General features: G+C 36.4%; 4 protein-coding genes across 4 annotated transcripts; all 4 read left to right on the forward strand.

Annotated features, from left to right (window-relative positions):
* The first annotated feature begins 720 nt into the window (after positions 1-720).
* Positions 721-1617, forward strand: LOC142450960 (olfactory receptor 6C3-like). The gene has a single exon (XM_075552893.1). The coding sequence runs from the start codon at positions 721-723 to the stop codon at positions 1615-1617; it is 897 nt and encodes a 298-aa protein (XP_075409008.1).
* Positions 1618-21011: 19394 nt separating this feature from the next.
* LOC142451478 (olfactory receptor 6C1-like) lies at positions 21012-21941 on the forward strand. Its single transcript, XM_075553270.1, has one exon. It carries the CDS (start codon positions 21012-21014, stop codon positions 21939-21941), a length of 930 nt encoding a protein of 309 aa, XP_075409385.1.
* Positions 21942-26290: 4349 nt separating this feature from the next.
* LOC142450961 (olfactory receptor 6C3-like) lies at positions 26291-27229 on the forward strand. Its single transcript, XM_075552894.1, has one exon. The coding sequence runs from the start codon at positions 26291-26293 to the stop codon at positions 27227-27229; it is 939 nt and encodes a 312-aa protein (XP_075409009.1).
* A 17866-nt stretch (positions 27230-45095) lies between these two features.
* LOC142450962 (olfactory receptor 6C1-like) lies at positions 45096-46034 on the forward strand. The gene has a single exon (XM_075552896.1). The coding sequence runs from the start codon at positions 45096-45098 to the stop codon at positions 46032-46034; it is 939 nt and encodes a 312-aa protein (XP_075409011.1).
* The last annotated feature ends 26055 nt before the right edge of the window (positions 46035-72089 follow it).

Consider the following 72089-nt stretch of genomic DNA (forward strand, 5'->3'; position numbering starts at 1 on the left):
GTGGGTCTAATTTGATATGGAATTTTTTAAGAGCATGTCTCTGGGTTGTGTTTTCTTTCCCTTGGAGCGACTGACTGATGAGTTCCAACCTCCCATCCTTTGGGTAGCAGCGGATCAACACTGGTTCCTTAAGAAAGAAAACTTAGAACAGATGAAAATATAGCCTTCCCATGAATAAACATGTGTAATATATATTGAGGTTATTATATGTGAATAGTTATTTAATTTTGTACAGGTTTCCTAAACAACGGGGCCTTAAATCCTGAAATATAAAATTGTCAAATAAGAATAAATAATGTCTGTAACCTGTTAACTCTAGATTTTATTGGAATTGAAGTGGATTTCTATAATACTGAATAAAGGAAAAACTGTAAGCATATTTTCATGTTTTATATAAAAGCAAATATTTGATGAATAATTAGAAACTCAATGTTAGGAAGCATTACAGAAGTGGTTTCTGTCAGAATATTTAGCAATGACCTACCATGGTATGTTTTCAAAGTAAAGAGATCATTTCTTATCTTGAGATTAAATTTGCTACTTGAGTGACAGGTAGCATGAAAGTACAGTTCTGATGGAAACATGAGTTAACTAATATTATAGGTTATATATCATTATGAATACTTACAAAAATCGCACCTAACATCCATCTGGTTTTAACTTTTTTGTATTCTACAAATTTGACTGGATACAGGGGGGAAAAGGAGGGGCTGATAAGCAATGAGAAACCGAACAATACCTACAGAATTCATTCTTCTAGGGCTGTCTGATGACCCAGATCTTCAGGTAGTAATTTTTCTCTTTTTAATGATGACATATATACTAAGTGTCACTGGAAATTTGACCATCATCACTCTCACCCTGTTGGATTCTCATCTACAGACGCCTATGTATTACTTTCTTAGGAACTTCTCAGTGTTGGAAATATCCTTCACGACTGTGTGCATCCCTCGATTTCTGAGCACCATCATTACTAGAGATAAGTCCATTTCATACAACAATTGTACCGCTCAGTTGTTTTTCTTTATTTTCATGGGAATAACGGAATTTTACCTACTAACTGCCATGTCCTATGACCGCTATGTCGCCATCTGCAAACCCCTGCATTATACAACCATCATGAACAAGAGAGTCTGCGTGCTACTCGTCTTTTGTGCTTGGCTGACGGGATTCTTAAATATATTCCCTCCAGTAATTCTTTTTCTCCAGTTAGATTACTGTGGCTCCAATGTTATCGATCACTTTGCCTGTGACTATTTTCCCCTCTTGCAATTATCCTGCTCAGACACATGGCTCCTGGAAGTGATTGGATTTTACTCTGCAATAGTGATTCTACTTTTCACCCTGGCATTGATCATTCTGTCATACATGTTCATTATTAGAACCATTCTGAAACTGCCTTCTGCCAGTCAGAGAAAAAAGGCTTTCTCCACTTGTTCTTCACACATGATTGTCATTTCCATCTCTTATGGGAGCTGCATCTTCATGTATGCCAACCCTTCAGCGAACGAAAAGGCATCCTTAACCAAAAGAGTGGCTATTCTCAATAGCTCTGTTGCTCCTATAAGGAATCCATTCATATACACTGAGGACCCAGCAAGTGAAGCAAGCGTTTAAGGACGCAGTCCAAAAGGTTATATTTTTCACTGGTAAATGAATTTCTTAGTGGCATTAAAAGACTAAAGTTCTTGCCAATGCCTTCTCTTACGCTTACTCTCAGAAGGCTTTGAGAGTATAATTATGTATTTTAATTATAATTATGTATTTTCATTTTCTTAATTTTCAAATTGTAATGTACTCAATATATTCACTTAATAAATTTGATAGTGATGAATATTGACAAAAGCTATCCTTTCTGTATAAATATTTCCTTCTGATATATTTGGCTTAAATAAAATTGGAACTTTCATTTATTTACGTAACTCAGTTCTTAGATGACAGGTTAATGTAATTCTTACAATAGCTTTATGAAATTATTCATAATTTTATTACTAAACACTGTTACATAATGAATTTCACAATTTTACTACACAAAATTATTATTCACTTTTGGTCAGCAGTATTTTTCTTCAGGTAAATGAATTATATCTAAAATTTAAAAGCAGGTAGAATACCGTTTCTATAATTAGACATGTATCAACTTGGCTGGGCCAACATTCTCAGTAGTTTGGCCATTAAGATCTAATAAAGAACCCTGGTCGTGTGTGGTATAACTAGAAGTTGAGCTCCTAACTGCAATGTCACCAATATGAAACCACCAGCAGCTCTGCTGCAGAAAGATGAGGCTTTCTACTCATTTGCTCTGGATCAGGACAGCACTTAGACTTAGGACTATTTGGATGGTCTCATTTTTTTCTCCTTTTTTCTTATTCTCTCTCATTTTTTCTTTTGGTGTATATGCATATTAGATAGGCAGAGTAAGCAAACCCAAAGAGACAACAATGAGACTGACATTTGGTAGTGGGGTGGGGGGAGGTGCATGGGAGAGTGGACTGGTGATGGCGGGAGAAGGCATGGGAGAGTGGAGCGGTGAACCAATGACTACAGGGACAGGGGAGGAACATGGGATCTAAAACTGATAGTGGAGAGGCTGTAGCATTCATGGTCATGTTTGGTCAATGGAAATGTTTCCTAGAGGAAATACTGAGAGGTCAAAGGTATTAGTGGGTAAACATGATAGTGGGAAAGGAGGAAAGAAAAAAGAAAAAGATGAGACGAACAAGAAAATAAAAATTAGATATATAGGTACAAACAGATATGTATATATGTAAATATATAAAGATAAGGATATATATATATGATATATATATATATGTAAAGAAACAGATGGATTTGGGACCTCTACTTACATATTACCTCAGTTCAAGAATGGTTTATACTAATAATGTGGCAATGTATGATACTCACCTTCCTGATGTGATCACTTAAGACAAAATGGGTGCATTAGTAAATTAAGTGAAGAAAGCTGATGGTGCCTGGCTATTAAAAGACATAGCATCTGGAGGTTTAAGGGCTTGAAGTTAAACAAGTGGCTATCTCGCAGGAAGGCAACTAAGCTTCCATGGAAGAAGCACACCAGCCTGTGTGATCATGTGGTGTCAACAGGAATAGGTATCAGAAGTTCAAAAACAAGCAATCAAATTGACATAAAGAAGCATAGACAAATCGGAGACCCAGAACTCACCTGTAAGACAATTGGTCACTGCCTCACAGTAGGACCACACAAAAGGGATGATATATCCAGGGTGCAGTATAGCACTGGTGAAACACATAACTATCCTCTAGTTCTTTAATAATTCCCCCCCTTACTATTATGGACTTAGTTTTACATCATTAATATTGCTATACCTGAGTATGCTTATTTGTATAATAAACCCTTTGGAAATAGTAATGGAAGTAATGATTCCCCGGGGATATAGGAAAAGGACAGGGGTGGGGGTGGGGGTGGGGAAAAATGATAACAATGATGATTGTATAACCCCACTCTAGAGGAAAGGATAATAGAATTCTAGGTGAATGGATATGTTTCATGGTATAAAATACAGCAAATAATAATAAAATAAATATTTAATATAGTAATAAGGGTTCTGGGAGGTAGGGTCAGAGAGGGAAGGGATAAAACAGAGCTGATATCAAAGACTTCAAGAAGAAAGAAAGTGTTTTGAACCTGATGATGGCAGCAATTGTACAATTATGCTTGATGTGATTGAATTATTGTTATAATATATGTGAGAACTCTCAACAAAATGTTTTTTTTTTAAGTTAGTCTTGGAAATCAGAATTGACTCAATGGTAGTGAGGTTTAATGTCCCATGACATTACTTAGCACAGTGGAATCAACTCCATAATGGAATCTGCTGTGAGCATCCAACCAGCTGTAAGAAGCGCAGGGTGACCCTTACTCTGGCCAATGCACTGATGAAAGTCCCTGGGTGTGATGTAAGGTTGTGGTGGGGGTGCGGGCAGTATACTTTCTATGCAAGTAGACACTGTGAGAAGAATGTTAGCCTTTCTGCTGGGTCTTGATCCTGCATATGGTTCACTGACCTCCAGCTCCTAGACTTGAGCCAAGTACCTGCCTGCTGAGCCTGGGAGCAGTGGCCTGTCATTGGACCTGCCAACAGTGGATTCATTCTCCTCCGCGTCCACTAGCCTGCGGTTTTCCGGCTTCCTGGTTCATTTTCCTGGCTTTTCCTCTTGTTCACCTGAACACAACTCAGGAGAAGGCTCCAGCTTTACATTTGATCCACAGAGTAGAATAGGACTTGATGGATTCTTACCTTATATCTCTGAGATTCTAAATGTATATAATTTTTCTATTGAAGGTTTGGTCTCCTCACCACAAGATAGGCAGTTCAAACTCACAAAGAACCTCCTAAAATAAAGATGAGGCTGTCTGTTCTTTTTGTATTCTTCTTCATCTACCATTCTAGCAATCTACTGATCCACTGAACATGTTTTTTTTATTTGATTTGTGTTATTTCTTCAGATGTCATATGAAGAAATCACATATAATGTGGCTTTTCAATCTGATGTCACATATTCCTTTTGACATGTATCCATATGCTTACATTTATTGTTAGTTGATTTAATTTTTCTGTGTAATATTTCATTGCAAATATTAAGTCACCAGTTGTTGGAAATAATAATCATTTATATTTCATTTTAGGTAAAAGCATTCTTACTTTTGTTTGTTTGTTTTTACTCAGTTAAATCTCTATTCTTTAGGCTATTGTCCATCATATCTCAAATACAGAGAAATATGCAAAAGCTAGATTATGTGTAAAGAAGAAACCTGTCAGGGAAGAAAATCTCAATTATTTTTAACAAAAATGAACAATAGAAACTGGTAATATAGAAATGTTTCAAAGGCAGAAAATGGTGTGAGGGGGGCCATGATCATGATCTGACTTGTCCATGTTTCAATGTACATATATACATAGATGTGTATATATATATGATAATGCAATATTAAATAGTGGCATTCTTTCCATTTTGAGATAACTTGCTGCTTATTTAAAAGATCCTCAGGAGCTAGTTTCAGTTGAAGTTTAAAGATCCTTTTACAGTGATATTCTGAAGGATTTCACCAAACCCAGTGAATCCAATAATTCTGGATTCTTTGAGAATTAGAAGGTCTGTCCTACATGCTTCCCCCTTTCTAACTTCATCCACCTATTGTGCCCTTGCTCATGGCATTCCATCAGACAGGATTTCACAAGGTCTTACGGTAACACGGGTAGGAGCCAATGGGTTAATTAAGCCTATAGTCAAGCTCCTTTTCTGATTATTGGGTTTAATTCTTTCTCTTTTCTTACAAAGAGAAACTAATAGTTTTATGTTAGATTCTTACTCATAATCTTTTAATACTCCCTGTAATACTAATGAAAGTAGGAGATAGAATAAAAACGTTAAGAATTATAAGATCCCATTTGAATTATTCCACAAATCCCTGACCCTAAATCTTCATATTGATACACTAATCTTGAGGTGATTGATTTTGCCTTACAGGGTCAGTATCTGCACTCCTACTTTGTTCCGTTCTCTCTAGATTTTAGTTGCTGTTATTGGAAAAATGATTTATCATCCACAAGTTCATCCTTTTGGTGGCACCTTTTCAAATGGCAAAATTGAAAGCACACTTGATGTGTATCAACGAGTGCTTCCAGTCCTCCTCACTCTCAGCAAACAAGGTAGTGCTCTATGCATATCACAGGTGGTTGATAGAGTCTCTTCCTGTCCTGGTGCCAGATACCTCTTCCTATACACTGGCTTCTCTGATGATTTTCTCAGAATACACATTTACAAAATATGGTGAGAGGACATTTAATAAATATGGCAAGATGCTACAACCCCAATGCACACCCTTCCTCATACTAAACACTGCCTCAGTCCCTTGTTCTGTTTGCACAGCAGTCTCTTGGCTCATGTACAAGTTCCTCGTGAGCAAAATGAAGTGTTCTGGAATTCCCATTCTTTTCAAGAGATCCGTAGTATTGCTTGGATCCACACCTTCTAATGCCTTTGATTAGTCAAGGAAATTCAAGTAAGCATCTCTCTCTTACTAGCTGCTTTTAGCTAAGACCCATCTGACATCAGCAAAGACACCCCTTATTTCATGGCCTCTTCTGAATTTGGACTGAGTCAATGGCAGGCTTTCGTCAATGTGCTGCTGCCAACCATTGTGTAAGGAGCTTCAGCAAAATGTTCCTTGTAGGTGATTTCAATAATATTGTTTAATAATTTGAGCATTTTTTCGGATCACTTTTCTTTGGAATGGGTACAAATAAAGATTTCTTCCAGCCAGTTGGCCAATAGCTGCCTTCTAAAGTTCCGGGGAAAGATGAGTGAGTGCTTCCAGTACGTCATCAGCTTGTTGGAACATTCCAATTGGTATTCTATCCATCCTTGGCATCTTGATTTTGGCTAGTCTTTCAGTGCAGCTCGAACTTCTTCCAGTACCTTGATTGTGACACATGTTCTACTTCTTGAAGTGGCGGAAGGTGAACTAGGTCTGTTCGGTAGACTGACTCTATATCTTCTGTCCATCTTATTTTGATGCTTCCTGCATCATTCAACGTTTTTCCCATGAAATCTTTCAAGGTTGCAACACGAGGCTGACTTTTTCATTTAGTTCTTTGAATTTAAGATACTCTGAGTGCACTGGTGATGTAATGATTAAATATTGGGGTGTCAACTGTAAGGTCAGCTTCTGGAAACCACCAGTAGCTCTCAGACAGCCGGGTTTTCTACTCCTGTAAAGAGTTGCAACATTGGAAACTACCAGAAGCAGTTATATTTTGCCCTCTAAGGTCACTATGAGTAGCATTGATTTGAGGCAATGGGTTGGATTTTTTTACTTTTTAAGTCCAACTTTGATGAATATCCCTCTTATGACTAATGGCAGCAGGTATCTTTGCATGTATTAATTAACTGCTTTAATATCCTCTAGATCAGTGGTTTTCAACCATCCTAATGCCATGACTCTTTAATACATTTCCTCATGTTGCGGTGGCCCCCAACAATAAAATTATTTATGTTGCTACTTCATAACTATAATTTTGCTACTGTTATGAATCAGGCGACCCTTGTGAAAGGGTCATTTGACCCCCCAAAGGGGTCACGACCCACACTTTGAGAACTGCTGCTTTAGGTGAAATCTGTTCATGCCCATTGATTGATTTGGTCTTTCATTATTATTAAATGGTGGAAGTTATATAAGTTCTATTTATATTAGAACTTTGATGGATATATCATCCTTGAAGATATTTTCCCAGTCTATACACTGTCTCTCCATCCACCCACTCCCCATCCCTAAAACTCTATGTTTTTCATATCTGGAGAATTTAGTTCCAAAGAATTTAGTCTACCTACATGCAGACACAACACCAATATCCTTAAAATGGAAGTTAAGAATGCTCCCAGAACTATTAATGCTCCCGATGCCTCTATCCAAAACCTGTGAAATGCAGATAACACAACCTTACTTGTTGAAAGTGAACACTTGCTGATGAAGATCAAAGAATACAGCCTTCAATATGGATTATAACTCAATGTCCAGAAGACAAATATCATAATAACTTGACCAGTAGGTAAAATAATGGTAAAAGGAAAAAAGGTTGAATTTATCAACTATTTTGTCTTGCCTGATCCACAACCAATGCTCATGGGAGCAGCAGTAAAGAGATCAAAAGATGTGTTGCATTAGGCAAATTTGCTGCATAAGACCTCTTTGGGTTATTGAAAATCAATAATGTTTTTTGGAGGATTAGGTGCACCTGACACAAGCCATGTTATTTTCAGTTGCCTCATATGCATATGAATGTTGGACACTGAATAAGAACAAACAAGAATTGATGCAATTGAATCATGACACTGGTAGTGGTTATTGAACACGTGATAGACTTCCCAAAGGACAAACACATGTGTCTTGGAAGAATACAGAGTGCTCCTTAGACACAAGAGTGGTGAGAACAGTCCCAGAACAAAAATAGCAAACTTGGTAAAGCCAGGAAAGTCCTCAACTATATGGATCGACACAGTGGCTCCACAATGGTCTCAGGCATAGGAACAATTGTGAGGATGGAGCAGGACTGGGCAATATTTCTTTCTGTGGTGAATAGGGTCACAATCGATTGGAACCCGCTTGATGGTACACAAAACAACTTATCTCTAGATCAACAGGCAAAAGGTGAAGTTGCTATATTGGCTGGTATGATTGATTATTGTTACCAAAGGAAAATTAAACTGGAAGTTCATAAAAGAAGTAAAGAAGGAAATGTTTCAAATACAGGAGGTTCCCTAGTACATCTCTTAGCCCTGCCATGGACTATGAATAAAGACAGTGGAAAGTGATAGCAACACGATTATAGCATGCCTATTTATGACCAAGGCCTTTTAGGAATGACAGTTTGTATCATTCATCAGGTAATTAACCATGGCTCTCTGGAGTACTTGCTGAGGGCAAAGGGAATGCAGAGTGGGTGGTAGAAGAAGGTGGTTCTAGGTACCAGTTTTGATCATGTGAACAATGCCTGGAATGATGACTGTAAATTTAAAGTGTATTTATCTTTGAATGTATGTATCAAACATATTTTGTTTTCTTTACTTATAAAATATAAGATGTTAAAGTGAATAGTGCATTTTTGATTAGATGGATGTTAGTTGTGTCATTTTAGGTACAATTATGTCTGTAGGGGGAAAAGATCTGGCAAATTCCAGCCTTCATTTTGGTGATAGGTTGCCTGGGAATATAGAAGGGGGTGGAGTATTTATGAACAACTTCATAGGCTGTTGGCAGTTGCCATGCTGAAGCTTTTACCTAAGCCTCCTTCAAAGAAGCAAGTTTCAAGTACATTAGTAGGCTCCTCAGATACCACCAGATAGTTTATTTTCAGGAGTCCCCTCATTTTTCCCCTGTCTGGCATTCTAGTCTGTCACACAGCTACACTTAACCAGACTCCTTTCTTTTCATTTTTTTGTGAGTTAAGTGAAGGTTTATAAAAGAGATCATCAGTTTTGCTTCATCAATACATACATATTTTGTTTCAACTCATCCATTGCAATGACTTCAATATCCATCACTTATCTCACTCCCCAGCAACCTCCCTCCTGTCCCTTTGTATCCTTTTTCCATTCTTCTTACTTTTCTCATGCTCTGTCCTTTGTACTTGGGTAAATGTGGTTCTTTTGATCTTAAATGGCTAATGGATAAGATTAGTGAGTGTGTTAGACAGGGTTCTCTAGAGAGACAAACCAGATTGCTAGTAATTATATATAAATATATTTATAAAGATAGATATATAATACAAGAAATGAACCATTAAATTATATACAGATAGTTAATTCAAGACATTAACAGTTAAATCATAATGCAGTGAGACACTAGCAGTCCTTTAAGGCTTGAGAGCCTCCAGTTGCCAGTCCTCTTCTGTAGAGAGAGCTGGGCTATATATATCCAGGCAGCAAACAGCAAGGCAGGTCCCTAACTGTCATCAACTGTCGGTCCCCAGCTCCAGAGATGAATATTCCAATCGTGTGGGCTTAAAGGGACCTCAACTTACAGTGACACAGTTCACAGGCTAGGCATCCCACAGGTAGTGTACCCCTTTACACTGAGGCACAGAACAACCAAGGTGAGGTTCACTGAGCCATTTATCCTTCTGCACTTCAGTTAATCCTAGTTGTGTTTATCGGCCAGGCTGGAACAATAAACTATAGCAGTGAGTTCAATTCAAGACCTGAAGTGGGACTAAGGGTCATAGTCCTGGGGAATCTAAAAGTCTCTATCCAACCAGTAAGTCAGGTCTCTTTAATGATTTGAAGCTATGTTTTAATTCTCCATTCTATCCACAACTTTTAAAATGTCATTCTTTTCAGAGTATGTAGTAGATATTGATGGGCCCCACCTAGTTCTTCTGGTCTTAGTGTTAAGGAGGCCGATGTTTACAAGTTCCATTCATTGGCATGCTCCATTTGACTAATTGCTTCCATGTGTCTTTTGATATTGATGATGCTCGAGATGTAATGGTTGGATGAAGTGGAAGAAATGAAAGAAGAAAGCCCTTGAATATATTCTACAATTCCAAGTTTATTGAATTTCTTCCTGTATGTAGTTTAGTCACATGAACTTCCTTAAGGGCTTTTCAAGACTTACCTTGAACCACGCTTTCTGTGATAGAGTAAGACGTATGTGCCTAAAGAACTCAAATCAGGCTTACTGCCATCAAGTGGATGATGACACATAGTGACCCTTTAGAACAGGATAGAATTGCTCCAGTGAGTTTCTAAGACTATAATTCTTTATGGGAGTGGAAAGCCCGGCAGAGTGTTCTTGGTTTCCAACGGCTGACCTTGTTAGCAGCACAGGGAGTACCTGCTATGCAACCAGGGCTCCTGCCAAAATGAAAGACTAGATAATAATATTATTATTATTCAAATGTATACTACCACTAAAACCTAGGAATCAGTAAGTACTTAGAAAGATTCTACCTACCTTTTTTGATATAGATAAAACAGAAGATCACAATGGGGACTGGAGTAAGAAAGTTGGAAACACATATGAAGGACTGGCAGATATATATGTTCGCTGAGGGAGAGAATGGACACTGGATATGACATGATAGAATGTTTCAAGTCTAGTGTCATCACTGCAAGTGCCTTTTTCCAGCAACATAAACAGTGACTATGCATGTGGACCTCAGCAGATGGAACACACAGGAATCGGTTTGACTAAATCTGTGAAAAGAGCAAATTGGAAAGCTCAATATCATAAACCAAATCAGGGCCAGGGGCTAAGTAAAATATACCATCAATCGTTCAAATGTAAATTCTAGCAGAAAGTGTAGATAATGTAAACAAGAACATGAGACAAAGTACAAAGTAAGCTTATGCCATTTGAATGTATAGAATATCTTAAGAACAGATTTAATGGAGTGATTCTTTGGTGGGAATTCCGCCAGTCTCCATCCAAACAATAAGTCAAGTTTCTTTAATAACTAATACCTGAAGAGCAAGGGAGTCAGGAGAGGACATCAAGAACCTCCAACATGAAGAAAGCAAAAGGTCCCTAAAAGTTTAGTCAACTATAAAGTGCAAAAATGAGTGTCAGAAAATACTCAGAAACCTGCCCTTGAATAGGGAGTACCTAAAACACATAGAAGATATGGTGAAATAATGCCTGAGCAGACAATTATAAAGGGAATCTTGAGGGGACAAATTAAAATAGTAAAAATGTCTAAGATCTGAAGATAGAAAGTCAAAACAAAAAAACCACTATGTGTTAGACTGGGTTCTCTAGAGAAGCAAGAACCAGTGATGCTTATATTGTTGTTTAAATACATTCCTGTCAGTTCCAAATCAGAGGGACCCTACATAAAACAGAACCCCATCCTCACAATAGTTCTTCTGTTCAAGTACATTGTTGTAGCCACTACATCGATCTATCTTGCTGAGGGCATTTTTAAATAACGTGCACTGCACCTCTACTTTAAAAAGCATGATGTCTTTTTCTAGAAATTGTTTGCTCCTGATTGCATGTCCGTGATAGTGGTAGTGAAGTCTAACCATCCTTGCTTTTAAGAAGCATTCTGGTTATATGCTTCCAAAGCTGATTTTTTTGTTCTTTTATTAGTCTGTGATACTTTAGATATTCTTCACTAGAACCATAATTCAAAGACATTAATTCTTCATTGATCTTCCTCATTCAGTATCCAACTTTCACATGTGGGTGAGACAATGGAGAATATGATGATGATATGAATGGAATGAAGACTAGGGGAGTGGTGCTATTGGGATCTTCATTTGCTGATGACTCAAGGTAAGGAGAAATAGCTGCAAAATGTGCTCATGCTTTTAATTTGGAATGTGAAATGTATGGATCCAGGTGGACGGGAATTTTCCTGAAATGAAATGGAATGCATGAAGACCTATATCCTATGTGTTAGTGAACTGAAATGGACTGGCATAGGCCAATATGAATCAGAAAATCTTATGAGTTATTATGCCAGGAATAACATGATCCAGATGAATACAATGACTGACATTCATTGTCCAAAGGGACAGTAGAACATCAAACATGAAGCACAGTTTTGTCTTTGCAAAGATGATGTGTGTGTGCGTGCATGCTATCAAGGAAGTCCAATCAAAACAATTATTATTCAGATTTATGCACCAATCATAAAAGCTAGTGCTGAAGAAATTGAAGAATTCTACCAGTGACTTCAGTGAGAAATTTATGAAGCATGCAATAATGATGCATTGCTAAGTATTAGAGATTGAAATGCAAAAGTTGGAAACAAATAGGAAATAACAGAGTTTAGAAAATATTGACTTGGCAATAGAACCAAACCTGGAGACAGGATAATAGTATTTGCAAGATCAAGTACTTGTTTATAGCAAATATGTTGTTTCAACAACCAAACACATGGACTTATCCTGAAGGAATACAAGAACATCAAATTGATTACATCTGCGGAAACAGATGCTGGGGAAGTTCAGTATCAGCAGCTACAGCCAAGCTAGCTGATCATTAGTTGCTCAGCTGGAAGGTCCAGTGTAAGGTGAGGAAAATTAAAACAAGTTTTTATGAGACAAAACACAACCGCGGGTCATCCAACTTGACTTTTGAGAACATCTCAATGACAGATTTGACCCATTGAATATGTAAGAAAGCTTCTTAACAACCTGCCATATGAAGTTGACACACCTTTGCTTGCTGAGAACGAGGAGGACTTGAGGCACTTGCTAGTGAACATCAAGGATTGAAGCCTACCATGTAGATAACAATGCAATGTCCACTAGACCCAAAGGCTCACAATTGGACCAATAGGTAACTTCATGAAGTAAGGAAGCAGGGTGGAGTTGTCTTGCTGGGATCCACAATCAATGTTCATGGAAGCTGCAGCCCAGCACTCAAGAGCTGCATTGGGTAAAATTTGCTGCACAAGACCTCTTTAGAGTATTGAAAAATAAGGACCTGATCAGCTCGCTGTGAAAAGACAGAAAGAGAAGACATGAAGGATGCAAAGGGTCATTTAAAATTTAGGGGGAAAAGAAAAGATCAAAGTGGATGTCAGAAGCGACTCTGACACTTGCTATAACTCTAACAGTAGTGATGTTTTACATTTTATCATATTCATATGAAAAGTGGACATTGAATGAAGAAAGCTTGGGAAGGATCCGTGTATTTGAAATGTGGTGCTGGAGAAGAATATTGAGAACATCATGGTGTGCTTCAAGGACAAACTCTTCTGTCTTGGAAGAAGTATGATCAGGGTGCTCCTTAGAGGCAAGGGTAGCAAGAAGCTGTCTTACACACTTTGGGCATGTCAGGAGAGACCAGTCCTTGAGAAGGCCATCATTCTTGGAGGAGTGAAGGAAAGGAAAAAGAGGGAGGCCCTCAAGGAGACACCTTGACCCTGAGGAAGCAACAAGGGACTTGGGCGTAGGGGCAATGTACAGCAGTGGCTCTCAACCTTCCTCAGGCCATGACCCTTTCATACAGCTCCTCGTGTTGTGGTGACCCCAACCATAAAATGCTGCTGCTACTTCATCACTGTAATTTTACTACTGTTATGAATCATAATGGACATATCTGATATGCAGGATGTAGTTCCATCGTTACAAATTGAGCATAATGAAACATAATTAAAGCACAATGATTAATCGCAAAACAATATGTAATTATCTATTGTGAAATATGTATGTGTTTTCCAGTGGTCTTAGGCAACTCCTCTGAAAGGGTTTTTGGGGGTCGCGACCCACAGGTTGAGGACCGCTGAGTTAGAGGCTGATGCAGGACCATGCATTGGTTTGTTCTGTTGAGTATCGAGTTGCTATGGATTGGACCTGACTCGATGGCACTAAACAACAACCAGGAATTGATGTAATGACACTGGATATGTTTACACAAACATATGAAATGCTGGAGGTTCTCACCCATCAACAAAAAGGTATTTGAGAGATCGCTCCCTGATTAGCCAACTGAAGACGTATGCCAAACTCATCTCCACCGAGTCGGTGTCCACTCAGTGTGATTCTTCTTCATACCTATTGCAAAAAAGATGACCCAACACAATGCACATATTATCAAACAATTTGATTAAGATTGCAAGAAGTGAAATTTTTTGGAAATAATCCAGAAACAGTCACAGCTACCCATTGCCAGTGATATACCAGACATTCAAAGTGGATTTAGAAGAGGACATAGAATGAAACATATAGTTTTTGTGTCAAATGTGTCTTGGCTGAACTCTGCAAAGATATTAGACTTTGTGAGTGAGAAGATCTCAGGGATGTTGCAAAGGAAACAACACCAACTGTTCTCATGTAGAATCTGTGTATAGAACACACCAAAGGATGGTTTGAGGTTTAAAATAAGGTAATATGTGTGTCGGGATTGTTTGCTTTTATCATACTTATGAAACCCATACAGTGAGAAAATACAGAAAGTCAATTATATGAAAAATAAGGTGGCATCAGAACTCAAAGACTAAGTAATAACCTACAACATGCAGATGACTCCTTGCTTGCTGAAAGGTAAGAGGACCTGAGATGCTTGATGATGAAAATGAAAGATTACAGCCTTCAGTGTGCATTACAACTCCATATAAAGGAAGCAAAAGTCTGCACAACTGGATCAGTAAACAACATTATGATATAAATTGTTAAGAATTTCATTTATATTGTTCCATAATAAATGATCATAGAAGCAGCAAGGAAGATATCAAAGGACGATTGCATTGGGCAAACCTGCTTGACCATACCTCCCAAAAGTGCTAATGAGGAAAGATAGCGCTTTTAGACCTAACATACACCTGACCCAAGCCATTGTATTTTCAATGACTCCATCCACATGTGAAAGATGGGCAATGAATAAGGAAAAGTGAAGATGGATTCATCTATTTGAATTATAATTGAGGAAGAACATTCAAAGAACCACAGAATGCCAGAGTAACAAAAAATCTATTGGAGTAAGTACAACCAGAATGCTCCTCAGAAGCTGGGAAGGAGAGATTTCGTCTCATGTAGTTTGGCTATAATCAGGAGAGACCCGGTGAAGGAAATCATACTCGGCAAAGCAGAGGGTCAGAGTAAAAAAAAGAGATGCTCAAAGAGATGGATTAACACAGTCACTGCAAAACACGCTCAAACCAAAGATTATAGAAGATGGCACAAAATCTGGCAATGTTTTGTTCTATTGTATGTATGAGCCAATATGTTGGAACTGATTTGAAAAACAACAATAATCTGTGACTTGTAAATTTTCAACTACTCATTCATTATGGACACCAATATATTGTACAGTACATCTAGGTCTAAATTTTTGTTGTTGTTAGTAGTCAAAATAGTGGTTATGAACTCGCTATCAGAGAATAAAGACTGTAATAGCCGAAACGGGTCACAAAGAGCCATATGTGTATGTATTTTAACTGTGTCTTTTGCATATTCTTATGTATTATATAAGTTTGATGCGAGATTACTAGTTCAATATTACAGCTTAGAAAGTCCAATAACAACCAATTCACTCAGGTAAAGGCAAATTTTATTATCACCTGATGTTCAATGGTATGTGACCTATGGTGTCTAACAGGTCTATTAGCAGGCCAAGAAATGTTGCTCAGAAAAGAAAATGTATCTACAACAGTTTATTTCAAAATTTCAGCTCACATTATATTCTAAATTATGGCTAATGAAAACTCCATATAATAACTCTTGTTACTCTATCCTACACAGTATATTTTACATAACCCATGATTTAACAAATGTTTCATTCTATTTTAGAAATGAGAAAAGTAAGTCTTTAATATTTTTGAGGTTATAAAACAAATAAATTACAAAGCTTGAGTCTGTACCTATTTCTCTTGAACCTGACACTCCATTAAAAAAAAATCATTACATATCCTTGCAATGTCATTGGATTTATATACTAAGAAGCAAATGTTATTGAAAGATTTTACCTCCACAAAATAACTAAAACTATATAGTTGAAAATAACAAATTAGAGTATCAACCAAAATAGCTCTTTCAAGAAAATACTGAAAGAGCTTTATTATTATTCATATATTATGAAATGAACAATTACATTACCACACATATTAACTTTGTCCCTGAGTATAATTTTATTACACACTATAGTTGATTAAGGATAATTTAAATATTTCACAAATAATGAATGGCCTATATTGCTAAGTCAGTGATTCAGAAGAAAAATTAAAATTGTATTTTAGTAAATATTAATATTTGACAATAGACCGAGAAATAAAGGGTTCAATATCTGCACAATGGAAGAAATTATTGATAAAAATGTCATTGCATAATAGTAAAAAACTGCATTGAGGTGCAGGTTTTCTGATTATTATCCTTCAAATTCTTCACAAATTATTGTGTGACATTTGTCATTTTCTCTTTCTGGTTTGCTTCCATATAAGGTACATGAAGCTGAAAATCATGTATTTTGTTATTTATTTTTATTCCCAGTGACTTACACAATTATCCCCAAGTTGATAATTGCTCAAAATTATTATTGAATAAAGAAATTTGCAAATCAATAAATGGATTTTCATTTTGTCATCTAAAATGAAATCCTCAAATCTAAATGTTTCCTAAATTCATAGACTTCCTGCTTCTATAAATACTAGGAAATATCCTGCATTAAAATCAGATAAATATAAACTTTATTGATAGTAGAGCAGCAATTAATTTTATTAGTATTGTGACAAATGACTTGCAACTGAAATAATTTGTGGACATAATTTCAGACTTTGATTTAGTTTAAATCTCATATTTTCTAACAAGACTTTATTGATTAAAGAATATTATCTTATTATCTTATTCTACAGAGAAATCCAGATGCGGGGAATTCTGAAGCCTTTAATCCATGCAGTTGTGACCTACTCCTTATGCCCACTTTGTCTCCTTGGACCTTGTCCCATGTCTCTTTAGACCAAGCCTCCTATTCCAATTTTAGTACGAATGTTGATACCATTTCTAAAACACTGATTGTATTTTCCCTTGACTCTTGTTGTCACTGAAATAATTCCCATGAGTCTGTGGAAGAGGTGGTAGATAAAACACCAAGTAGTTAACAGAGGTCGGAATCTTTACAGGACCAATGTCCAGAGAGGTTCGGACTAACTTTTTACCTTTCTTCTCCTCACTATTTTGCTACTCATATTTACAATGGAAAATATATCAGAGAATAATAGCTACAGAAATAACACAATGTTGGATGTAGTAGCGGAGAGTTGTATTTAGAAATACTGCATATCAGGGCCCAAAGAAGAAATATTTGTCTATATGGATTTTTAACAATTTCAACCAGGCAGCTCAGAGTGCTTGAGTGACAAATAGAGGTAAGAGGAAAAAGTGGAAGTCAGTGAGGATGTCTCTTGTCTTAGCATTGTTTCATTCATTTGTAGCTCAAAAGATTCTTGAGATGTTTCTATGTATATACAGATATGTATGGACCCATGTGTGTCTAAAGAATCATGCCATATGAATATTTTACATTGACTTAATATTACATTCATTTACTTAGAATAGATTGAGGAAATCATTCTCTGAGTTAAGACTTTCTTGTTGATTTCAAGCATTGTCATTTAATAAAAATTACTATTAATAAATAAAATTGGCTTTCTTTCTAGACATAAACAGGTTAGACTTCCAATTCTTCCTTTACCAACAGTATGAGTTTGATTGAATATATGTAACTTAAGGTCTTTCCTTATCAGAGTCTTCATATTTTTATATTAGGGTTATATAATTTAAATAAAAGTATGCAAAACCTTAACTTGTCTTTCAAATGCATGTCTACAATTATGATAATTATTGTCATACCTTCATATTTTCCTTACATACAGGATCATAAATAATTTTAAATAATAGTAAATATAGAAATAACTACAGTCTCTGAGCACATACTTTAAGTAAAATGTTACATAAATAAGTTTTATGTTTTATTACATTTATCTTCACACTACTTCCATGAAACTTTTTTAAAAAATAAAAATGAAGCATAGATTAAATAACTTGTCAAAATCTGCAATACTTTATTGTGACTCAATTTCATTAAAAATCTACTTTTTCCAGAATATAAAGACTGTAAATTTCATTAATAATTCCATGAATTAAAAATTAATACTAAGTTCAGATATCAAACTTTTCATGGGAACTCTTTTCCTTATAAAATTAAAACTATCTTAATGGTAGCTACCTAGTTAGTAAATGAAGAAATTAAAATCTTTAAAAAACCTACACATTTGGAAAGAGTGATGTGGAGAGTTATTTTTCTTCATTTGTTCTTTGTAAAGCAGAGTAACTTTTCCCTAACTTTTGTGAATTTACTTCATGCATTTTTATTGGGGAAAAAGCTCCTTCACTTTTTTCACATGTGTTTGGGAAACGGTTCGGTAGTAATTATAGGACAAAATCCAAGGTCAATTTGAGAGTTACCAGACTGCCTTAGGGGACACTACAGTGGTCCTTATTATGAGATCTTTTTAATTCAGTCAAAATGAAGTGTTTGTATGATAATACAGGTTATTGAGCACAGTCACAAAGGAACCAGGTGAAAGAATATCCTAAATGTACACATGCATACAGTATTAGGCCATGAATGTGCTTCACAGTGTTTTCAAGTTAGACTTTTCAAGGGTAGAATGCCAGCTTTTTTTCTGAGGCACTTGAGGTGTACTTGAACACCCAACTATTAGGTGGCAGCTAAAGGCATTAATTGTTTGCTCTCCCTCGGGTTTTTAAATACAGTTTCTCCTTATATTGGGCAAGTTAGGGAATGCTATTGTTTTCCTCCAGAATCCCGTCCTTCAAATTTCTCAGAGTAGCAAAAGTCTCCCAAAATCCCCTAGAGATACTTCAGGTGTCTCACGTAATGTAATGGAAAGTGTATGCTTATTAAATTCGGCCATTTTCATTTTCAATGATCTGAAAGTCTGACAAAACAAGGAACAATCCAGAATAAATAAGAATTTATTGAAAAATAGTGGGATATGGCTTTTGTTAAAAATTGAGAAAAAGTTTTCATATTAAAAGGAACATTCTTTGATAGTTATGAGGGTTGGGCAAGGAATTCAGTGGGGGAGGAGGGAGATTTATTGAAAAGAAAAAGAAAATAATATGAACTTTATTTACATTAGTTAAAAATATTGAGAAAAAATCATAACTGAATAGAAAGTAAACGGAATATGAAGTAGAAAAGACAATAATTATTTGGAAACGTTGAGTTATATTTCATTATCTAAATCCATCCCTGAAATTATTTAAAATAAGCATAAAACGGAAATCATATTTCACTGCCGTCTAGTCGATGTAGACTCAGCAATTCTGTAAGTCAAGGTAGAATAACCACTGGGTTTCTGATCCGCTAATTCTTCAAATAGGTTGAAGACTCTATCATTCTCCCGCAGAGTCACTGGTGGTTTTGAACTGCTAACCTTGTGGATCACAGCCCAATGCTGTTATGTCTAAATGCAGCTGTTAATTATAGAGGATTATTCATTGAGAACAATAATTTTGATGGCTGGTATATTCACACAATATATGATTGAGCTCACCCTTCCTTGTGATATCTGTTCCTCCTACAGGTGTCCTTCAGCCTGTGGTCTCCTCTCCTTGAAGAACTTCAAAAGGAAATACTCATTTCCAAGTGACTCTCCTACACTTTCCCAGTATCACTGGCCCTCATCCAGCTCAGCTGGAATGAATGTTCATTGAATCCAGACAGTCGTTGTTTGTTGAAACAGTGAAGTGAATGAAAATAAAACTCAGTCAGATAAGTGAATAATAAAATAGAATAAACTGGTGAAATTTCAATGGTAAATTCAATATTTTATTACAGAAACTTCTCATCACTCTGCAACCAAAACTTTACTGTTTAGTGAGAATCCACAGAAAGGCTGATCTACTGACCTGCTTTAGGTTACAGTCAGAATGTGTTGCTTGGTTTTAAAGTGTATTATTATTGTTTTTATAAGGATAAAAATGAAGGATTTTCATGCTGTTTTAATGCTTACTTCAATGCATTGATAAAATAGGACTTCTAATGCAAAGGAATGCTAATGTAGAAAAAAGAAACACATACAGGTGGACATATTATAATTTTCATCCAAAAACTGCAAATACATATTCATATGTCATTAAGAGAGAATAATCAAGAGATTTTGATGGGAGAATTTTGAAACAAAAATATCCTTTGCAGTCGATGCGTCATTTTAGATATTCATAAAATGTGGGCTACACTGTTCTGAACTTCTACTTGCCACCTCTCATTCTCTTAATATCTAAGGATAGGCCTGATAATGAGCAACATTTGCAACTAAAAATGAGGACACAAAACCAACCCTCAACTTGGAAAGCTGGGAATGGTAACTTTGAACTTGTGTAGAAACTTAGAAATGTGTCACAATAATAGAAAATAATTCTACAATAAATTCCAATGTTGGGTGGCATCCCATATAAGTGCCCCTAAATTGGTACAAATACCCTATATATATAATTATTATAAAATATTATAATTCTACATGAATTAAGAAATGGAACACTTTTAATTACATTTTGAGAAATGATAAGGTGTATCCAATGAGAAGGAAATCAATCTTTCATGTAAGTGTCTTTGAAAGTCAGTAGGCAGGCTTTTTTTTTTCTAGCATTATTAAATATATATATTTTAAAAACCTGGGTTCAAATCCCTGCTCTATCCATCCAGTTTATGTGATTATGTGAAGAAACTTCTTTCTGATGTTAGATATAGTTTAATGAAGGAAAAATATGTATATTTTTTACCTTACATACTAACACAGAGTATATCATATGATTAAAGTCTAATTTAAATATTATATATTGATATTGAAGTATTGTAAAGTCCTCTAAAAGGAAGTATATCATATTATGTTATATCCAGAGACAAATTGCATTACTATATATGGATAATTCCCTTTCCCATTTGTGTTCTCTTTGGGTTTTCTCCTATAGATTTCACGAGAGAGAGGGAAGAAATGAAAAACTATTCAGAAGTAACAGAGTTTATACTCTTGGGCTTGTCAGATGACCCAAAGCTACAGATCATGATTTTTATCTTTCTGTTTATCACCTACATGCTCAGCATCACTGGGAACCTGACCATTATCACCCTGACCCTTTTGGATTCTCACCTCCAGACCCCCATGTATTTCTTCCTCAGAAATTTCTCTTTGTTGGAAATTTCATTCACTACTGCCACTATACCTAGGTTCCTGGGGACCATTATTACAGGGGATAAAACTATTTCCTTTAATGATTGTATGGCTCAGTTCTTTTTCTTTATTCTCTTGGGAGTTACAGAGTTTAACCTTCTGGCTACCATGTCCTATGACCGGTATGTGGCCATCTGCAAACCCCTGCATTACATGACCATCATGAATCACAGAGTCTGCACACTGCTGGTCTTTGCTTCTTGGTTGGCTTCATTCTTAATCGTGTTCACATTAGTTATGCACTTCACGCAGCTTGATTACTGTAAGTCCAATGTTATCGAGCATTTTACTTGTGATTATTTCCCCCTATTACGTCTCTCTTGTTCAGACACCAAATTCCTAGAGTTAGCAGGGTTTTCCTGCGCTGTGCTTACTATTCTGTTCACTTTGGCATTAATAATTTTGTCTTACATATATATCATCAGAACAATTTTGAGAATTCCTTCTGCTAGTCAGAGGACAAAGGCCTTTTCCACATGCTCTTCCCACATGATTGTCATCTCCATCTCTTATGGCAGCTGCATTTTCATGTATATTAATCCATCAGCCAAGGACAGGGTATCTTTGAGCAAGGGCGTAGCTGTGCTAAACACCTCGGTAGCGCCCATGTTGAACCCCTTTATTTACAGCCTAAGGAATCAGCAAGTCAAGAGAGCCTTCATGGACATGGCAAGGAAGATTGCATTTAAGTAATAAAGGTGCTGTCATAAACTACAGACATGATGAAAACAGTGAAATAAAAGAAAATACTTTTCAGAAACCATATGATCTCCCTAGATTTTTTCTAATTACTTGCACTCTTGTTCCCAACACTTACTTAAACTTTTGTTTTCGGCCATAAATAAGGATATATGAAGAAAATATATCCATGTGAGTATAGATATTTATATATACAGGAGAGCTATTCAAAGATTTCTAACTAGCAGCCTATGATCAGAGTGTTAATCCTTTGACATGCTAGACTTTTTACAATTTAGCCTAATGAATTGATAGCCAGAATTTAATAGTATTCAAGGAAAGAAAAGATACTCGAAATCTCATGCATTATTTATGGAGACAGATTTATTATAGGACAAAACTATAAGTATATCATCCAGATGAAGGAACCATCAGCACAAGGTCCTATTGGTTGCCATGGATTTATACAAACATCACCACTTAAATAGTATATGAAGTAATGGGAAACTGTCACAAAAGCAAGTTGGCAGCAGATCATTGTTTAAGGTGGGATGACAGAAGTGGCCAAGGGAATATGGTTGGTATATACACAAAATTCTGGATAGAGTAGCATTCTAGACTGGTTCCAAGTAGCATTCCATATTGTTTCCAGGCCTTTTGACTACAGCAGTCTACAGGAGATGGAACCAGGGATATCATTCCTAATGTCAGGTGGATCTTGGCTGCAAACAAAGAATACCACAAAGATCTTTACTTGTGGTTTACTGACTACCCATAGGCAAATGACCGTGGGACCATACAAACTGTGGTTTAGCCTTGAAAAGGATTGGATCCCTGACCACTTCATTGTGCTCCTGAGGCAACTTTCACATGGATCAAGAAGCAAATGTGTGAATAAAATAGGGAATACTGCATGCATTAGAGCAGGAAAGAAGTTTGAAAGTATTGTATCCTCTGACCACTGTTCAATCTGTATGCTGAGCATATCATCAAAGACACTGGAATCCACGAAGAAGAATGGGACGTTAGAATTGGGGAAAGACTTGTTAATAACCTGTGATGTACAGGTGACACAATCTGGCTTGCTGACAATGAGATGGGTTTTATGGACTTTCTGGTGAAGAACAAGAATTGTAGCCGTCAGTATGGATTGAACATCAATTTACAGAAGACCCTCATCCTCACAACTAGGCCAATAGATAAGATCATGACAAATGGAGAAAAGATTGAAACTGTCAAGGATTTTGTCTTACTTGGATCCAAAATCAATGCTCATGGAATCAGCAGTGAACTTCTCAAAGGCACATTGCATCGGGCCACCTGCTGCTGAAACTTCGGTAGAATGTCGAAAAGCCTTATATGCATCTGCAAGTTGGATATTGATAAGGAAGGCCAAAGAAGAATTTTTGCATTTGAATTGTGTTGCCAAAAAATCTTGAAAATACCATGGATGCTAAATGTACAACCAAATATGTCTCAGAAGAAAAGTGACCAGAGTGCTGCTAAGAGGAGAGGATGAGAGGCTTAGTCTCATCATTGGAACCTGTCTTCAGGACAGACCATTCCTCAGAGAAGGACACCATGTTTGGTAAAATAGAAGGCCAGTGAAACAGAGGAATGTCCTCGACAAGATGGATTGACACAGTGGCTGCCACAATGGGATGAAGCATAAGAACAAAAGTGAAGATGGTGCAGGAGCAGTCAGTATTTCACCCTGAGTGCATAGGGTCAGTATGGGTCGGAAGCAACTGGAAGATGACGCCTAACAATAACAACAATGTATTTCTCTATCTATTATGTAAAAAATATTTATTATATAGCAGTAATTGCTTCATAAAGTTTTCAGTGGCTGTGAGTTTTTGGATGCAGATTATCTAGTCTTTGTTCCAAGCCACTTGTGGATGGATTTAAGCTGCCATCCTTTGAGTTAGTGGCTGAGCATTAACCATTTGTGCCACTGATACACACATATGCATCAATATAAACACATACATATAAATTCTGAAATACTGATACACGCGGAGAAGATGAAAACCAAAGCGCTATGCGATGCACGTATGCATGTACATAGGCAATTGCTAGGAAAAATGGTATCTCTCTAGGTGCTCTATGGTATTTAAAGAGACCTAGTGGCAATTCCAGCTAAGTGTTGGACTGTAAACTGACTGTAAACTGCAAGGCCAAGAGTTCAAATCCATCAGCAACTACTTGGGAAGAACATGAGGCTGTCTATTTTCATGAAGATTTACCGCGTTAGAAACCCTATGGATGGCTGCTATGACTTGAAATTAGCTGGATGGCAGTGGCTTTGGGGTATGTAGTATATGGATACAAATCCATTCAGGATCTTAATATGCTATCCCTTTCAGAAGAAAATGAATTCATACTAGAAATCCAAAGCAATATGCTATAATTTCATTGTGCTATAGTAGAAAAGATCGCTCTGGGATTGCCAAAATATAAAGGAGTATGAACACTAATTCCCCTGATGGCGGGTCCCAAATATTCAGAAAAAAATATGTGAACCACTTGTATAATTAAAAAATAACCAAATGCTAGACCAAGCTATCATGTGTGACTTTGAAAATTATCATATTTATTTCAATAATAATACATTTTATACCTTCTCTACTATATGTATGTATATAGACACATGTATGTATATATGTATACACGAACACACATATATGTGAACAATGTCAATTTACTGTTAGCTTGCAATGATGATTTTCTTGGCACACCTTGTTTTCATAATGATCTCCCCTGAGGCAAGAAGAAAGATACGTATATAATAAGTCCAGCTCTGTTTCTATTACATACACAGAGAGAAACATTTCTTAATTCATATTTTAACACAATCTCTCAAATCTGAGAAAGATATTATTAAGATTTTATTGCTACATAATCATATGATTGAATACTTATTTGGACTTCTTCATGGGAAATATATTTTAATTAATAAAATATTTCTATATTATACAAACGGAAGAGTGCCTTAAGTCAATTCATGATTAGCTGTGTTTGTACAAGAATAGCTGAGAGAGGGCAAAACCCACAAATGTATCGTATCATAGTAAATTTTCTCAAACATTTTGTAATATCAAGAATCCAGGAGAGTGTACGTCAGTTATTCCTACCCTAGCATCATTATCTTTCAGAGCAATGAAAAGTTAAGTCATTTCCTTTGGTTTTAGAAACAATACAACTACATAAATTTTACTCAATCTGCCAGTTCTGAAATAATACAAATAATTCCACTAACCAGCCAGGCGCTTTCCCACGAAATTATCAGAAGCATAAGAATCAAGAAGTAAGTAAATGTACTTTTCTTCAATATGATACACATCACTCAATTTTATTCAAATGATTGAAATGTTCTTTGGAATGAGAATATAGACTGACAATCCTTCTAATTATAAAGATGAGATTATGATTCATAGATGGTATAGTGCTGAGATGATCATGCAGTTTCAGAAAAGGAAAACCACAAACCTTGTATTGTTCATTATGTTTTCTAAGTTTAAGTGTCTGGTTATGATGCTAATAGGATTATAAGAAATCCATTACTAATTTAATATGATCTTTTATTTGGGATATCTGCTTCTCATTAGGCAACATTTGACTAATTTCTTCCTTAATTTTTATAAATATATTTTAAAATATTTGATTATGTGCTGTAAAAAGTAGATTTTTCCTTCCCCCTAGGAAATGGACTGACTGATGAGTTCCAACCTCCTATCTTTTGGATAGCAGCGGAGCAACACTGGTTCCTTAAGAAAGAAAACTTAGAACAGATGAAAATATAGCCTTCCCATGAATAAACATGTGTAATATACATTGAGATTATTATATGTGACTAGTTTTTTAACTTTGTACACGTCTCCTAAACAACGGGGCCTTAAATCCTTGAAATATTAAATTGTCAAATAAGAATAAATAATGTCTGTAACCTGTTAACTCTAGATTTTATTGGAATTGAAGTGTATTTCTATAATACTGAATAAAGGAAAAACTTTAAGCATATTTTCATGTTTTATATAAAAGCAAATATTTGATGAATAATTAGAAACTCAATGTTAGGAAGCATTACAGAAGTGGTTTCTGTCAGAATATTTAGCAATGACCTACCATGGTATGTTTTCAAAGTAAAGAGATCATTTCTTATCTTGAGATTAAATTTGCTACTTGAGTGATAGGTAGCATGAAAGTACAGTTCTGATGGAAACATGAGTTAACTAATATTATAGGTTATATATCATTATGAATACTTACAAAAATCGCACCTAACATCCATCTGGTTTTAACTTTTTTGTATTCTACAAATTTGACTGGATACAGGGGGGAAAAGGAGGGGCTGATAAGCAATGAGAAACCGAACAATACCTACAGAATTCATTCTTCTAGGGCTGTCTGATGACCCAGATCTTCAGGTAGTAATTTTTCTCTTTTTAATGATGACATATATACTAAGTGTCACTGGAAATTTGACCATCATCACTCTCACCCTGTTGGATTCTCATCTACAGACGCCTATGTATTACTTTCTTAGGAACTTCTCGGTGTTGGAAATATCCTTCACGACTGTGTGCATCCCTCGATTTCTGAGCACCATCATTACTAGAGATAAGTCCATTTCATACAACAATTGTACCGCTCAGTTGTTTTTCTTTATTTTCATGGGAATAACGGAATTTTACCTACTAACTGCCATGTCCTATGACCGCTATGTCGCCATCTGCAAACCCCTGCATTATACAACCATCATGAACAAGAGAGTCTGCGTGCTACTTGTCTTTTGTGCTTGGCTGACGGGATTCTTAAATATATTCCCTCCAGTAATTCTTTTTCTCCAGTTAGATTACTGTGGCTCCAATGTTATCGATCACTTTGCCTGTGACTATTTTCCCCTCTTGCAATTATCCTGCTCAGACACATGGCTCCTGGAAGTGATTGGATTTTACTCTGCAATAGTGATTCTACTTTTCACCTTGGCATTGATCATTCTGTCATACATGTTCATTATTAGAACCATTCTGAAACTGCCTTCTGCCAGTCAGAGAAAAAAGGCTTTCTCCACTTGTTCTTCACACATGATTGTCATTTCCATCTCTTATGGGAGCTGCATCTTCATGTATGCCAACCCTTCAGCGAAAGAAAAGGCATCCTTAACCAAAGGAGTGGCTATTCTCAATACCTCTGTTGCTCCTATGATGAATCCATTCATATACACTCTGAGGAACCAGCAAGTGAAGCAAGCGTTTAAGGACACAGTCCAAAAGGCTATATTTTTCACTGGTAAATGAATTTCTTAGTAGCATTAAAAGAATAAAGTTCTTGCCAATGCCATCTCTTATGCTTACACTCAGAAAGCTCTGCTATTTTCGTTATAGTTATGTATTTCTACTTTTCTTAATTTACAAATTATAATGTACTCAATAGATCCACCCAATAACTTTGATAAAGCTGAATATTGACCAACTATTCTGCATATATAAATATTTCATTCAGATATATTTGGTTTACATAAAATTGGTATTTTTATTCAACTTTGTAGCTCAGTCCTTAGATGATATGAACAGGATCATTTCACATTATATAAAGGAAGAATGACTAATTTCAGTATGGTAGCCTTTTGTAATATGAAGTAGTGTTGAACTTTTAAGAATCTTACAAAAACCCAATAGATGTTATCTTATTCTTTTTTTGTCCCTAGAAGTTCCAATGACAGGTGTATGTTAACACATAATGAATTGTATCTGATTTGAACTTTGTGTGAATACGTATTAAAATCTCCAAGATTCTACTTATAATTGTTGCGTTGCCATTGTTCTAGCAGATGCTAAAGAAAGGGACACTGGCAGCAGCGAGGGAAAGAATGGAGCCAGAAGTAGAGCACAAGGAAGGGATGGATGCAGGGTGGTACTGAGTGAGCTCGGCCCCTCTGGCTGTTTGGTTGCCTGACTAGCAGGAAGGGTTTGTGCCTCACAGCTCCACCTTCCTCTCTGCACCTGCCGACAGAGGCAAGTGTTAAGTCTTCGGTCTCACCTGTCTCTATATTGTCCATATTTCAGTGCAGAAAAGTCTGGTATGTAAGCTATCAGTTGAAATAATAAACAAAAACATAATTATTTTTCCTTTAAAAATAAGGATATACATGTGAATATATATATATATATTTATATTTATATATATATATATATATATATATACTCTCTGTCCCTCTCTTTATTTCTATGCCTCTCTCTCTTTGTGTGTGTGTGTGTGTGTGTGTGTGGTATTGAGCACCTTGTCTGACAATACATTTATAAAGAAAAACCTGTTTAATTAAATATAAGTGTTAAGAGTCTATAATATTTTCCACCAGGAAAAAATGGGAAATCTCAATCCATAAATGAAAAATCATTAAAATATAAATTAATATAAGTTAAAAATATGATCTCAAATAGAATTGGTTTGTTTTATGAGAGACATACAACATTAAGATACAAGGAAACTCTATCAGAAAGTATGTGGAATTCTTCCCACGTAGCAGAAATAATATTGGTATAAATTTTTAATTACTGTGAAATCCAATAACCACAATTAATTACTGTGAAATCCAATAACCACAATTACAGAAGGATGGTGAATGATATGGAACTATTTAAAAGTTCTAAAATATTATAAGGCAAAATATATTCAGATTCTTTATACCATTTATAATAGTAATGATATTAGTAAGAACACAAATCAATCATTTTTTATAAATTATTATAGCTTTGACCTGTTTAATGTTTTTAAATATATTGGCTCATTTAATCATTCCAACAGCTTTATGAGATATCTAAAATTAGTATTCCCTTATGGTGAGAGGTATTTTTCTATAGATAAATTAAGTACCTCCAATATATAAAAGCAGGAAAGATGCCGTTTCTGTAGTTAGGCGTGCGTCAACATGGCTGGGTCAAATTCTCAGTAGTTTGGCCATCACGGCGTAGGAAAGAGTCCTGGTGGCCTCACGGCTACAAGTTGGGCTGCTAACCACGATGTCAGCTCTGTCGCAGAAAGATGAGGCTTTCTACTCCTATAAAAAGTTACAGTCTTAGAAAGCAGCAGGGGCAGTTCTATCACCATCATATAGGGTTGCTCTGAGTCAGAATTGACTCAATGGTAGTGAAGTTTAATGTCCCATGCATGATGATACCCAACAGAGTGGACTCAATTCCGTAATGTAATCTTCTGTAAGCAGCCAACCAGTAGTAAGAAGCGCAGGGTGAACCTTACTCTGGCCAGTGCGCCGATGACATTCCCTGGGTGTGATGTAAGGTTGTGGTGGGGGTGGGGGCGGTATACTTTCTATGCAAGTAGACACTGTGATAGCCTTTCTGCTGGGTCTGGATCCTGCATACGGTTCACTGGCCTCCAGTTCCTACTTGAGCCAAGTACCTGCTTGCTGAGCCTGGGAGCAGTGGCCTCTCATGGGACCTGCCAACAGTGGGTGCATCCTCCTCTGCATCCAGCCTGCGGTCTTCCTGCCTTTTCTTCCTGCTTCCTGGTCCTTTTCCTGTTCCCTGGCTTTTCCTCTTTTTTATCAATCTCCACAGATGAACACAACTCAGGAGAAGGTTCCAGCTTTACATTTGATCCACAGAGTAGAATAGGACTCGATAGATTCTCACCTAATAGCTCTGAGATTTAAAATGTATGTAATTTTTCTATTGAATACTTGGTTTGCTCACCACAAGATCGGCAGTTCAAACTCACCAGGCACCTCCTAAGACAAACATGAGGCTGTCTGTACTTTTTGGACCCTTCTTCATCTACCCCTCTAGCAATCTACTGATCCACTAAGCATGTTTATTTGTTTTGCTTTATTTCTCCAGAAGGTCAAATAAAGAAATTGTCTACAATGAAGCTTTTCAATTTTATGTCACAATGTTGTTTACATACATGATTATATTTATCATTAGTTAATGCCATTGTTTTCTATGTATTATCTAATTGAAAACGCTAAATCTCTAGTTTTTGGAATTTATAATCATTTATATTTCATTTTAGGTTAAAGGTTTCTTATTTTTGTTTGTTTTTTTAAATAATCAAAGCTCTATTTCCTAATTCGTCGTCCATTTGATATATGGAGTTAAAAATGCAAAGACTTGACTATGTATAAAGAAGAAAACTGTAGGGGAGAAAAATTCAATTTATTCTTACTAAAATCAACAATAGAAACTGGTAAGATTAAACTCCTTCAAATGCAAAAATGTGGGGGATGGGAGGAGAGCCATAATCATGTCAAGTTATGATTCTTACAGGTTGCAATGTATTTTTTAATACATTGAATTCAATATATTTTAATAACACAATGTTAATTGATGGCTTTTTTCCCTTTTAAAGATAATTTGCTACTCATTAATAGACTCTTAGCGGCTAGTTTCACTTGAAGATTTAAAGAGTTTTTACAGAAATATTCTAAATGATTTCACCAAACTCAGTTCAACAAATATTTCTGGATTCTTTTGGAATTTATTTCACTCATTCTAACTTAACCCATTTAATATGCCCCTGATCATAACACTTAATCATGACAGTGGGACAACATTTAATAAAGTCTTATGATAATAAAGGTAGGAGCTCATGGGGACAGTTAGTCCTAAAATCAAGCTCCTTTTCTGATTCTTGGGATTAATTCTTTCTCTTTACTTACAAATATAAAATAATAGTTTTATGTTAGATTCGTGTTCATAACCTTTTAATACTCCAGATGCTGCATACAAAATTTGGAGGTAGAACATATTATTCCAATTGATTGAATTCCATGAAATCTTGACCCTAAAGCTTCAAGTTGATAAACTAATCGTGCAAGGTGATTGATTTTGTCTTGGATGTTTCCATATCTGCAGCCCCACTTCGTTCTATTCTATATATTTTTAGTTGCTGTTAGCTGCACGATGCATAACCACTTTGACACCAGGGTTCCTCTTAAAAGAAAAACTAGTAAACATTATTATTTAAATTTACACATCAACCATTAAAGCCTCAAAAGGCTAATGGCTAAATGAGCCCAAATCACTAGAGAGATTCCACCAACTACTTTGATATTGATAAAACATGCCATCAAAATTGCTATTGGAACGAGAAAGTTGGAAACAAATAGGAAGGATTGGTGGTTAGAAAATGTGGCTTTGGTGATAGAAACGAAGCGGGAAGTCACATGATCAAAATGTTCAAGACTAACAACATCATTGCTGCAAAGGCCTTTTTCCAAGGACATAAACACTGAGCATGCATGTCGACCTTGTCAGGTAGAGTGCACAGGAATATGTTTGACTAAATTGGTGATAAGAATGAATGCTAAAACTCGCCGCATCAAACAAATCAAGGCCAGGCGCTAAATAAAATAGACCATCATTTGCTCAGGTGTAAGTTCTGGCTGAAGTAGAAGATAATGAAAGCAAGAACATGCGACAAGGTTCAGCCGAAGCTTATCCCATTTGAATTTAAAGGACATCGAAAGAACAAGTGTGGTGCAGTGTACAAGAATCGCAGAGAAGCAAGAGAGCTATTAGATACCATAAAGAACATCACACATGGTTATTACAACACTAGTAAGATATAAAATGCAAAAAATTCATGTCAGAAATAACTCTGAAACTTGTTCTTGAATATGGAGTAAAGCAGATTGAAGACATGGGGGAGGGAAGGCTGAACTGACAATTACAAAGGGAATATTGAGAAGACACAGTAAATTATTTTTAACATATGCCAAGATCTAAAGCTAGAGAGTTGAACAAGAACACTCCGGGTGATAAACTGGGTCCTCTAGGGATGCTAAACCAGTGATGCTCACACTGTTGCTATTGAATGCCTTTCAGTCAGTTCCAACTCAGAGTGATCCAATATAAAACAAAACCGCATCCTCACAATTGTTCTGATCAAGCCCATTATTGTAGCCACAGTATCAATCCCTCTTGTTGAGGGTGTTTTATGCTCTTATTCTCTGCCCCCTTGCATTTACTAAACATGATGCCGTTTTTAGGGACTGGTTTCTGATAATAAGTCCAAGGTACTTGAAGTCTCACATTTTGCTTCTAAAGAGGATTCTGGTTAGACTTCATCCAAAACAGGTGTGTTAGATTTTTTTGGTAGTCCTTGATACTTTGAATTAAGGTTCTGGTGAAGAATATTTATTTAATACATTAATTCTTCATTGATCTTCCTTAGTCAATATCCAACTTTCACATACATATAAGACAATTGAGAATCTAATGGTTACATAAATGGAGTAAAGACTAAGAGAAGGGATCTTCATTTGCTGATAGGGCATGACTCATGGTGCAGAGATAGATGTGAAAACCTGCTAATGACTGGGACTTGGAATGTGTGAAGTATGAATATAAGAAAATTAGAAGTATACCAAAAATTAGATGCAATGCCTACAGATCTATATCCTAGGCATTAATAGTGAGCTAAAAAAAGACAGGGCATTTTGAATCAGAATATTTTATGGTTTACTATACCAGGAATAACACAATCAAGATAAATGGAATGACATTCATTGTCCAAAAGGACACTGGAAATTTCCAACATGATGTACAATGCTACGTTAGAAAGAAATATATCTATCTGCATTTGAGACAATCCAATAAATACAAATATTAGTCAAATTTATGCACCAACCACAAGATTTATTGATGAAAAATTGAAGACTTCTATCAATGACTGCAGTCACACATATATAAAACATGTAATCAAGATACATTGCTAATTATTGCACATTGCAAAGGTTGGAAACAAACAGAAAGAAACAGAGGTTAGAAAATATGGGCTTTGTGATAGAAGTGAAGCAGGAGATGGCATTATCGTAGTTTTCAAGATCAAGTATTTGTTCAGACTAAACGTACTTTTTCAACAACCAAAGTCTACCAAATTCTTGGACCTCTCCACAGGGAATACACAGAGATCAATTTGACTACATCTGTTGGGAGAGATGCTTGCGAAACTCAAATCAGCATCTAAAACCAGGTGAGCTGACCAAGAGTTGCTCTTACGTAAAGTCAAGTTAAAGGTGAAGAAAATTAAAGCAAGTACATGTGAGCCAAAATACAGCTTAAAGTCTATCCCACCTAAATAGATTGATCCATTGAATATTTATGACAGAAGGCTATTAACAACTTTCAAAATAAAGATGACACATCCTTGCTTTCTGAAAGGGAGGAGGACTGGAGGCACTTGCTAGTGAAGAGCAACGATTGAAGTCCTCAGTATGTATTACAGCACAATGTCAACTAGAACCAAATCCTCACAATTGGACCAAGCGATAACTTCATGAAATAAGGAAACAGGGTGTAGTTGTCAAATATTTTCTCTTGCTGGGATCCACAATCAATGTTCATAGAAGCAGCATTCAAGAGCACACAAGATGCTTTAGGTAAAATTTGCTGCACAAGACCTCTTTAGGGTCTTGAAAAATAAGGACTTGATGAGCTGTGAAAGGACATAAAGAGAACACATGAAGGATGCAAAGGGTCATTTAAAATATGGGGTGGGAGGAGAACAGTTTAAAGTGGAGTTAGAAGTGACTCTGAATTTGCTATTAATCTAACATTAGTTAAAGCAAGTGGAAGAAAAGATTAAACCAAGGAGCTGAATAGAGGATTTCATAGGGAAGAAGCAGTCAAGAGATCAAAAGACATGGCATTGAGTATATTTACTGCACAAGAGCTTTTTAGAGTATTTAAGAGCAAGGACGAAGGTGGGTCAGACCCAAGCCATGGCACTTTACATTCCCTCATATTCACATGAACAGTGGATATTGAATAAAGAATACCCAAGAAGGATACATGTATTTGAAATGTGGTACTGGAAAAGAGTATTGAAAATATCATGGACTGCTACAAGGACAAATTTTCTGTCTTGGAAGAAGTATGGCCAGAGTATTCCTTAGGGGCAAGGATGGCAAGACGCTGTCTTACATACTTTGAACATGTTGTCGGGAGAGGCCAGTTCCTAGAGAAAGCTATCATTCTTGGTGGAGTGAAGAGGAAGGAAAAAGAGGGAGGCCCTGAAAGAGACACCTTGACCCTGAGGCAGTAACAAGGGACTCAGGTGGAAGGACAATGAGGAAGATGATGCAGGACCATGCATTGGTTTGTTCTGTGTGTATAGGTCACTATGGGTTGGACCTGACTCAATGGCAACAAACAATAATAAGGAATTGATATCCTATCAATTGAAATGTTTAAACAAACATATGCAGTGCTGGAAGTACGCACTTATCGATTACAAGGTCTTTGAGAGATAACTACCAGGCTAACCAACTGAATACCTACACCAAACTCATTCTCATCAAATCAACTCCTACGCAGAGTGATTCTTATTTGTGTCTATTCCAAAAGAAATCTCCAACCACAATGCATCAATTATCAAACAATATGATTAACATTACATGAAATAAAATTATGTTGAAATTAATTGAGAAACTGTCACAATAACCCATTGATATTGAAGTATCAGAAATTCAAAGTGGTTTTAGAAAAGGATATAGAATGAAGCATATAATAATGTCAGATTGATCTTGACTGAACATCTGCAAAGATATTCGACTTTGTGAGTCATAACAAACCATGAATGTTGCAAAGAAAGGGACACCTACATTGCTCGCATGGAATCTGTGTGCGTAGAACAGAACAAGGGGATCATTTGAGGTTTAAAATAAGGAAATGCGTGTGTCAGGATTGTTTGCTTTCATCATACTTATTCAATCCATATACTTATTCAATCCATACAAAGTGAAGATAATTAGAGAAAGTGGATTATATGAAAAATAAGGTGGCATCAGAACTCAAAAACTAAGTAATAACCTACAACATACAAATGACACCTTGCTTGATGAAAGGAAAGAGGACTAGAGGTACTTGCTGATGAAAATGAAAGATTACAGCCTTCAGGACTAATTACAACTCCATATAAAGGAAACAAAAATCTGGACAACTGGATCAATAGACATTATGATTTAAGTTGTGAAGTATTCCATTTTACTTGGTTCCTCTATAAATGCTTATAGAAGCAGCAACCTACAAATCAAAGGACTACTGCATTGGGGAAATCTGCTTTACAACGCTCCCTAAAAGTGCTAAAGAGGAGCACCAGGTTGAAGTCTGGTAACCCAGTGACCCAAGATGTGAATACAACATCCCGGCATGGAGTAGGGAACCAGTCGAAAGGTCTTTGATAAGAGGTGTACGAACCCCCAATAAAATGATTTTAAAAATACACAAAAAGCAAAAAAAAAAACAACACAAAAAAGTGCTACAGAGGAAAGATATCTCTGAGAATGAAGTTGTACTTGACCCAAGCTATTGTCAATGACTTCATATGCATGTGATAGCTGGGTAATGATTAAAGAAGACTGGGAATTTTTGATATATTTGAATTATGTTGTTGAGCAAGTACATTCAAAGTACTATGGAATGCCAAAATAACTAATCTGTTGTAGGAAGTATAGCCAGAATATGCTTTAGAAGCTGTGATGGAGAGATTTCATCTGAGGTAGTTTGGACATAATCCAGAGAGACCTGGAAAAGGAAATCATTCTAGTAAAGTATTGAGTCAGTGTCAAAGAAGAGACACCCAAACAGATGGATTAACACAGTCGCTGCAAAACAGGCTCAAACCTAAGATTTGTGAAGATGGAAAAAGATCTGTGTGTAGGAGACCATACGTAAAAACTGATTTGAAAATCAGCAATGATCTGTGACTTGAACATTTACAATTACTCATTCATTATGGACACCAGCATAGTATAGTATAGGGTAGTGTAGTATAGTGTAGTATAGTATAGCATAGCATTGCATAGCATAGCATAGTACATCTGGGTCTACTGTTTTTGTGTGTGTGTATTTTTACTGGTTAGTCAAGTAGTGGTTATGAACTCCCCATAGTTGAAAAATAGTGGTTCTTGAGTCCAGCAGGAAAATGACTGCTTCTAACCACATTCCAGTTTAGCAGCAGGCAAGAGGATTTACAACCGTGGTTCTCAAACTTCCTAATGCCTTGACCCTTTAATAGAGTTTCTCATGTTGTGGAGACCCCCCACCATAAAAATCATAACTGTAATTTTGCTACTTTTATGAATCAAAATGTAAATCTCTGATATGCAGGGTGGATTTTCAGTGTTACAGATTGAGCATAATTAAAGCATAGAGATTAATTATAAAACTATATTAAATTATATATTGTGAAATATTTATTTCTAATTACAAGTAAATGAAATTTTGTCTTAAAGTATGGATTAGCATGGGGAACAGTCTTAATATAACAACAGTAAACTACATTGCTACATTTTGTCACAGTATGCATAAAAAGTCAGTCAGTGTGAAGACTGAGATAGTTTCTTTCTGATCAGATCAAAAATTCTCAGGGCAGTCTTTGTAAGAGCACAAGGATAATCATCTTCCACAAGAAATCTAATTCTGTATTTAGACTTGATAACCAACAAGCTGGAAAACCCTGTTTCACAAAGATATGTTGTTGGAAATGGAAGAAGCAGGTGCAACACACTCTCAGACAGATCAGGATCTGACTGAAAACGCTTGATCAAGAATTTTGTAACTGGCATTGGAGAGAAATCAGTTCTCACTGCATCACTGCTAACGAGTTCAATGACCTCCTCTTGTGCTGACTCAGGAACATCTTCAACTTTGACTATGAATTGGCCCCTGGCAAGTGCAAATGGGCTGTCAGATAGATTCAGAAAGTAAAATGAAATTTTCATCGGCAAGCATGTGCAAGTTTTCATTCAGAGAAAGTATTATCGTAATCCTTTTTCCTGGTTCAATGTCAGGTTCCTCAAAGAAAGCAGGTAAGATAGGCAACATGTAAATTTTATTTTCATCCAATCTTTTTACCAAAGCTGATGTTTTATTTTGAATCATCAGATCTTTTCAGACAAATCCAGGCATGTTGCATTTGGTCCTTGCAGTGATACCTTTAACTCATTCAAGATAGCAAAGATGTTAACCAAGTAAGCTATTTTCTGCACTTCAATTGTATCACTGAAAAGTGCTTTCAACTGCAGCTTGCTTTCTGATTAAAAAATGTTGAGTTCATCATGAAGCTCCTACACAAATTTTAAAACTTTTCCTCTCGACAGCCATCTTACTTCAGTATGAAATGACAGAGCATTATTTGGTGCATCCAACTCATTGCCCAGTTGCAAAAACAGTCGACTGTTTAAAGTGCTCGCCTTTACAAAATTGACAGAATTTATGACGCTTTTTAGTAATTCCTGCAACTTTGTGTCAGGGTCTTCATTGCTACTATTTGCCAATGAATCGTACAGTGAGTTCTGATGACTTTTGGTGACTCATTCAGTACCAATCGCTGAAATCTAGATCAACGTCCTAGCATAGTTGGGGCGCCATCTGTGTAAACACCACAAACCTTTTCCCAAGAGATCTTATGCTCTTTCAGAAATGAACCAACTGTGTCAAATACATCATGTGCAGTTCTTATTTCAAGAGGTATGGAAAAAGAAACTCATCTTTAATGTTGCCATCATTATACCTCATGTAGACCAATAACTGAGAACAGTTTTTAACGTCTGTAGATTCATCAAGCTGGAAGCTAAATATTGGAAGTGGATCAAGTTTCCTTTCTTAGATTACCTGATCAAGAATATCAGCAGGTGTGTCATCTATTCTGAGGACAGTGTCCTTAGATAAGGAAATTGCAGTCAATTTCCTAACAAATTTGTCTCCCACCATAACTCAAACGATAGCTCTGGTCATTCTGAGTGCCACCCAATATGAAGTTTCAACGGCTGCTACATTTTATTTGTGGTACTTGCCACCAGTGTCAAGTATGTCTTTCTTGAGTCCATCAACTTTGCTTCTAAAATAGTTGGTATCCTTGCTAGCAAAGCTCAGAAGCTTGCTATCAATATGGCTTTTTAGTTTGTTTGGCTTCATAGATTTGGCTGATAGAACTTCACAACAAATAACACCTTTTGGCTTCTCAATTCCTACTTTAATTATTGAGATGAAACCACACTGTAAAACATCCTCATTGTATTTTCTTTTCTTGACATTCTCTTCTACGTGATCCATTGTCATGGGGTTGTTTGCCAATGAAAATAATATATAACAATAACTTTAATAATACAAAAAATGATACACAGAATAGTTCAGTCAATACAGTTCATTAAAATTTCCTATGTTTAACCACTCTCTGTGTTGTTGTTGTTTTATATATCTGTTACTATCACAAGTGGCAGTATTCACATCAGCCATAGCAGAATATAAAAAGACTGATAAGCATTCAGATTAAGTTCCATTGGTACAGATATTTATTTTTGCAGTAGTTGATGATTTTACAGTACATGATTTAACATTTACCCAGTAATTATAATTCATGAAGGTTGTTTTAACTCCAATACTGCTGTTTTCAAAACAGTAGCTGCTTTTAGCAGAGTTGCTGCTTGCAACAAAGCAGCTGCTTTCTACACAGTAGCTGCTCTCTACACGTATGTGACTGGTCTGCATGAGTACATTATGGCGCCAACCCTGTCACATACACCTGTATTTGTATGAGGTAATGTGAAGGTGTTGGTGCAATAATGTCATCACAATAGGTACTCATATGTGGGTTTATCTGCAGATCCCTTGGAGACGAAAGAGGAGTACTGTCTCAGTTCCTAAGATCATGGGAAATATGTGTTTTCCAATGGTTTTCGGCAACCCCTGTGAAAGGCTCACTCATCCCCCAAAGGAGTCCTGACCCACAGGTTGAGAACGACTGGTTAACATCACCCCTGCTAGAGGATTCAGAGACCCCCTAATAAGGAGTGCATTCCTTCGCTGTCTTCAAATCATTGGGTGAGACTCTTCCCGGCTAAATGAAAAATTACTCTCTAGAAGACTTTTAAGCTTGGGAAGTTCCTTAGTCTAGAGGCTCTTCTGACCCTCTTCTCACTTCTCTCCAAGGGCTCTTCCCTCCTGTTCAGACCCAGGGCTAACTGGCCCAAACTCTCCCTTCCCACTTCTCTCTTGCCCCTGCTAGTTCTCTCTCCTAGCCTGAGTTTCCTAATTCCTTTCGTCCTTACTTCCCTTGATCTTCCCCTAGATTGAATTTAACCTCATAGGTCCCTTTTCTCAATGAAGTATGTAATTTCATATCCTCACTCCATCTCTTATCTCTAAAAAACCTTACAGAGATACAATAGCAGAGATTGGTCACAAAGAGCCAAGTTCTCATGCATTTTAATTGTATCTTCTGCATCTGCTTATGTACTATGTAAATTTGTTGATACATTGCTATTTCAAGATTACACCTTAGAAAACCCAATAACAGTCAATTCATTCTGATAAGTGCAAATTTTATAATCACCTGAGGTTCAATGGTGTGACCTAAGGTGTCTAAAACGTCGATTAGCAGGCCAAGAACTGTTGCTCAAAAAGGAAAATGTTTCCACAATAGTTTACTTCAAAATTATAGCTTGAATTACATTCTAAATTATGGCTAATGAAAATTCCATATAATAACTCTCAAGCTAGTCTATCCTACAGTGTTTCATACAAGTATATTTTATATTATCCATGACTTGAATATTTTAATCCTATTTTAGAAATAAGAAAAATAAGACTTTAATACTTTTGTGGTTATAAAACAAATAAATTGGAAATCTTGAGTCTGAACATTTTTCTTTTGAACCTGTTACTCCTTATAAAAAAAATCATTACATAACCTTGCAATGTCATAGAATTTATATTCCAAGCTGAAATATTTTGGAAATACTTTACCTCCAGATAATAACTAAAATGATATACGTGACAGTAACAAATTAGGATATCTACCAAAAGAGTTCCTCCAATAGAAATACTAGCATTTATTATTATACATAAACTATGAAATGACCAATTGCACTGACCACACATTAACTTTTTCCAAAAATATAATTATATAAAATTTTAGAGTTGACTAAGGATAAATTAAGTACTTCACAAATAAAGAATGACTTTTTGGGAAAACCAGTGAGATCCAGAAGAAACATTTAAAATATAATGTTCGTAAAAATTAATATTTGAAAATAGACTGAGAAATGTGGCGTTAACATCTGCACAATGGAAGAAACTACTGATAAAAATGGCAGAGTAATAATAAAAATCTGGATTGAGAAGCAGGTTATCTTATATTATCCTGTTAGGTAGTTAGATTCAAGGAAAGGGTGTTGTTCTTCCACACCTGCAAAGGCCCCCATAAAGGAGGTTGGGAAGAACTCACGCAATGATTAGACACCTATGAAGACCCCCAAACTGAGACTGCTCAAATTCAAGGCCCCAGCCAGGTGAGAGGTACACCTGGGCAGCCCAAACTAGGCTTATGCTCATAACCCATGTGGGTTCAACCCGGCCCATGGGGTCAACCAGTCCCTTCAACTCCGCCTTCCCCCAGCCAGGAGGTGGGCTGTAATAAAGGCAGGAAGCAGTGTCTGGCACTGGCTCTCATGCCTCTCTTGCTGTCTGAGCTCTGCTCGTACTACAACCTCTCTGGCCCCTTCTTCCATACATGGCGGTGCTCTTTTCAACGTGCTTGTTACGTCCAGTTGCAAAATTCCATGAGGCTTCAGCACAGCTGGGCACACTTCCAGGGATAATGGGTACCCTTTGAGGCTGTAAAACCTGAAACTTGCCCTGTACTTTGTAAAAAACCTACTTGGATTACAAAACAGGTTTAGGTTGAACTTTTTCATCCTGTGAAGCAAAGAACAGAGATATTACCCACTCCAGAAACCTTACAATTCTTTGGAAACTTAACAAATTATTGTGTGACGTTTGGCATTTTCTCTTTCTAGTGTGCCTCCATATGAGGTGCATGAAGCTAAAAATCATGCAAACTGTTATTTATTTTTATTCCAAGTGACCTTACATTCCTTAAAGTTCACAATTGCTCAACAATTTTTATTGAATAAAGAAGATTTTGAATCAATAAATGGATTTTTATTTTGTCACCTCTAAAAAGAAAACCTGAAATCAAAATGCTTGTGAATTATTTTCCAGATTTCCTGCTACTATTAAAAGCTAGGAAATATTCAGCATTCTAATTGGTTAAATATAAACTTTCTTGATAGTGGATCAAAAATTTTTGTTGTTATTATTAGTGTTATTATTGAAAATAAGTCCAAACTGAAATAATTTTTAGACATAATTTAAAGTTTGATTTAGATTAAATCTCATATATTCTAAAAAGAAAGAATTGATTAATGAATATTATCTTATTTTACAGAGAAATCCAGATGTAGGGAATACTGAAGCCCTTGCCCAAATTCTTTCCTCATTTGGAGATCTTCTCCTTTAAGTAGTATGTAGATTAATCCATGCAGTTCTGACCTACTCCTTATGCCCATTTTGTCTCTGTGGACCTCGTCCCTCAAGCCTCCTATTCCAATTATAGTATGAATATTGACACCATTTTTATGACCCTTAGTGTATTTTCCCTTGACTCTTGTTGTCACAGAAATACTTCCCAGGAGTCAATGGAAGAGATGGTGGATAAAGCTCCATGTGGTTTATATAGGTCAAAATCTTTATAGGAATCATGTCAGGAAAAGTAACTCTTGAACTTTCTGCTCTTCACTATTTGGCTGCTCATATCTATAATGGAAAAGATATCAAATAGTAATAGCTACACAAATAAAATAATGCTGACTATATTCAGAGGAATTTGTATATAGAAATATTTCATATCTTGACCTGAAGAAGAAATAATTGTATAGAGCTTTTAACAATTTCAACCAGGCAGCCCAGTGTACTTGTGTGACAGAGGTAAGGAGAGAAAGTGAAAGACAGTGAGAATTTGTCTTGTCTTAACATTGTTTCATTCATTCTTAGCTGAACAGACTATTGTGATGTTTCTATGTATCTATAGATAAGTATGGACACACAATTGTGAAATATGAATATTTTTACATTTACTATATGTTGCATTTATTTACTTAGAATAGTTTGAGGAAGCAATTCTCTGAGTTTGCTCTTTCATGTTGGTCATGGATTTAAAACCTTTCTATTTTAATTAATAAAATGAGCTTTCCTTTCAGATATCAGCTGATTAGAATTCCAATTCTAATTTTTACCAGCAGTATGAACTGGATTTAATATATGTTATATAAACTCTTTTCTTATCATAGTCTTCATATATTATATTAGGGTTATGTAATTTATACGCAAAGTATACAAACCCCTAACATTGTCCCTCAAATGAATGAACTCATGATAGTTATATCTACCTACTTGCCTCAAGTTCAGGAACTTAAACAACTTTAAATCATAGTAAAGATAGCAATAACCATTGTCTCAGAGCACATACTTTATGTTAAATGTTGTGACATTAGTTTTATGTTTTAATTGCATTAATCTTTGCCAAAATTTCATGAAACATTAAAAAAACCTGAAATGAAACAAACAGTTTCAGTAACTTGTCAAAATCTGCAATACTCTAATGTGGTTCAGCTTCATTTAAAATCTACGTTTCCCTGAATGTAAAGTCTGTACATTTCCTCAATAACCCCATAAAACACAAGTTAATACTAAGTTCTGACATCAATCTTTTTATGGGAATCCTTTTCCATTTAGAATTAAAACTATGTTAATGGTACATACCTAGTTAGTAAATAAAGAAATTAAAATATAAATAGACTTTCTCTTGAAAAACCTATATTCTGAAAGAGTGCTTTGGATGGTTATTTTTCTTCACTCTTCCTTTGGAAATCAATGCAACATTTTCTAATTTTTGTGAATTTATTTTATGCATTTTAAAAATCATTTAATTGGAGGCTTGTACAAGTGCCATCACAATCCATACATACATCCACCATGCCAAGCACCTTCAGACATTTGTTTCCCTCATCATTCTCCAAACATTTGTGCTCCACTTGAACCCTTGGTATCCGCTCCTCACATTTTCTCCTCCCACCCCATTTCATGCATTTTTATTGAGAAAAAAAGTATTTCACTTTTTTTCACAGAAGTTTGGGGAAACAATTCTGTAGTTAGTGATTATAAAATTATCCAAGGACAATTTTAGAGTTACCATACTGTTGAGATGGAGGGGACTAAATTGGTTTTTATTATGAGATCTTTTGAATTCAGTATAAGATGAAGTGCTTATAAGATATTACAAGTTACTGAAAGAAAACTTCTTTGATAGTTATGAAGGTTGAGAGAGGAACAGAGTCAGGAAGAGAGAGATTAATTGGCAAGAATGCGACAGAGAATAATATGAAGCTTATTAACATTAGTTAAAAATGACTGGGAAAAATCAAAACTGAGTAATAAGAAAGAATATAGACAATAATGATTTAGAAACTTGGACATATTTTTCACTACCTAAATCTATCCCTGAAATTATTTAAAATAAGCATAAAATTAAGAACCCAATTCACTGCCATCTAGTTGACGTTGACTCAGTGATTCTGTACGTCAATGTAGATGACCACTGTGGGTTTCTGATCTGTTAACTCTTCAAATGGGTAGAAGGTTCTATCGCTCTCCCACAGAGCCACTGGTGGTTTCTAGCTGCTCACCTTGTGGCTCACAGCCCAATGCTGTCATGCCCAAACGCAGCTATTAATTATAGAGAACGCTTCATTGAGAACAATACTTTTTATGCATGGTATATTCACACAATATATGATTGAGCTCGCCCTTCCTTGTGATATCTGTTCCCCCTACAGGTGTCCTTCAGCCTGTGGTCTCCTGTCCTTGCGGAATATCAAAAGGAAATACTCATTTCCAAGTGACTCTCCTTCACTTTCCGAATATCACTGGCCCCTATGCAGCTCAGCTGGAATGTTCATTGAATCCGGGCAGCCATTGCTTTGTGAAGGAGTCAAGTGGATGAAAATAGAACTCAGTCAGATACTGGAAACTTAAATGGGATAAACTTGTGAAATATTTTGGTATTATGGTGCAATATACATTTAAAAATCACAAGTCCTAGATTTTTAATAGTAAATACAATAATTTATTGCAGACAACTCTCATAACTTTAGATATAAAAATTTTACTGTTTAATTAGAATACAGAGAATGAGTGATATAAAGAACTGTTCCAGTTTACAGACAGAAGGCTTTGGTTTACTTTAAAATGTATTATTATTATTATTATTTCATGAGAGATACAAATAAAGGATGTTTAGGTTCTGTTTTACTGCTAATTTCAAGTATTGAGGAATTGGAATTTCTAATGTAAAAGAATGCTAATGTGGAAAAACATTTAAAATACGGGTATACATATTACAATATCGGTCCAAAATTGCATATGAAATTCATGTGCTACTTAGAAATAATAGTCGAGATTTTATTATAGAATTTTTAATAGAAAAAATATTTTGCACAGGTTGATATGTCATTTTAGTTTTTTCATAAATTGTGTGGTCTACATGATTTTGAATTTCTACTTTACCACCTCTCATTCTGACAATGAACAATATTTGTAAATTCAAATGAAGAGGCAAAACCAACACCAAACTTGGAAAAGAAGCTGAGAAAAATAAGTTCAATAAAAGAACAGAAACTTAAAAATCAGTCACAATATTACAAGAATAATTCTATAATAAGTTCCATCATTTAGTGACATCTTATTTAAGTGGCCTTTTAATGTACACAAGTGACATATGTATATCTTACTTATAAATAATATAAAATGTGATAGATTTAGGAAATGGAACACTTGAATTTGTTTTTGAAATTTGATAAAGTGTCCCCAATGAGAAGGGAAACTTGCACCCAAATGTCTTTGAAAGCAATAGACATTTTTTTTATTCTAGCATTATTAAACATCAAACTAGCACTAGGTGCAAAGCCCTTTTCAGCCCATGCAATATATATGATTAGAGGAAGAATCTTTATAATGTTTGAAAACAGTTTCTAATCTGTAAAATATAGTTTTATGAAGAAAAAGTATATAATTTATTTTTACTTTACATAATGAAACACAGAGCATGGCCCATGGTAAAAACCGACTTGCACATATGATTGGTTGTTATTCAACCTTTTAAATTCCCCGGAAAGGCAGCATGCCATAATACGTTTCCTTCAGAGACAAATGCTTTTGGTATTCAGGGATCATTTCTTTTCCTCTCATATCCCCATTGTGTTTCTCCTATAGATTGCACAAAAGAGAGGGGGCGGGGGGAATGGAAAATGACACAGAAGTAACAGAGTTCATACTCTTGGGCTTGTCAGATGACCCAAAGCTTCAGGTCATGATTTTTATCTTTCTGTTTATCACGTACATGCTCAGCATCACTGGGAACCTGACCATTATCACCCTGACCCTTTTGGATTCTCACCTCCGGACCCCCATGTATTTCTTTCTCAGAAATTTCTCTTTGTTGGAAATTTCCTTTACAACTGTCAGTATACCTAGGTTCCTGGGGACCATTATTACAGGGGATAAAACTATTTCCTTTAATGATTGTATGGCTCAGTTATTCTTCTTTATTGTTTTGGGAGTTACAGAGTTTAACCTTCTGGCTGCCATGTCCTATGACCGGTATGTGGCCATCTGCAAACCCCTGCATTACATGATCATCATGAATCACAGAGTCTGCACACTGCTGGTCTTTGCTTCTTGGTTGGCTTCATTCTTAATCATATTCCCATTAGTTATGCTGTTCACACAGCTTGATTACTGCAAGGCCAATGTCATCGAGCATTTTGCTTGTGATTATTTCCCCTTATTACGTCTTTCTTGTTCAGACACCAAATTTCTAGAACTAACAGGGTTTTCCTGTGCTGTGCTTACTCTACTGTTCACTTTGGCATTAATAATTTTGTCTTACATATATATCATCAGAACAATTTTGAGAATTCCTTCTGCTAGTCAGAGGACAAAGGCCTTTTCCACATGCTCTTCCCACATGATTGTCATCTCCATCTCTTATGGCAGCTGCATTTTCATGTATATTAATCCATCAGCCAAGGACAGGGTATCTTTGAGCAAGGGCGTAGCTGTGCTAAACACCTCGGTAGCGCCCATGCTGAACCCCTTTATTTATAGCCTAAGGAATCAGCAAGTCAAGAGAGCCTTCATGGACATGGCAAGGAAGATTGCATTTTTCTTAAGTAAATAAAAACAATCAAGAGGCTGTAAATTAGAGACATGATAAAAATAATGAAATAAAACAAAGATGTTCATAACTTCATATGGTCTTTCTAGATTATTTTTCATTATTTAAACTTGGTTTCCAACATTTGGTAAGTATATATGAAGATATGAATATTGGTGCATGCGTATGAGGGACCTTTGAAAAGTTCTCCCTAGAAACTGTTAATCCTTTCTGCCACCCTTGAACCTAATGACCTGACAGACAAAATTAATAACCTTTTAAGGAAAGAAAGGATACTCCAAATCGCATGCATTATTTATGCAGGCACATTTATTAAGTGTTGTGCAGGACAAAGACAAAAGCACACCATGCATATGAAGAAAATCATCAGCACAAAGTCACATTGCTGTCCAGACATTTACAAAAACATGACCATTAAATTGAACCTGGAATAAAGGGAAACTGTCACAAAAACATGATTGGCAGCAGATCAATGCATCATAAGTGCAGTTGGCACTATGGAAGTAGCCAAGTGACCGATTGGGATATATACACAATTCTAGATAGAAAAGATTATGAGATTGTTTCAGGGACCTTTGACTAAAGCGATCAAGATTTGATTTATTATCATCTGTATCCCAGTATTCCAAATTCCATCCATGGCATACTCAGGGAAGTCCCTAAGGGTTAGAGTGCCCCTTCCTGGGCTGGTTAGAGAAGAGGTAGAATCAACTTTCAAAACCCTCTGCTGGAAAACAAAGCTATTCACATTGATAGTCAATCATCAGAAAGAATTCAATGGAGGCTGAAACTACGTGGAGACTCAAAATTTGACATGGGGCTTTCACTATATATCATAACCTCCTACAAACCTAGTAATCAGAATTTAAGCACTACTACAATAGGAATACAGATGCTAAACTAATCAAAATTATGATGTATATTGTGGGGGAAAAGCCATCCCCCACAGGCCTTTCCTGCAGATTCAAGAGGCGTAATTGTACAGTTAAGATGTATATAAAGACTATAGTAAAGTCCTAGAGAGCATGAGAGATAGAAGAGATAATGAAGTCAGAAACATGGTAGCATGCTCACCTCTGTTTTAATTTCCCACATTTCTCCCTTCTGCATATGTTTAAGATTTAATAGTGTCACGGAAGCAACATGGTCTCTCTTCATGTCTCTTAGCTTCCTATAGAAGTGATATGAGACTGAAAGCATCAAAATTGTGATGATAAACAACACAGTCAGACTGGAACCTAAGCTATGTGAAATACTTTGAACCCAAGCACATGGGATCCAGCCTCTTTCTACGCCATCCATCATTTGCTTAATTACCTCAGCTAGTGGAATACGTTAATCCATCCTTGAATGTATAGAAAATATCCTTAGCTGAATCACTTCTAATAAAATGTTTTCCTTAATTCTTGCAAATGTTATCTAATCTAATTCCAATTATTTAAGTTTATATCAAATATCTAACAAAAACTCTACAACATTCTAATACAATTTACCATCAAGTGATAATGAAAGTCCATAATCTGATCTTTCAGTAAAAGGGTAGTCTGTAGTAATAGTCACTGTTGTATAAAATGTTCAGTTATGATAGAGTCCCAGAGTGTCTCTTTACATCTACAATGGAAGAAATATCTCAGTAGGCAGCGATCGTCAGTCTCAGGAATCTGTCAGGTCTTCTTGCAATATTCTGTCTTGGTTAACTCCTCTCATTCCTTCCAAGCGGGATTTAGAGGAAGTTAGTGGGCAGATCTTAGGACCTCGTGAATTCCCTTAGGGTATGACCCCATATCCAGAATTGAAAAACCTTTTCCCTTCAATTTTTAATTCCATGTGGGGGTGCTGTTGTTTCCCCACAACAGCATTCCAGAAGACCCCTTGATTTATAGGGTGGTCCAACTTCTCAGGTACTCTTTCCTGATAGGTATAAATTTTTACTCTAGAAATGCAAGGAAGCAAAAATTGACTTAAACCATCTTCCTTCTTTATAAACCATGGTATATCAGATTTTATCACTTCCTTAATTTCTTCTACATAATCATGATCAATAACTCAAGCAATAATCTGAACACTTTGAGAATTTAGATTGGACTTTCCTAACAAATGCCCTACAGTTCTTTTAGGTAGCGGACTCCAATTACCACTCTTAATAATTTCTGATTTGATCACACCTTTTGGCTTTTCCTCACCACTCTGAACAACTCCAGTATCAATTTGAATTCCTAGAGTATTTAGGTTAAATCTTCTTGATAGAAACTGTATTACTCCTTCAATAAGAGGGTCCTGCTTTTTAGACTCAACAAACTGCTGTGAGGTTTCTGAGCCTTTTCTTGGTTAGTCAAACTTACTTCAATGAGAAAAAAAACTTGGCTATTGCAAGTTTGACTTGGTCTGGTCTCTTGCTGTGAGGCTGGGTGATAGCTGAAATTTCTGCCATTCAAAGATTCTTTTGCTGGGCTAGGCAGAGGCTTTGCCTACCGCGCTCTGTGGGAGGGAATTGGATCAAGCTCCTTCCTCCATTTTCATTTGCTAACAGCAATCCTTTACTGTTGAATATTGAGCAACATTGACTCGCCCAATTCTCATCCCCTAGCAATTGATGAATTCCAATATCTGTCCCATCCTCAGCATTCTTCCAAGTGTGTGAATGGACTGCTAAATCCCACCACATACATTATTGTATAAATTTTGAATGGTAAAGACATATTTTCACAATGGGACTCCAGTCAGCAGGGGTCCAGTGCTCAGACTGTCAAACATATTTTCATGCTTATTACATAATGTGAGTCTGGGCTATAATCACTGACTACCTGCTTGAGGTCTTTTAGAAACTCAAAGGGCAACGCACTGTGAATTCCTTGTGGGTGTTTCCCATAAGGCTGTCTGTTAACAACTCTAACAGGATAAGACATTGTAAATTCTAAATCTCCTTCTGCAATCCTACTTTCTACTCTTGAAAGTAAAGGTGCTTTCCTATACTGTGCCTCTTTGCTTCTATTTTCTGAACTGGTCTTCTCAAATGGTATATCTTGAAGCTCCGCTTCGTTTCTTCCTCTGGGAACCATGGATTGTACATTTTTACTACTTTTAGAAAACATTACATCTTTTTCTTCGTTACTTTTATGCCCTGTCTTCTGAGCGTAGTACCATAAGTTTCAGGTTTACTTTTACCTCGCCCCATTGTCCTCTTTAAAATACTCATTCACTATCTGTCAATCCCCACACCGGATCTTCACTTAACTTCACATAATTTTCTAAATCACTACATTCCGGGGGATTGGGGTGGGAGGCGTACAATTGTTACATGGGGTATAACTCAAAAGAGTTCTTTTTCTACTGCAATGTGATGGGCGCCATATTGGGGGGAAAGGCCAGCCCCCCACCAAAAAAACTCATCATGGGTTAGATAGACACAATTGTACGGTTATGATACATAAGATTATAATAAAGTCATAGAGAGTACTAGGAGAGAGTAAAATAAAGAAGTGAGACACATTTCATAGAAGGATGTTCACCTCCTGGACAGCCATGAGCTTACCAGCCAGGTCTACACAAAGCGTGGGCCAAGGGCAGGAGAGAGAGAGGCGGGGTGGGTAGGAGAAACTTAGAGATACCTTTATTGCTAACCAAGGCGTATCTATCCTTTTAGGGGGTGTGATTACAGGTAACAACACGTGTCACAGGAAAGGGCTGTACAATAGGCAACACAAACAATAGAGTGGGATAGACAATGGGCATAGGCCTAACAGGAAGGGGATGAGCTAGGGGTGTACTCATGATAGGAAGGGTAGGGACCAAGGGTATACATGTGACAAGAAGGGCAGACCCTAGACTCATTATGGCAACCTAACTTTGGATGTCACTGAGCAGGTTTGACCTGTTCTCTGGATCTCCACAGAAATCCTTATCAGTAGAGTGTAAAGCACACCCACGGGGACCAAACAGATGGCCCCAAGGGTTTAGGGAGAAGTAGCCCATTGTCCTTAGCAACAGGGAGTGGACCCCAACTGTGGTGGGACCAGAGAGTAGTCTGGCAACTGACTGCCTTCAGGGAGGATGTCTCTAAGCATCTGGCCTCCCACCATATGCTGGCAAATAGCCTCTAATGTTTGGCATAACTTTGGGGGAGACAAAAATGAGTGAAAGTCTCCTTACATAACATTTGTCTCTCTCATTAGAAAGTCTATTATGTTCACTCTATTGTCAATAATAGCCCATGACACTGTGTTGGAGAATGACTGATTTAATTTATATCACAAACATAAAGAACTAACATTTATAGGTCTTTTTTCATTTTCGTCCATTAAGTCAAAATCTGAAGCAAAAATGAAGGACACTCAAAATCATGTTTCTACAACCAAGAAAAATGAATGAATTAGTCATAAATATATATACTATATCCAGTTAATAAGGTAAGCATGAAGATGTTTAAGAAACAAATGAAAACACCACTTGTACTTAAATACTGAGGAGCTTTTGACCTATGGGAGGTCAATGAGTTATTGTTTTATTTCATGAAGTACACAGAAAATTGAGAATAAATATATATATAGTTCTGTTAACATTTACACAGGTCCTGTTTGCCTGATATGAATTATAAGACCCTACAGAACTGAATAATGATTGTTGTACTGCTTTCACCTGTCAGATGACATAGTAGAGACAGTCTTAATTACCTGGTGGTCTATGAGTAAGCAAGGGAAAATCAATAATTTGGTGAATTAATCACTGGATAAAATTAGTATGGACCACATTGATCTCCTTGTATATACAAACTACTCCAGAAGAAGCTCTCAAAACTGAATTCAGCATTATTACTACTATTAGAAATTTTAAATAATATCATCCCATAGAATTTTTGCATAAAAATAAAATTGTTGAACACTGACTCTGCTGGACATGCTATTGAGAAGCTTTTTAAATCACAAAGGCATTTAAAAATCAACTTAATTGTGGTATAATACACCACTTTTATGTAAATATTTAGTTGAGTTGCGACAAATATATACACTCACATAACTGACACATAATCAAGAAAAAGATCATTTGATAGTATCTTTATGCGCTTCTCATTCAATTATATCCTTCTAACTCTCATTCTTCTGTACCTATGAATCTAACCTTACAGATTATCTAGATTTTTCTTCACCCTATTTTATTGTACCTAGTAAACCCCATTATGAAATTAAGGCAAACAACCAAAGTTATAGTTTTTTATTAAAAAACTATAGAACGCTTATTTCTTTCCAACTTGTCACCTAGCAGCTGAATGTGGAAATAGATAGATAGATAGATAGATAGATAGATAGATAGATAGATAGATAAAGTACATTGGGAGTTCTTACCGCTCTTATAACAACCCATACATCAATTGCATCAAGCGTATTTGTACACATATTGCCATCATTATTTTCTAAGCACTTACTTTCTATTTGAGCCCTTGGTATTATCTCCTCTTTTTAACCTCCATCTTCCCCTGGGGACCCCTTGATAAATTATAAATTATTATTTTCACATTTTACACTTACCAATTTCTCCCTTTCCCCATGGTTTCTTCCCCACTCCTCTCACCACCTTCCTGCTACCCTACTGGTATCACTACTCTCATTTCTGTTCCTGAGGGGTTCATCTGACCTGGATTCCATGTGTCATGGGCTCTTATCCATACCTATACATGCTCTACATAGCCTGCATTGAAAGGCAGGATGGGGTCATGATGTAGGGGGTTGAAGAAGCCTCAAGGAAGCAGAAAAATATTGGGATGTTCATTGGTGCTGTACTGTGTCCTGGTTGACTCATCCCTTCCTTGTGATCTTTCTGTGAGGGAATGTCGCATTTTCTAAAGATGGGCTTTGGGTCTCTGGCCTGATCCCCCCTCATCCTCAGCAATATGTTTTTTGTTTCTTTATTTGTTTTGGGTCTTCTGATGCCTGCTACCTGATCCATTTAACACCTCATGATCTCACAGGCTGATGTGCTTCTTCCATGTGTACTTCTTGCTTCTCTGCTAGGTGGCCTCTTGTTTAACTTCAAGCCTTTAAGACCCCAGATACTGTATCTTTTGATAGCTGGGCACCATTAGCTTTCTTCGCCACATTTGCTTGTGCACACACTTTGTCTTCAGCGATTGTGCCAGGATGGTGAGCATCACAGAATGCCAGAAAATTAGAACAAAGTGCTCTTTCATTGAGGCAGGGCTTAAGTAGAAGTCCAAAGTATGTCCACTTCCTCAATGTTTTTCCATATAAACATATGTACCTAGGCAATACCTCTGTTTTTATGAATTAATATATTTACATCAGTGCACACCTTTGTTTATACCTCTATCCATAGCTTTTCTTTCTAGATATTTTAATATGGTAATTGAATTAATAAATACTCAATTAAAGTGAAATTTCATATATAAACCAAGGAAAAGGAATTTGACAGTTAAAAATTAATAATGTATTATATGCATTTTTAAAAAACTAGTCTTAAATATTCCTGTGATATTCAAGATACTGAAATGTCTTCTTGCTTTATGTGAGTGGAGAGGTAGAAATAAATAAAACATAGGTAAATAACCTACTGCTTGCCATCAAATCTCTTATGTTTCATACAGACCCTGTAGAACAATGTAGTATTCCTCCTTTAGGTTTCTGAGACTATAAATCTTTACAGGAGCAGAAAGCTCCCTCTCACTTCTATGAAGGTGAGTTTGATCCACTCTGCTGGTGGTTAGTAGCCCACTGCGTATCTACTATCGATGTTGAGATTAGTGATCTGTCCTACTTGGGCATCATTAACACCATTCTGAGAATTCCTTCCACCAGTCAGAGAAAAAAGGCTTTCTGGACTTGCTCCTCTCACAGGACTGTCATTTCCGTCTCTTATGGAAGCTGTATATTTGTGTATGTGAAGCCGTCAGCTAAAGAAAGAGCATCATTGATCAAAGGAGTAGCTAGACTCAACATTTCTATTGTCCCCATGTTGAACCCCTTCATTTATTCCCTGCGGAACCAGCAAGTAAAGCAAGCCTTTAAAGACTTGATCCATAAAATAGTATTTACTGCAAACGACTGTAAGTAGTTATTGCTGCTTATGAATGCCACCATAAAATACAAATCAGTATTATGAAATAAGGCATAAGTGAATCCTTTTTCTAATCTTCATCTTCTTATTAGTTATCTTTCTATTATCTCTAATATTGAACCCAATAGATTAGACTTTCTTTTTTGCTGGAACTGTCTAGGGTGTGTCATTTTCAACAATTTTCTGTTCCACATAATCATTGATTTATTATTCTAACTAAAGAACTACTGCCTGTTGAATATAATCATTTGATTAATTATTCTGAACAATAAAAATGTTTTATAATCTAATATTTTAAATAACTATCTCCTCAATGCCATGTTTTCTATTAAAAGCACATTTTTTTCTTCTTTGAAATTATATGAAATATAAAGTTAAGTATTTGAATATTACATTTTTACATGATATCTGGAATATCTGTATAATTATTCTGAGTAATCTGCTTGATTGGGGTGTTACTTTCCTACTTATAAGTAATTCAAAATACATCCAGAATATCTATTAATTATATTGAAGGTGTGTTTTATGTCTGGTTTTATAGATTCTCTTGGTTATATGTATTTCTAATGTATGTATATATAATAAATATTAAAATTTACACAGAAACAATATATTTTATTTAACCTAGATTTCTGATAGAAATGTAATAAATAATAATAGTTCTTCCATGGGAAATGATTATTTTGTGACATATACTCAACTAAATAAGTTCTTTACCATATGTTACTGAATCTTCATAAGTATATGACAAACTAAACATGGCTATCTACTTTTTACAAATGTGTGAATTAGTGTTCAATTTGAGTGTAATAGCTACTATAGTAGTCAATATGATCCCTTAAAATGCAAACTCATGGCCTTTGAGCAAGTTCCAACTTATAGCGACACTGTAGAACAGAACAGAAATGACCCTGTGCGTTTCTGAGATGAACTCTTTACCAGAGTAGAAAGTCCATCGTTTTCCTGCAGAGCAGCTGGTGGTTTCATACTGCTGACCTATTGGATATCAGTCCAATCCATAACCTCTTATATAAGCCAACAGGGCTCCTTAGTCAATATGATTGCCTTCTTTAAAAATAAAGAAAGAAAATGAAGCAAACACACATTAGACCCTTGAGTTTATTCTATTACATATACTTGTAATTCAGTTTAAGGACAATTTCATTGCTTCCTAAGAATCTGAAAAATTTTGTTGTTTCTTTTTTTAGCACAAGTTAGCTAATTGCAGCACAAATATCTCATTTAAAGAATACAGAGCAATATATGTGCTTCTATCATTGTTGACATACTAATCATGATTTGTTCAAGCTAAATTTTAAACATTTCATTTTGCCTATACTGGTGAACAATAGTAAACTGATCATTAAAGATGTATAAAGTATTCGAAGTATATTGTAGCAAAAATTTATATTGGAATGCACATTAAAAATGAACAAGGAAATGGATGCATTTACAGCAATATTGTAAATTCATATGGAGTTTGGGGTAGACATCTGGATTTGGATGTAAAGGGTTTTGTTTGGGGCTTTTGTTCCACCTTGTGGGCGAGGGAAAATGTTAAGGGTACAAATGTCATACAAAAGGTCACACTTGAGTGTTGCTTCTTTTTTTCTCCCCTTGCCCCCTCTAACTTCCTCTTCCAATCTTTATACTATGTGTTGTATTTTATATTATTTAATGTATGCATTTCTCTTTTGGAAATTTTGATTTCTTGAGTTAATCTCCTTGATATGGTGGCAGATCAGAGACATAAAATATTAGGTTGTTGATTCAAATAAATTATATGTAGGGACATCCTTTTGAATGTTATTACTCCTTTTTCATTGTCTATAATTATGTGTTGCCCAAGGGTAAAATGGAAAATGTCCATAATAGAACATTATGTGATCCTATATTCAATGGAAAAAAGAGGGATTAGTTTTAGGAATCCTGAGTTCCCTGTATTATAACGATGCTATTTATTAACATTTTCACTTTTCCAATCATTCTGAGAGTTTCTGAAACTATATGAGCATAAGAGGTAAATTGAGGGTACAGAGGCAATATCTCCCTATCCTTAGGGAGACTGATTCATTTTGTATCAGCTTGACTTTCGTCCAATTAAATAGGATGAATTGTGGCTAAAATTTAAAACTAGATATATTGAAAATAAATTTAGAAAATAATAGTATACTCTATTCTAATGTGTCAAATTTTTCATTCTCCAATAATTAAAGGCAAACTATTGTCTCTGTCTCCACATCAAATTGAATATAGGTTATGCAATACCATGCTATGGGAACACAATTTACTTTCAAGTGATATGGTAATACATTTAACACCTTCTAGTTATTTGAATTTATTTAAGTTGTATATCTTTTCAAGCCTCATTTGTTCATTTGAAAATAAATATATCATTTTCATAGCAGTATTTGGAAGATTAAAGGAGAGATAAATGATAAAAATGTTTAGTCTGAAATTGTGATAATTCATAAATATGAACATATTTTCCAAAGCAGAGACTAAATTGTTATTAATATAAAATAAAGCTGAGTAAACAATTCTTTTAAACTAAACGTTGATGTTGCTAGGTGCCATCCAGTTGGTTCCCACTCATAGTGATCCTATGAATATAGGAAACTGATCCTACAATGTCAAAAATTGGATTTTAAAATTAGATCTTGATGCTACAATCTGATAATGTATATCACTTTTATCTTTTTATTTTCATACTAAATAATTCATTAAGCTATACATGGTGATTTATTGAATTAGAAGATTGAAGTTCATAGTTGATAATCTCCATTAACTCCTACTTCTATTACTACTTTTGAAATTATTGTTAAGTATAATTTGCTGATGTTCATTTTCTCTTGCTTGCTTTTAAACACACTGGCATTATATCTGAGAGTTAAATATGTCAATTTTTTATTTAAATAAAGAAATATATATTATCCAGTTTCCCAGGAAATAGTACCCTATATAACTATAAAAATAATAATTACAAAATTATAATGAAGACTTCTGGCAAGATAGCAACCAGGTAAGAGAAGTGGCCTGGAAACTCTAAGGAGATTGCTTAGATTGGGGACCGTGGGCAGGATGATGAAGCTGGAACATATAGACTCCCAGAATCCAGGAGATCCTGAATTCATAGAACCTGGGTTTATACCTCCTCTCCCCCACCCATCCACCCCTGCCATATGTACTAACTGCAGAACACCAGAAAGCTGGGACCTGGTGCCAGGTCTACCTTTGCCTATGACACCTGCACTGCTGTGGTTCCCACTACAGCCAGGACCCGACTGCTGACCATCTGGAGCTGGAGCCACCCTCATCCCTACCACAGTTCTCCCCACTACAGCAGAACCCCCCTCACCAGCTCATTGCAGCTTTTATTGTTGTGAATGGATCCTGCCTACCCCTATAACTATGGTCAGAGTCCACCTACCCCCAGCACTTACCTTTGGCATCTGTGACTCATATGCAATCTCCCGGTGGCTGGAGCTCCCCCACCATCTGCTCATGGCTCACTCAGGTGTGGCAACAGCCACTCCAGTCCCCCTTCATCATCCACCCAGCACATATAACATGGTCAGAATCTGTTCATCATCAGTCCTTGGCTCTTGCTATCATGGCTGAACTGCGCCCACTGCTTACCTGTGGACTCCCTACTCTAGTTAAGAGCAATCCTGTCAGTCCACATAGGCCTCATTTTACTTTCCCCCTTCCCCAGCCAGTTTGGCCTAACTGTACCCCTGTTGGCCTGGCCCAGTCCTGTGACTACTCTTTTGATGCTTCAGGCCCATGGATCACCTGTTGCTCAGCCCCAGCCTGGTGGATTGAATACCACTGCTGGCTCAAGCCCACCTTCCACAATCTCCAGATTCCACCAGTCGTCCCTACACCTTTGTGCCTTCCCAAGCCATATGCCTGCTTAGCACCACCCTTGCTGCCCTCAGCCTTTCCACCTGTGTTGCCTGAGAAGGCCTCAGATCAGCCCTCCAAGTAACCCCTCAGAGAGAAAATTCAGGGCTCCTTGATGTGGAGGAAAATGGTATTGTGCTCCTCCAAAATGAAAAATAGACAACAACCCACATCAACAATCTCTACAATAAATCAAATGAAACAAAATGAAATATCAGAGGATGACAGACCTGGACCTAAGGAGATTCAGAAAAGAAACAGATGACCAGGCAATAGAATCAGAGTGAGATAAGAGACCTCATCAACAAACTAGAAGAAGTGGAGAACCATATCAACAATCTCAAAGATAGTCATGTAGATTTCAACAAACAGGAAAGACAGGCAAACAAGGCAATCAAAAAAGCTGAAGAAAACGTGAGAACAATGAGCAAGCAATTCTATGAAGAGCTACAGCATTCGAATGATTGGGATACCAAAACAGGACAAAACGAAGAAATAAACAACAAAAATAGCAAGGGAATTCCTGGAAGAAAACTGAACCAAGTTAATAACTGAGAATTAGATAAGCACTCGGGAAACAAAGAGAACAGCAATTAGACTGAACTCCAATAAAAACACAGGAAGACATATAATAGTCAAACGACCCAACTTTGAGGAAAAGGAGAAAATCATAAGAACAACTAGAGAAAAAAGAAAATCATCTATAGGGGTACTCATAAGAATATGTTCAAATTTATCAATGGAGATCATGAAGAGGAGAGAGTGAAATAGCATCTTCTGAAAGATGAAAGATAATAAGGCCAACCTAAGAATCCTATATCCTGCCAAACAATTCATTAAAATAGAAGAAGAGATAAGAGTTTTCCCAGACAAGTAAAAACTCAGAGAATATGTTCATAGAAACCCAGTACTACAAAAAATTCTCGCCAACTCACCTTTGATCAAAGAACAACATTCACCATTCACAAATAGGAGACCACCAGATAGCTCAACTCCATGCAGAAATCAAAACACACACATACAAAAAGCCCCAAGATAACACTGGTGTGATGGTGAAAAAGAAGTCAAGGAGGAATCCACACCCATACATACACAACACACTGCTAAGGAAGCAGATAGGAAAATACCCAACAAAATGACATGAGATGACAACAAAGAACACACAGAGGGATATAACTCTGAATATCATTGGTTTAAACTCACCCATTAAAAGACAAAGGCTAGCAGACTGGATTAGAATACATAAACCGTTAATCTGTTGTCTACCAGAAGCACATTTTAAGCTTGTAGACAAAAATCGGTTAAGAATCAAAGGCTGGAGAAATGTATACCAAGCAAACAGCAATTTAAAGAAAGTAGAAGTCACAATCCTAATCTCTAACAAACTAGATCTCATGGTGCAATTCATAATAAGAGATAAGAATAAGATAAGTATGTCAAGAGCCAGTGAGCATACTAAATATACATGCACCTCATGAGAGACCCACAAAATTTATCATTCAAAGTCTTCAAAAGGTTAAAATAGAGATAACATGTTCAACACTCATAGTTGATGACTACAAAACACTGCTTTCTGAGAAAGAGATCAATGGGAAAGAAGCTCAATAAGGAGGCGACAGAACTAAATCCTACAATTAGGCAACTTCACCTGATAGATACAGATCTCTCCACCTGAATGCAAAAAAAAAAAATTACATCATTTTCAAGTTCACATGGCACATATTAGAAAACAGCCCACATAATAGAACACAAGTCAAGCCTGAGTAAATTCAAATATACACAGGTCACTCAGATTTCCCTCTCAGACCACTATGCCAAAAAGTTGGAAATCAATGAAAGGAAGACAAAAAAAGACCCAGGCAAACACTTGGAGGATGAACAACCTGTTTCTCCAAAAGGAGTGGGCACTGGCACAAATCAGAGATGAAATTCGGAAGTTTATATAAACTAATGAGATTGAGATTACAACATACCAAAGCCTATGGAATACAGAAAAATCAGTGATCAGAGGATGCTTGATAGCAATAAATGCTCATATGAAAAAGAAGACAGACTTATGGTCAATATGCTATCACAAAACTACCAACAATTAGAACAAAGTCAACAAAATAATCTCTCTAATAGCAAAGGAAAAAATAATAAAAATCATGGTGGAGATAAATGAACAAGATACAATGCAAAAACAAGCAACCAAAACCTAAAAACAAAAAACATGCAATAAGAAGCAGCTTCTTCAAGAGGATTAACAGAATTGACAGACCATTGGCAAACATAACCCCCAAAAAGGAAGGAGCAGACATCAATAGCTAGAATGAAGGATGAAGCAGGGGTAATTACAAAAGACTCCAATGAAATGAAAAGATTAATTATGTAATACTCCCAGGGTCTGTACTCCAATTAAAGCAACAATTTGGAAGACGTGGAAAAAAACTTGGAAAAACAACTTCTCCTCAGATTATCCCATATAGAGGTCAAGGACCTTAACAGACCTATAGCAAAATTTTAAAAATAGGTAAGTTTATCAAGGAATTACCAACTAAAATATCTCTTGGCTCAGACGGATTCACAGGGGAATTCTACTAAGCATTCAGGGAAAAGTGGACACCAATTCTACACAAGCTCTTCCAGAGCATAGGAAAGGACAGCATACTCCAAAACCCATTCTATGAAGCTATTATAACACTGATGTCAAAAGTGGGCAAGGACCTCACATGAACAGAGAATTACAGACCGATATTTCTTGTGAACACCAATGCAAAAATTCCTTAACAGAATTGTGGCCAATAGATGACAAAAGTACATAAAATGCGTAATTCATCTTGACCAAGTGTGATTAATTTCAAACACTCAGGGGTGGTTTAATATCTGGAAGTCCATCAACATTATCCATCATATTGACAAGAAAAAATGATAAGAATCACATGATAATAATAATAGACTCAAAGCGTTTGAGAACATTCAACACTCATTCCTAATAAAGACACTCAAGATGATAAGATTGGGAGGATATTATCTTAAAATACCACAAGCTATATATGAAAAACCAGTAGCCAGCGTTATAGTAAATGGAGAAAAGACTAAATCTATCCACTTAAAAGGGACCAGGCAAGGATGCCCCTTGTATACACTTTAATTCAACATCATTCTGGAGGTCCTAGATAATAACATAAGACAACTGAAAGACATCAAAGGTATTCATCTGAAGAAAGAAGTAGTTATCTTTGTCCACAGATGACAGAGTTCTATATATTACAAAACCAAAAAGCTCCACATTAGAAGTACTAGAAGCAACAGAGGAATTGGTCGAGTGGTAGGACTCAAGGTCAGCAAGCAGAAGTCAATCGGATTGCTAGGCAAGGGTTATGCCTAACTAAAAAAATAAAAGGCCTATATGAGGAAAATTACAGAACTTTATTACAAGAAACCAAAAATGACCTTCACAAATGCAAAAATATGCCATGCTCATGGATTGGGAGAGACAACATTGTAAAGATGCAAATCTTACCCAAGGCTCTACACAAGTTCAATGCTATCCCAATACAAATTCCAGCGTCTTTTTACAAAGAAATGGAAAAAATGACTACCAAGTTCATATGGAAAGGGAAGAAGCCCAGAATTAGCAACGAACTTTTCAGAGTTGAATGAAGTCAGAGGGCTTGCATTACCTGACTTTAAAGCGTATTATACAGACAGAGTTGGCGAACAGCATGGTATTGGTATAATGACAGCTACTCAGACCAAAGGAAAGGAACAGAAAATCCAGAAATAAAGTCAGTAGTATACAGGCAACTGATCTTCGATAAGGACCCAAAAGGTATCAAATGGGAAGCAGACACGCTCTTTAACAAATGCTGCTGGAAGAATTTGATATCTATCTGCAGAAAAATGAAGCAAGACCCTATTTCACTCCAACACAAGAATAAACTCAAGGTGGATCTCAGGCCTCAAGGTAAAACCTCAAACTATTAGGATCATTAATGAGAAAATTGGGACAAAACTAAGAACTTGGTGCAGGGAATACACAGGCTAAGAGAAATAGGTAATGATACACACAGAGAAAACTAAAATAGACAAGTGGGACATACTAAAGATAAAACAAACACTGTGTATGTTAAAAGACCTCACCAAAAGAGTCATAGAGATCCCATAGACTGGGAGAAGATATTTAGCAATAACATATCAAATTACTTATTACTAAATCTACAAAACTTTGCAGGCCTACAAGATATAAATTAATATCCTACTGAGGAAGTGGGCAAAAAACCCGAACAGAAAATTCACAAGTGAAGAAATCCATATAGCCAATAAACATATGAGAAAACATTCCCAATTATTAGCTATTCAGGATATGCAAATCAATACAATTATGAGATACGACCTAACACCCCCAAACCCACAGATATCTCAATTCAAAATTTCACCAAGCAGCAAAGGTTGGAGGGGGTATGGAGAGGTGGGAACTTTCATCCATTGCTGGTGGTCTTGTAGATACGTACAGTCACTGCGGAAAGTAATTTGGTGATACCAAAGACAAATGGAGATTGAGTTACCTTACGACCCAGCACTTCCCCTACTAGACATATACTCAGAAGAAGTAAAAAACAGATCACGACCACACATGTGTGCTGCAATGTTCACATCGTGGAGAGTTCACATTCGCAAAGAATTGGAAACAACCTAAATATCCGTCAATAGACAAATGGATTAAAAGCTCTGGTATATATACACAATGAAATACTACACATCCCTAAAAAAACAGCAATGAAAACATGAAGCATATTGTCTCATGGAAAGAGCGGAGGAAGTTCTGCTGAATGAAATTATTCAAGCACAAGACAACTACAACACGAGTCCACTGAGGTAAGTTCAAACAGTACAAGGGAAATAGAAGAAAATGAACATACCCCTTAGCTTAAGGTAAAAAGACCACATACTCTGGTATGTGCCAGACCAAACCTAAGGATGCACAGGGCATCGATAAAAAAAAGAAGAAACAAAATAGGTGTAGATAGTACCACACCTGAAAGACATCTCATCCTCCTCTCCCATGCCATTAAGGCCCACAGAGGGAGCGGGAAGAAAGTGTTGGCAATGGGGGAGCAGGGTACTAATCCACCCATAGGGAAGGTATCATTTATCTCTTTACAGCAAAGGGAGAGGGAGAACTGACCTCATTCCGGTGTATCAACCCTAGAGGACTATGGATCTGCAAGGACCAGCCATTAGCAGAGAGGACTGCAAGGCTGGCCCTGGCTCGTTACAAACACCCCTCACTAGATGGCACCGATACTGAGGGCAGTACTGAAGACAAAGTCTGGGGAGGGAGACTGGTCTGTCCCATCCACATGGAACAAATTAAGAGGGAAAGAGAGAGCAAGTACACTTCACCCTGGCCCACCAAGTCTGGAGGATGGCGTTCCTGCCTGGAGCAGCTAGCTGAAAGGGAAGACTGCAGAGCCAGCTTAGTTCAGGACATGCCATCTCCTCCCTAGTTCACATGCAGCACTGAAAATATAGTGCGGGGAGGGTGACTGGTCTGATAAAGATAGGTGTTTTTATCTAGGTATGTACATATAAGAATAGTAGGGAAGAAGACACACTTTGTGCCTCTACTTAATTCAAATGTCTGAGATGAACTTTATATTGTTTCCTCAAAGTCAAGAATAATCAGTTAGTGCCAAATATGCATTTATGTCTAATTATGATGTGGAATGTTGTTGATGAGATTGAATTAAAATATTTCCCCTTTTCATCATATTAACAAGCTATGAACAAATCATTAGGCTCAATCAAGTACAGAGAGAGACGATAACTTGATCAATAAGCAAATATTTTGGGAGTTTTCAACTGTTGCAGCTTTTCTAGTGAGTCTGTTGAGATTAATTGAAGAAGAAAGAACTGAGTAAACATAGAGGAAAATTTGAATTAAAAAAAATTAGACCTTAATGTAATTGGATTTCTAAGCGTAATTCCTATCTAGTGTAACATAAACACTATAGTAAAACAGAAAAGTAAACAAACACCAGAAAAGAAGTAGAATCACTCAAATGTTCTTATTACTTTGTCAAAGGGACATCTTTTCTAACCGAATATGGCCTTGAAATTACAGTTCTTTTCTTACTTTGTTCTTCAAACAAATAGTCATTTTTGTTTCCCAGGTGGTTGTCAATATTCATTTGATGGTAGAGATGCTGGAAGAACAGGATGTAAGACTGTTTTGAGAGTGAATGCCCTGAAGTTCCTTTCTACTCTTATTATTTATTCAATGTTAATTAATGCAATGATACTTTAATTTTTATTTTTGAATGCTTCACAGTTAGTCTCTTGGATCCTTAGAGGAAATGTAATAATCCATTTTAATGAAATGGTGGAAAGAATACAAAACTTGGTCATGTAAGCCATGCTCAGCAGCCAAAGAGAAATATATATCTGGGCTCAGAAATTTGGTAGTAATGTTGTTAATAGTTTGTAGTTGCCTTCTACTATTTTACATAAATACATTCTTGAGATAATTAATCTCCCAAAATCCAACTTATATCAATTTGACCCAGACTCATCGTGACACTCTGAATCGGAGTGAACTCCCTGGCAGTGAGGTTGGAAAAACCAGGGAGTTGGAAAACCCAATGATTTAAAGGACAATGAGGTCCAATGAAGGAAAAATGATGTGATTGTATTTACAGAGTGGTTTGAAAGGAGTTTAAGCAATTTAAAGGAGCATACTTTCAAAACCATGCTGCATGACGTTTAGTTCTAAATTTGTATTTCAATAAAATATTATTTATGTCCCTTTGTTTTATATTTACTCTGGTCACAGGATTTGGGCCTAACATTACTAAGTTAGAAAAACAATTTATCTTACAAAACAGTTCAGAAATATTCAAGCTAGGAGACCGTGGAAAATAGAGAAAATGATCTGATTGTAATGTGAGGTCCGATAACAAATTCAGCATCTATTTATTTGGAGTTTATTTTAGACAAGTGATCATTTTAAACATACTATCACTGTGTGTTAGACATTGGCACCTAACCTTAAGGTCAGCTATTCAAACCCTCAAACATTACACAAGAGAAAGACGAAGCTATCAGCTCCAGTAAAGATCTGCAGAAGCAGAAACCCCATCGACATTTGCTATGAGTCAGGTTAGACTGGATGGCGGCAGTGGGCTTGGCTTTGGGTCCATATTAACCATAGCAAGACCTGGTGCTGTAGCAAGTTAGATATTACGCTGCTGAACAGAAGACTGTCCGCTCAACACCTCCAGTCGCAGAGGGAAAAGAGGAGATAGTTCACTCCCATAGATATCGACAGTCTCAGAAGCTCTTTATCAAATTGCTGTGAATCAACAGAATACTCAAATTATAAAACCATACCATTAATATACCATGCAAGTACATTTTGCTGAAGACCATCCAATAAAAGTACATTGACAGGGAGCTGCCAAAGGTTTAGACCAGATTCAGAAGATGGCATGAAACAAGTTATATCATTGCTGATGTCAGTTAGATCTTGAAAGAAGCAAAGAATACCAGAAAGATGTTTACTTATGCTTTATTGATTATCCAAAGGATCTGACAGTGTGGATCATAATGAATTATGGATAATCTTCAGAATAATGAGAATGCTAGAAAGCCACATTGTGCTCACGAAGAACCTATACATGGATCAAAGACAGTTTCTAAAATCAAGAAAGATGTGTTTCATCGTTGTATTCTATCACCACATTTATTCAATCTTTATACAGAGAAAATAATCAGAGATGCTGGATTATATGAAGAAGTTCAGTGTCAGTATTGGAATAAGGCTTATAGACAACCTGAGATATGCAGATGACATAACCCTACTGATTGAAAATGAAGAGGAATTAAAGCATCTGCTGATGAAGATTGAGCATTGCAACCTTCAGTCTGGATTGCAACTCAACATCAAGAAGACCAAAATTCTCATAACTAGACAACTGGGCCATTATTAAAAATGAAAAGCAAAAAAAAAGCCTGATGTTATCAAACACTTTGACTTACTGGGACCCACAATCGATGACCATGGAAGCAACAGCAAGAGAGCAAATGATGCACAGGATCTCTTTAAAATGTTGAAAATCAAGGCGGTAACTTTGATGACTAACGTATTCCTAACTCAAGACATGTTTTATTCAATTGCCTCATGTGCGTGTGGAAGTTGAATACTGCCTAAAGAAGAATGAAGAAGGGATGCACTTGAATTGTACTGGTAATAAATAAACAAATACATAAACAAATAAATAAATAACGGTATCATGGACAGCCAAAAGGAAAATAAGTGTGTTTACAAGCAAAAACAGCCAGAATCCTCCAGAAAGGCAAGAAAGGTGAGATATTAACATACTTTGTACATATTGTCCGGAGAGACCAGTCCCTGGAAAAGAACATATAGCCTGGTAAAGTACAGAGGCAGTGAAAAAGAAGTAGACCCTCCAGGAAATGTATTGACACACCGTGGCTGCAGCATGGGCTCAGACATAGGTACAACCGAGAGGCTTGTGCAGGATGAGCAGTGTTTGCTTCTGCTTTCCATCGGGATGAGATGAGTTGGAACTGACCTGATGATACCTAACTAGAACAACAGGAGGCAGAATCAACTTGATGGCAGTGGATTGGTTTTGATTTCATATACTAACCACGACGCCCTGTAGGACAAACTAGAACTTCATCACAGGGTTTCCAAGGCTGTTCTATTTAAAGACTAGGTGGTGGATGGGCTTAAACGATTTACCTGTGGATTGAGGGATTCAGGGTTAAATTACTGCCCCACCATGGCTCCCTCTGTACAGTCTTGGAAACTGTGGGGTATTTTTACTCTGTTCCATAAGGTAATTGTGACTTGGAATCAACTCCATCACCACAAGAATACAACACAGACTAAGTTGAGAATTAGACATTGTCTGAAGTTTCAAGAATGCACATGGTAATGTGAGAATGACTCTGGTGGATTGCAGAAGGTTGAATTAAAGTGTGTATGGTGCTCCATTCAATGGATAAGCAACCTACAACTGTGTAATAAGGTAGTTGATTTCTGTTGTCATTGAAATGTGCTAACTACAAGGCTATGTCTATCTAAACATACCAGCAGGCTTCAAGGAGTTCATGAAAAAATTGAACTGAAAAATAATGGTATTTATCTCATGAAACTTTTCCAGCCCCAAGTCTGTTAGTATTTTTTTTCAGGCTAATAATCACTCTCAGGAAGGTGATTATTACTAATTAAAACAGAGAAACTAAGTATCCTTTGGTGGCAATGCTGACATTTTGCAAACATACTACATGCTGTAAAATCAGTAATTGCCATATATACTCAAATAAAAGCCAACTCAAATATCAGCTGAGGCACCTAATTTTACCACAAAAACTGCATTAAAAATGTGCTGAAAACTTGGCTTATACATGAATATATACGGTAAATTTTAGCTGAGACTGAAACAACAGATTGTGTTTGTGTCTGAATGTGATGGGATAGAGAAAGAAGTTATACCAACATGGGAGAAGTCAACATCACATAGATGAGATAGAAGAACAAGTCTCAGATTCACTTGTGTAGAAGACCAGACAAGTGCTGTACTACACACATATATATTCTTAGTAGTAGTAGTATTTCAATGTGATTAAACTTAGTTCTAAATTTATTAGACAAGTTATTCTCTAAATTATTAGATAAGTCCTAATTCAAAAAGTTTTCAGATAAGTAGTTAAGAGGCTTTTTGGTCAATAGAATAAATCCCTTTTTGTCAGTAGAGTATATCACTATTATTAAATATTAGGTATTTCCAAGATGCTTCTATTTATTAGTCATTTTATTGCAATTAGTTACAATGGTAGTTATATAATATGTTGTCAATTTGAGGCTTAAGAGTTAAGGGGTGGAGTTTAGCCTGTCAATCTGGCCCCAGCTTGATGACCTCACTTGGAGGCAATAAGGAGATAAATAGCTCGTTGGAGGTGAGATACACACTCACTCACTGAAAGCCACTCTACTGACAAGACACATGTATCTATGCTAATGGCAGTGAGAGTCCTGGACCTGGAGGAGCCACATGGAGACCCACATCAGTGCTGAGATGCTTCCACCATCACTGGATCCACAGGATTATCCACCCACTGGCCTGTGATCTTCCTGCATTCTGCATCATTGCATGTGTTTTGTGAGTCTTAAGAGGACTTTGTAGATTTGTATCACACATATAGCCTAATATCAGATTTTATGGACTTGCTCTGTACTGTGCTGGGATGTTCTCAATATTCAATTGCTCTTGTATATAAAGCTCCTATACACATATGATTGTGACAATGAATTTGTTTTTCAAGTCTACCCAGACTAAAATAATTGCTCTCTAATTGGTTTGAAGTCCTGGAGCATCTATGTGAAGGGAGTAAACAATTCCATAGGGTTTCTAGGCTGTAACCATTCAGAAGTAAATAATGAGGTTTGCCTTTTTCAAGGCACTTCTGGTAGAGATTGATGCAAACCTTTCTACTAACATGTACTAGAATTATTATCTTTCAGCTAGTGGTTTGAGTGCTTAATTGTTTGTGTATCCTAGAAAGTTCTAATGACTAATTTAATGTTCACAAAATTTAGAAAGATATACAGAGAAATAAATGGTACATTTATAAATGAATAGATTGAAACATAGAAGAATTAAGTGATTTTTCAGACCTAGGAAGTAATTTGGAACAATATCCAGAGATTCTATCTTTCCCTATGAAAAGTCTATGCAAATATCTATTAAATTTTAGTAACATAAGCATGATATGTTGAAATCATTTAAATAAACATCTTAAATCCAGCTTTTCTTGAGACTTCTGTTTGATGAAAGATAAAATTCCTTGAATAGAAATAGTTATTATTTTACATGTTCAAAGTATTTAAGAGGAAATCTCATCAGCCTTGTTTCTAAGGAGCACTCTGGACATACTTCTTCCATGACGGATTGTCCTTTTGGCAATCCATAGTACTTTCAGCATTCTCCAACAGCACTCTATTTTATATGCACCAATTCTTCAGTCTTAGTTATGCAAATGTCCAACTTTCACATGCATATGAAATGCACATGAAAATACCATGTCAGGCACACCTTAGTCTTCAAGGTAATCTCATGCTTGGTTACCTCAAGGTAACCAACACACCAAAGAGGACTTGTGTGGCAGATTTGACGACTGCAATTCATAATTTGATCTCTTGATTGTTGTTTCACTGAGAATTAATTGTGGATCCAAGCAAGACAAACTCCTTGACAACTTCAATGTTTTCTCTTTTGACCATAATGTTATCTACTGATTCAACTGTGAGGATTTTGGTTTTCTTTCACTGATTTTTAAGCCATACGGAAGGCTGCAACCCATTATTTTCAACAGCAAGTACTTCAAGTTCTCCTCATTTTCAGCAAGCAAGGTTGTGACATCTGCATATCTCAGCCTGTAAATAAGCCTTCCAATCCTGATGCTACATTCTTCTTCATATTATACAACATCTCTGATTATTTTCTCAGCATACAGACTGAACAAGTATTGGTGATAATATGTAACCCTGATGCACACCTCTCTTGATTTTAAACCATGTAGTATGGCCTTGGTCTGTTCACACAGCCACCTTTTGAACCATGCATAGGTTCCTGAAGAGCACAATGTAGGGATTATCATTCTTCTCAAAGCCAACGAAGTAGTTTGTTATAGTCCACACAGTCAAATTTCAACATAGTCAAGATTACGGAAGTAAATATTTTTTCTAATATTCTCTGCTTTCATCCAAATTCCATCTGACATCAACAGTGGTATTCCTTGTTCCATGTCCTCTTCTTAATATGACCTGAACCTCTTGAAGTTCTCTATGAATGTACTGCTGAAACCACTGTTGGATGATCTTCAAAAAAAATTACATGCATATGATGTCAGTGATAGTGTTCTATAATTTGGACATCCTATTAAGTTACCTTTCTTTAGAATTGATGCAAATATGGATTATGTGCAGTCAATTGGCCAAGTAGTGATCTTACAAATTTCCAGGCATAAAGCAATGAGTGCGTTCAGTGATGCGCCAGCTTGTTGAAACATTTAAAAGGATATTCCATCAATTCCTAGAACCTTGTTTTTGTCTAATGCTTTCAGTGCAGCTTGAACTTCTTCAGTACTATTGGTTCTAGCTGATATATTTTCTCTTGAAAGGGTTGAATGCATACTAGTTCTTTTTTATATAATGACTCCATGTATTCTTTCTACCGCTTTGGGTTGTTTTTTGTTGTTGTTGTTGTTGTTGTTCCTTGCATCATTCAATGATTTTCCCATAGAACCTTTTGGGATTGTAACTTGAGACATGATTTTTTTTTTCAATCGTTGTACTGTGAGCTCGTATAACATTCCATATATCAATTGCAACAAGTATATATGTACATATGTTGTCATCATAATTTTAAAAATTACTTTCTATTTGAGCCCTTGGTATCAGCTCATTTCCCCCACACCCACCCTCATGACCCCTTGATAAATTATACATTATTATTGTTTTCACATATTACACCAAATACTGTTTCCCTTCACTCACGTTTCTGTTGTTCATCTCCCAGACAATGGGTGGTGGAGCGGGTTCGGGTTATGCATTAATCATTGCTATTAGTTCACCCTTCCTCTCTTCCTCCTCCCACCTTCCCCTGACCCTCCTGGTATTACTACTCTCATTTAAGTTCCTGAGGGGTTTATCTGACCTGGATTATGCTTGTCAAGAGCTCTTATCTCTAGCAGTGTAAATGCTCTGATCTAGACAACTGAAAGGCAGGACTGTGGTCATGATAGTGGGTGGGGGAGGGAGGGGAAGGAAGCCTCAAAGAACCAGAGGAATATTGTGTTTCATTGGTCCTATACTGCACACTGGTCAACTCATCCCTTCATTTCTACCCTTCTGAGGGGATGTCCTATTGTCTACAGATAGGGGTTGGGTCCCTGCTCAGACCCCACTCATTCTCAACAATACAGGGTTTTTGTTGTTGTTGTTGTTGTTTTGGCTCTTCTGGTGCCTGTTACCTGATTCTTCAAGACCTCATGATCACCCAGGCTGGTTTGCTTCTTCCATGTGCTAGATGACCTCTTGTTTAACTTTAAACCTTTAAGATACCAGTTACTAAATCTTTTGATAGCTGGACATCATCAGCTTTCTTCACCACACTTGCTTATGCACCCATATTATCTTCAGCGATTGTTTTGTGAGGGTGAGCATCACAGAAGAGGCATGCATTTTTTCTTGAGTTATTTAAGTATAAGATATTCTGCATGTGTTCCTCCTTTTTGGTTTTCTAACTCTAGGTTTTTGCACATTTCGTTATAATATTTAACTTTGCTTCTTGTGCTGCCCTTTGAAATATTCTTTTTTTGGTCATTTTACTGGGGGCTCCTACAATTCTTATCACAATACATACACACATCTATTGTGTCAAGCACATTTGTTGTCATCATCATTCTCAAAACATTTGCTTTCTACTTGAGCCCTTAATATCAGCTCCTCATTCCCCCCCCTTCCCCATTCCCCACTCCGTCATGAGCCCTTCATAATTCATAAACTATTAATATTTGTCATATCTTACACTGTCCGTCGCCTCCCTTCACCCACTATTCTGTTGTCCATCCCCCAAAGAGGAGGTTATATGTAGATCCTTGTAATCGGTTCCCCCTTTCTACCCCACCTTCCTTCCACCCTCCAGGTATCGAAACTCCAACCACTGGTCCTGAAAGGATCATCTGTCCTGGATTCCCTGTGTTTCCAATTCCTATCTGTACCAATGTACATCCTCTGGTCTACCAAGATTTATAAGGTAGAATTGGGATCATGATAGTGGGGGGAGGAAGCACTTAAGAACTAGAGGAAAGTTATATGTTTCATCATTGCTACCCTGCACACAGACTGGTTCATCTCCTCCCCACAACCTTTAAGTAAGGGATGTCCAGTTGCCTACAGATGGGCTTTAAGTCTCCACTCTGCACTCACCCTCAGTTACAATGATATGATTTTTTGTTCTTTGATGCCTGATACCTGATCCCTTCAACATCTCGTGTTCACACAGGCTGATGTGCTTCTTCCAAATGAGCTTTGTTGCTTCTGAGCTAGATGGATGCTTGTTTATCTTCAAGGCTTTAAGACACCAAATGCTATATCTTTTGAGAACCGGGCACCATGAACTTTCTTCACCACATTTTCTTATGCACACATTGTCTTTAGTGATCATATCAGGAAGGTGAGCACCCACTGATATGATTTTTTGTTACTTGATGCCTAATAACTGATCCCTTAGGTACCACTTAAGGATGCAGAATAGTGTGCTTCTTCTATGTGGACTTTGATGCTTCTGAGCTAGATGGCAGCTTGTTTATCTGCAAGCCTTTAAGACCCCAGATGCTATATCTTTTGATAGCCAGGCACTATCAGCTTTCTTCACCACATTTGTTTATGCACACATTTGTCTTCAGCGATCCTGTTGGGAAGGTGTGCATCATGGAATGGCAATTTTATAGAAAAGCATATTCTCGCATTGAGTAAGTACTTGAGTGGAGGTCCGATGTCCATCTGATGCCTTAATATTAAACGTATAAATATATGAACTTAGATTTATTTCCCCACCATTCTATATAAATATATTTGCATATGTACATGCCAGTATCTAGACCTCTATAAATACCCTTTGTCTCCTAGTTATTTCCTCTACTTCCTTTTACTTTCCTCTTGTCCCACTATAATGCTCAGCCTTCATTTGGGAATCAATACTTTCTCTCGGTTACATTGCCTTTGCTGAATCCCTACCATGCCTCTCACACCCTCATTGCCACTAATTTTGGATCACTTGTTCCCCTGTCCTGGGTTAGTCAAGACCACCTCCTTATCCCCGTCTCCCCCTCTCCCGTGTCCCCCTGGAACCATTGGTCCTGTTGTTTTCTCCTCTAAACTGTTCATCCTGCCTATCTTATCTAGATAGATCTGTAGAGATAATAATATGCACCAAAAACTAGGCATAGCAAGACAGGTGGTGAATGAAAACACAGCGATGACAACAAAAAAGAAAACCAATGACCTAT

The sequence above is a fragment of the Tenrec ecaudatus genome, chromosome 6, assembly GCF_050624435.1.
Source record: "Tenrec ecaudatus isolate mTenEca1 chromosome 6, mTenEca1.hap1, whole genome shotgun sequence".
In the NCBI taxonomy this organism is placed as follows: domain Eukaryota; kingdom Metazoa; phylum Chordata; class Mammalia; order Afrosoricida; family Tenrecidae; genus Tenrec; species Tenrec ecaudatus.

Excerpts from the sequence above, each read along its gene's own strand:
- LOC142450960 (XM_075552893.1), top strand. The coding sequence starts at position 721 with ATGAGAAACCGAACAATACCTACAGAATTCATTCTTCTAGGGCTGTCT.
- LOC142451478 (XM_075553270.1), top strand. The coding sequence starts at position 21,012 with ATGAAAAACTATTCAGAAGTAACAGAGTTTATACTCTTGGGCTTGTCA.
- LOC142450961 (XM_075552894.1), top strand. The coding sequence starts at position 26,291 with ATGAGAAACCGAACAATACCTACAGAATTCATTCTTCTAGGGCTGTCT.
- LOC142450962 (XM_075552896.1), top strand. The coding sequence starts at position 45,096 with ATGGAAAATGACACAGAAGTAACAGAGTTCATACTCTTGGGCTTGTCA.